The sequence below is a fragment of the Canis aureus genome, chromosome 7 (genome assembly GCF_053574225.1).
Source record: "Canis aureus isolate CA01 chromosome 7, VMU_Caureus_v.1.0, whole genome shotgun sequence".
Taxonomy (NCBI): domain Eukaryota; kingdom Metazoa; phylum Chordata; class Mammalia; order Carnivora; family Canidae; genus Canis; species Canis aureus.
Window position 1 is genome coordinate 34,625,587 of NC_135617.1, and position 72,089 is coordinate 34,697,675.

Here is a 72,089-nt window from a genome sequence, read left to right on the forward strand (position 1 = left end):
AATAATTTTCGTAGTCACTTTGAGAAAAACATGCTTCAATAGAACCTAAGAATTGCAAGTATTAAAAACATCAGAGAAATTATGTGAGGGCTTTCATTGCCTGACAAACTAAAATCATATATGAACAGAGTTATTCATGATGACATGTAGTAAAACTAAAGGCTTACATTAGCTATAATACAGTTTGAATTCATTTCTGTAATCAGTAAATAAACATTAACAAATTTATTAATCAAAGGCCTTTTTATAGGTCTGTCGCTAAGGGTAATTATTTACTAGTTTAAATGAAACCATGCTTTGACTACTACTATATTCAGTAGGGCTGGATATCTGCCAGATATATAAGAAACATACAATTTTTAGATGCTTTTGACATTCAAAAACATTAGCTCTTGTTGATAAGCAATAATAGTTGTAATAAACAAAGGAGACTCAGTTCAAAAAATAAATTATTACACTGATGAATAAGTAAAAACAAATTTCTAATGATTTTTTTAAGTTGTTGACCCATGTGTGCTCCTTATTCATAGTTATTGAATTCCCATTTATTTGATTAGCTGTAGAAATTCCACAGATGTTTTGGTGAATGTGAATAACCTACTAATCTGTGACATGTAGCAAATACCAAAAACTGTATTGCTAAAGATGGCATTCAGGAAACACTGTTGCTAGGTAACAGATTGTCCTCCTGTCTGCAGTCAGCCATTTTGAAAGAGTCCATGTGAGACAATGAAAAAGTATGTCGAAAATGTAAAATATATAACCAATATTTAATCATTCTACAAAAATGAAATCATGACATGATAAACAGCTGAATCAAGAAGACAGACATTTGCAGATTACTTTACAATTTAAGAAGCATTTTAAAACAATATCTGGTTTGAGTCTCATAACATCCGGCAACAAGGCAGATATTGCTATTATTCTCATCCTGCGAATGAAGAAGCTGTGGCTCAGAGAAGTCACACACCCATTAGACTCTGGGCACACAACTCAATCTCAGGTCTTTGGTACCTAAGTCCCGTTCTTTCTTTCTATTAATAATTTCTCAAGTATATGATTTTTATGGTAAGACAAGCAGATATCCCAAAATGGCAGTTCCATCATCACTGTCAAGTCCAGCTGGACATGGAAAGAGACTAGAAAAAACTCTCACTAGACATTGCTTCAAATGTAAACAGTAATGAGTGGGCAAGAACCCAAAACACAGAAATAATCACTTGTATCACAGAAATAATATCAATGGTTATCGTAATTATATCCTCACACATCCTTCAATAGCTCTATTTTATGAACAAAGAAATTGAAGCTTGACAGAAGGAATTTGTGGTACTTGGAAAATGGTAACTGGAAGAGCTGTACTTTGAACTGTCTAATATGAAAGCCAATGCTCTTCAAAATATGACAAGACATTACTGAACTTGATGGATACAATAAAATAGTAAGATTTAGATCTTTCTAGGCAGCAAAAGGCATGTTATTTGTGACCTATATTGATATAGCATTGGCAATTAGTATTCACATTATATGATCTACACAGACTTTAATTTACACTAATAGATAGTAAATAGAGTAAGAATAAAATATTATTTTTTGAATCAAAATTCTGTGAAAACAATATTTCATTTAGATGCCAGGTTAATCACTTCCATTTTCCTTAGTTAATTTTAAAATAAGGCACAGTTACTCATGTGACTTAACTGTGAAATGCTTCTTCCATTTCTTCCCTCAACCAAAGTTCAATCTCTCAGCTTCCATTCTGATTCATTGGGAAGAAATATGCTGATATTGACCTACAGGTTTACCTAAAACCCAGACAACTGGGCCGAAGTACTTTTTGGTCTTTATAGGTTTAGGATGCCAGGCCCATATGTATTAAAGAGAATGCAAGATTTAGACTGGAGAAGAGCTATGGAGAGAGGAAAAAAAAGAAAGTTTTAAGTGCATTTACATGAATATACAGTGAACCAATGGAAGAGCAGAGTAGGTCAGACTGCATACTGGCATGCCAGTCCCTTGTTTCTTCCAACTATCTTTAACAAGTCCTAGCACCAAATATTTTAATAAACTCCTAAAATATTATATATTCATACCTCTGAACTTTTTAGAGTATAGTTGACATGCAATATTACATTAGTTTTAGGTGTGATTCAACTTCTCTATATATTATGGATAAAGAATATGTGTGTGTGTGTGTGTATAGGAATGTTACTCAGCCATAAAAAAGGATGAGACCTTTGCCATTTCTGAAAACACAGATGGACCTAGAGGGTATTATGCTAAGTGAAATAAGTCAGACAGAGAAAGACAAATACTATATGATTTCACTTATACTTCTGAAGTTTTAATTCCCCAAAACTTTGGAACTTTATGTGACAATATGAGGTACCTCACTTTTTTCTCTTTTTTGTTCAACTCCTTCAAAATAGCCTAATGAGGTTAGGACAGTAATTTCAGTTTAAATCTCATGAGACACAAACCATAGTGTTAAGAATTCTACAAATATGACCCTTCCCAATAAAAAAAAAAAAACGACATTTAAGAATACAGAATGAAGAAAAAAACAATTTCAAATAACTACCTATAATGCTGTAACATTCCAGTCACTAGTCATTGCTTTAACACTTGAAAACTCGAATGTTAATCAATGACTAACTTTGTATGGCAAATTCAGATACATGCATTCAGCCATAACTATAAAGCACAGTTATAAATTTTTTTACTAAAACTAATTTTGCTCATTTTTATTTTTTGCAAATAACATTTTCTTATATTCACATATATTCAAATATTCATATTATTCTACTAGAGTTAATGAATCTATCCTATAATTTTGAAAGAGAATCTGGAGATTTAATTTAAGCAAAGGCATTGGCTCTAAAATAACCATTTTGTGGACTTTACAGTTTACAGTTAATACATCCATACATAACTGAATTTTTGATGAATCATAACAGACCACTATAAGATAGGAAATACGATATAAGTAATTTTTGAAGAAAATGTTTTCTATGGACATCTGCTCCCCAATTTGTATGCTAAGTTTAAATACTGTGTAGTCATATAGTTTCTTATATAAATCACAATGTAATTTCACGTTGAAAGGTTATTTAGTAAGAAAAAGAAATCATAATAGCTCATATTTATTAGGCACCAGGCACTGTCCCAGGCAGTTTAAGCATACATCTTTACATCTTTACATTTAAATTTCCAACCATCTTTTGCCACAGATACTATTATTTTTCCCTTTTGATAGGATTAAATATGATAAGTACATAACCCAAGTTCACATTGCTAGTAAACAAAGCAATCAGAACTTAAAGTTATTCCAACTCCTTGGAATGACTCCAGCTAGTGCTTTCAAACACCATGAATCATGCTTCCTATGGAGTACTTAGGGAGATTACACAGTGAAAGAGATCGCTATAAACATTTCTATATTCCTTATCATAATATAATATTCCCCATAGATTTCACAAAAGGTATTATCTTTCCTATGCTATAACTAGCATAACAAGATATGTAATTAGATAAATGAATACAATTCAATGCCTGTTTATTTGGGAAAAATATATTTGCCTCATCATCATCATAGAACATAGTTCCATTTCATTCTCAGATATTTTACATTTACCATAATAATACTCTAAACAGCAACAAGTTTAAACACACAGCAGGAAACTGCCTAATAAAGACAAAGAAATCTGTTCAACATAGATTTAATTATAAAAGCATTTAACTTCACTGGTAGCAATCATTACATGGCACTGCACAGAACATTAAATGGAGAGCCTGTTAGGAAAGATAGATTACCTCAAAACTGAAAGCCACATACATACTACTAAATTGTTAGACATCTCACATATTTTATTTTTTACTTTTTAAAAAAAGATTTTATTTATTCATGAGAGACAGAGAAAGAAAGAGAGAGAGAGAGAGAGCAGAGGAAGAAGCAGGCTCCATACAGGGAGCCTGACGTGGGACTCGATCATGAGCCTCCAGGATCACACCCTGGGCTGAACGCGGCGCTAAACCGCTGAGCCACCTGGGCTGCCTATCTCACATATTTTAGATGGCTATTTCTTAAAACTGAAAGGCCAGTCCTGTTCAATGCCTCAGCTTGACTTCAAATTCTTTTTGGAAGTAAGTTGGAAAAATCATACACTCCCAAATTAAACACTTATGTTGTATCAAGTTAAATTAAGTATGAAGAAAGTGTAATAGTCAATGACATAGAATTAATAATACACATTACTAAAAAATGACTACTTGCTTTCTAATAGATCATGCTAGGCTCTGTCTACTCACTAACTTCATTGAAATCAGTACTTCAACTTAATTTATATACCTATTTTAAAAGAAATGTCATTTACACTTCATAATATACACTCTGCATCACACTGTTTTAATCACATTAATGGTGGGATACAAGTTCTCAGGAGCATACTTACAGAAGAAACAAGACAGTACAATTAGTGCATCAAGGTTTTGTCATTGAAAATGACTTTAATACATATAAAGTTGTTTTAAAAACGTGATCAAGAATTAGAGTTGAACCAAATTCTTCAAAGACAACCAAGTGTCAAAAGCACAATGACCAAATATCAACATGAAGATCAGAAATTAAGGAACAGCACACACACACAAAAATAGTCAAGCCAAGAGTGAGAAATGGAGAAATTCTGAGAAATAAATGGGGCATCTGTTACTCACCAATGCCAGTCAGTAGATTCAAGATTCAAAAATATAGAGGACTGACTTCATTAAATAGATGTCAGAATACAGAATTGATGTTATTCTATTATAGTAAAATTTTCAGGCTTAAATTCACAATAGCTCACCATATTTATCAATACAAGCAAAAAGTTAAATTCAAGGTATAGATTAAATTAAACTTTGTAATCACTAGTTAGAAATTAAAAATTAGCATCAAATGAAATGTATGCAAATGGTCAGACTATGTTCAAAAACTATGGATTTTGTAATGGGGGATGGAGGATATCTTTTCAGAGACTCCAGCCCAGTAAAAAAAAATGGGAGATGGGAGATAGAAATGAGAAGAAGGGAAAAAGTTGGAGAGAGAGAAGGGTGACTCTAATAGACTTGTCTTCTATAATTTTTTTCTTTACTGTATTTCAGATTTTTTAACTATTTTTAAAGATTTTACTGCATTTACCTTTTTCATATTTTATGATTTGAAACTACTCAGTATAGGTATAAATCAGACATATAACATATCTATCTGTGAGATGATAAATATCTTTATTCTCTCACTGGTTAAATTACAAGTCATTAAATAATGAAATTCTATTTTCCACCACTTAACTTTTACAAATGAAGAACTGTCATCTTTTCATATACCTCCTCTAAAAGTTACATAATTAATGTATCTTAGACTTAGAATTTTATAATTAATAGTAAATTTGATATTAGGAAATCAAAATGATTTTGTGTTAATTGCTCTCTGACACTCATCTGGGCATATTTGAAAAAACAAAGGTGACACTTCCATCATTAATAAATACATTAGAATATATATATATAATCAAACCCACGGGAGGTATTTTTCCTCACTAATTTGTGGTATATTTTTCATAGAGACAATAAGAGAGCAGATAGCAATCACTCTAGTTCAATGGTGCTTTACCATTTGGGGATCTTAAGATTAGTGAAAGCTAAGAGATTTCTCTCCAGAAATAGGCAGTGAAATGTAAACACATTTTGTAAATTTGGGGTGGTGAAATTGTTGGCAACAGTACACTAGTGGAGTCAGGAATCCAACTCTAGTGCTAGGTCTTATCTGCTTTCCTACTTTTTCTTTCAAACAGCTTCAGAAAGACATATTTCTATGAACATTGTAGTTCTTTGGCTATAGTTATAACATGCAAAGAACTCTTTTTCCTCTTTTCTCTTTTAAATTTTTAGACAATAATCAACAAACAACCCTTGATATTATCTTTAAAATGGATTATCAATCTATCTCAGTTGTTAAACATGCCCATAATAAATTAGGTATTTCAGTATCAGTAAATAACCAAGAAAATGTCCCACATTCACATGTGACCAGTTGCATTCACAAGTCAATTTCAAAATAAATAATGATGCAATTAAAAGTGCATTTGCACTTCATTAGCTCTTTTAAGTTTTACATACTTACCCTGTGAGATGATTTTTGGAAACGAAGTCACTTTTCAACAAAGTAAACATAATTAAAATATGTCTGATGTATAGTATGTACTCAATAAATATTTGTAGAATAAATGAATGTTGCTCTTGGATTCTGCATTCTGAAAAGGGGATATGTGTGTGAGTGTGTTTAAAGGTGTATAACACTTCACTTGTTTTCCTTACAGTAATCTTCCTTGTTCACATTTAATGTTTTACATATCTTACTCTAGTCATGAGAGATCTATCTATCTATCCATTTATCATCTACCTATTTATCTATGTGGTATCGAGACACTTTGAAGTATTCAAAATATATTAGTTTTCAACTAAGAGAGAGATACCACTTGAGTTTGCAAATCTATATAACTTTTCTATATTCTCTACATTTAAATAGCTGATACTGTGAATAATTTAACCTTTTCTCGGTGATTCATGTTCAACCTTTAGCAATATCAATAAATGCAAGATTTCACATCTCAGGGGCTTGCCCTCAAGGGTTCTCAAGTTGGATATGTTAGATTGCTTTTTTATATTAAACAATCACAAAAAAACTTTTAAATTATTTTGTCTCAATTTTGTAGGGTATTCTTTTTTTCTGCTCTCTTCCTCATTATTGATTGGTAAATATTTCAACTTTGGATTTGTTTTTGTCTACACCCGCAGCCCATTTTACCTTTCTAAACTACTATGTCCTCCTTTCAAATAGTGCACAGAATAATTATGTGCAAAATTAGAGTAAATAATTAGATTGTGAGTAAAGGCCTGTGAATACAATACTTGGCTTTGTACTTTTATTTTTAAAAACTTCTAATTATTCTGTATTATTTGGAGTTGCCAGATAGGTGCTCCCTGACTCATTCTCACTTCCTCCCCTGGACTGTTCACGAGTAGATCTGACCAAGACAGGCACTTGGTAGATGGGCTGAAAGGCAAAAAACAAGGTTTTCTCATAGCTGCCCACAAACCTGCTTTAACTGGCATTTTTCAGACTGAACAGCCATTTCCTCCATGGCTCTAGTGCCTCCTAGCTTCTGGAGTCTGGTAGCACCAATTCTCCTCTGTATTTCCCAGATCTAGGGGTGATATTAGATTTTTTTTTGCTAATCTCTGGGTTACGTCACCATCCTATTTGGTTCCCCAACTCTTCCATTACCTGTGTAAATACTTCTCTGTATGAAATTTCATCTGTTAGAAATTGCTACCATAAATACCTGTGTGGACCTTGATTGCAATAACGCATCTGCCTACTGAGCTTGGTTAGCTTCATGACAAAACCACCACTTTAGTGTCAACAGCACATATTAATTCTCAGAGAGAAAAGGCTTTTATTTTTTTTTAAGATTTATTTATTTATTTATGATAGACAGAGAGAGAGAGAGAGAGGCAGAGACACAGGAGGAGAGAGAAGCAGGCTCCATGCCGGAGCCCGATGCGGGACTCGATCCCGAGTCTCCAGGATCATGCCCTGGGCCAAAGGCAGGTGCTAAACCGCTGAGCCACCCAGGGATCCCCAGAAAAGGCTTTTAAAAGCCTAAAGTTAACCACAATGAAAAGTTCCAGGTTATTGTAACAATTTTAAAGTCAGGATACAACGTCATATCTTAGTGAAAAAGTGAGAGGCTTAAAAGATTTAATGCTACAGAACAGGTTTCATTTATAATGTTTCTCCTCAAAAACTAATTTTTTATTGAAATACTTTATAAAAAATAAAATACCACATATCCGTGTGTAACCATGTGCATTAAAACCAGACAGTCTTGGGGCACCTGGGTGGCTCAGTCAGCATCCTGGGATCAAGCCTCGCACTGGGCTTCCAGCTCCGTGCAGAGCCTGTTTGCTTCTCCCTCTCCTACTCCTTCTGCCTGCTGCTTCCCCTGCTTGTGCTCTCTCACTCTCTGTCAAACAAATAAAATCTTAAAAAAAAAAAAAAAAAAGTCTTTGTACTCTTTATAAACAATTATAAGAAAAATGGTAAATCTTGATATACATTCATGTGTTATAATGTTTCTAAACTTCATGTGTGCCTAATATCATGTCACAACCAATTTTTTGAAGAATGTACTTTTAAATAGGATCTTATTAAAATTTTTAATATATTTTGTTTTCAGCCTTGATCAGATTTGAATTATATAATTAATAAGTTTACATATATTGATACCCTTGACTACTTTCAGTATACTATAGTATTTTTAATCAAAATAAAACTCTTTTGCCACATTACTGTAAAACTCAGTAAAAATTTTGCTAAATAAAGAATATTTTCAATTCTAAATTTTGTTTTAAATGTATATTTCAATCCAAATGTTTTTATATGTAGTCTTCCCTCTATTCAAATCTCTCTCCAACAAATGTTTATCATACTATCATAAAAATGGATGCTCTGTCAAGAATCTTCCCACAATTAAGTTTTTAACTAAAATTTCAGAATTTCAAAATTAAAACTTTTACACAGTCTGTGCTCTCATTGTTTATTTGTTGAGTTCTTCCCTTGATTTCTTAGGTAGAGATTTCAATGTCTTCATGTCTGTACACTTAGTGTTCAATAATCACAATTAGCTTAAAATATTCAAAAGTTGAAATTCTCAACACACTTATTGAATATTTTGATTAAATATTTCCACCTGGCTGAGCAAAATGCAATCAATATTTATGACTCATTTATAAAAATATTTAATACTATTGGGGGTGACTCAGTAGTTGAGGATTTGGCTCAGGGCATGATCCTGGGGTCCTGGGATCAAGTCCCACGTCAGGCTCCCTGCTGGGAGTCTGCTTCTCCCTCTGCCTATTTCTCTGCCTCTCTCTGTGTGTTTCTCATGAATAAATAAATACAAAATCTAAAAAAAGAAAATGCTTAATACTATTATCAGGTACTTAGGTTGATCAGTAAAGTGTTTTATGAAGTCTCAGATATTTTTAAAATCTGATGTTACATGAGCAGCCAAGAGAGAAAACATGTTTTGCTCTGCTGCAATATTTTTTATAGTTCAGTTACTCTGTTTATATGTAAAAACATTTTTAAGTTTTGTAAATACAGCTGCTAATTTCATCAGTAATTAGCATAGTAATTATTTAGATGTAATTATGAATTAGGTGTTCAGATGAGCCAAATCCAAGTTCATTTTTGGCCTGCAGATTTCTTTTTTTTTCTTTTTTTTTAAATTAATTAATTAATTTATTTATTTATTTTAAATACAATGGGAAGTTCTTGAAGGTTTTTTTTTCATAAATTTATTTTTTATTGGTGTTCAATTTACCAACATACAGAATAACACCCAGTGCTCATCCCGTCAAGTGTCCCCATCAGTGCCCGTCACCCATTCACCCCCACCCCCCACCCTCCTCCCCTTCCACCACGTCTAGTTCGTTTCTCAGAGTTAGGAGTCTTTAATATAGCAAGAACATTACTTTTACCATAATGCTGTAGCCCACCAAAATGTACATTCCAATAATTTCTACAAAAACAAATATACTTATCTTTATTATTTTTTTTTTAACTTTTATTTATTTATGATAGTTACAGAGAGAGAGAGAGGCAGAGACACAGGCAGAGGGAGAAGCAGGCTCCATGCACCGGGAGCCCGATGTGGGACTCGATCCCGGGTCTCCAGGATCGCGCCCTGGGCCAAAGGCAGGCGCCAAACCGCTGCGCCACCCAGGGATCCCCTATACTTATCTTTAATGTTAAACTTTTCCCCAAATTTACAATAGCAATCACAAAATTATCAATGTTTCATTTTCAACAGGGTGAGCCCTTAGGTATATTTGATTCCAAGTCTCAGAAGAAAAATATTTACTATTGCTAAAATTAACTGATTTTTCTACTTGGTTTTTATTTCTATTTCTACAACTTCTATTCTAATGACATTGATATAAAACCAGCATCTCTTAAACATTTGTGAAGCTCTTCCTCTGATGAAGAAACCAGACACAGCAGCTATACACATAAAAACTGAGAATTAAAAAAAGCAAATAAAAATACAACTGTTACTCAATCTAAATGAAAAGTCATGTTTCATAGATTGATGTGCAAATGTACTTTCTGCAACTGCATGTGTTAAATTAGTCTTTTTCTGTAATTCTCTTAAAATAAATTATAACATTTTAAGTAGGTGCTGCTTTTTTTAGTGTATCTGTGTCTTCTGATTTTTATGTGATCATAAAGTACCACAGATGTTAACTACTCAAAGACATTGAGTACAAATTATAATCATCATCAACTTTCTTGAGATTTGAAAATTCATTCCTTAATATTTAATTAATCATGCTCTTTTGTTTTTAAATTTATTGCTGTCAAAGAGCATACTGCAAGCTAAAATGCTTATCAAACAATAAAATAAGTAGGTAGAGCTTTTTGCATATTATGATAAATGATAAAACCACCATAGCAAATATTCTTAGATTTTTCTCTGTATGTTTTGTTGTTTTGTTTTTAAAGATTTATTTATTTATTCATGAGAGAGGGAGAGGCAGAGACACAGGCAGAGAGAGAAGCAGGCTCCTTGCAGGAAGCCTGATGTGGGACTTGATCCCCGGACCCAGGGTCATACCCTGAGCCAAAGGCAGACACTCAACTGCTGAGTCACCCAGGTGTCCCTGTTTTCTATATGTTTTAAAGAAGAACTTCTCAGTTTTCAATTTCACCAATGATATTCTGTACTGAAATGTTCTTCATGTAGTATCTAACCTATAATTTTGCATATTTCCAACTGTTTTGATCAACTTGAGAGCCAGTGAGTTCAAGCATCAAACAAGCCTCCATTCAGGTCATGGCACAATCGCTAGTACATCAAATGGCTAGCAAGGGGAGTAGAAGATAGATTTCTCCCATCACCATCTATCATCCTGGGTATATAACTAATCTTCCTTTCAGTTTTCTTGTCCATAGTATGGAAGTTCTCTCTTACACCACAATGCATTAACAGTTGATCAGATTAATGCCAAGACTAATGGACCAAACACACTCAAGAACCGTCCAATGATAAGGAAGCTAATATTCAGAATGGATCTATGTGTACTGCAGTTATATCTAATAATATGACTAGAGCTGAATTTAGAGGAAGTTTTAAAACAGGTGTGGATGTAGTTTTTGTTGTTGTTTTTAATAACTGTCCCTCACTGGAACTTTCAATTTCCTTCTAAACACCTTAAATTCCAATGAATCATTAAAATTTCAACACAGGTTGGGAAATGAAATAACTCAAGCTTGGTGTAAGGAATGTTGAAGAAGAAAGAAAACATTGTAAAGCATATGAAACAAGAGAAGAGCTGGGATTATGACAATAAAGAAAAGATACATGAAAAAAAGAGTAATAATCTGCCATTACTGTTTATACATCATACTTTGACCATAGAGCCAAGGTGCATACAAAATTTAGCTTGGATTTTCCAAACTTTTATCAAACAGTAGCTTCACAAGTGAAATAACAGTATATTTATGATGGATGATTTTAATTCCTTTCATAAAGAAATTGTTTTCTCAAGGTTCAGGCGATTATTCACTGAAAAAATAGCAGGAGATGTAAACAGCGACAGCTGGACATAAACTAAAACATAGGAAAATTGGAAAGGATATTTTCTATGCTGTCAAAATTAAAATGTATCTATTTTTCAGTTCAATAAAAGCTTGTTTATGGCATTTTGACTCATATGTAAACTGTTATTGACCCCAGGGGCTATATTACAAAGCAATGTTCATAAAGTGAAAACTGAAAAATCATAACTGTAACTGCACACCCCATTTAATACTTCTCATTGGGAAAAGGAAGTCATACACAAAATATTTGTTTTAAATTTCAACAGGAGGGGGTGCCTGGGTGGCTCAGTCAGTTAGGTGTCTGCCTTCACCTCAGGTCATGATCCCAGGGTCCTGGGATCGAGGCCTCCAACGAGAGCAAAGAGCCTGCTTCTCCCTCTCACTCTCTCCCTCCCCCTCCTCTTGCTCTCTCTCTCTCAAATAAATAAATAAATAAATAAATAAATAAATTTTTTTAAAATTTCAATAAGGAGGCATTTGTGATTTTATTACTCATTCAGAAACATCTCTTACAAAACAAGTAATAGGAATAAGAAAAATTTGTAAATGTCAGAGAAACCTTAGGTACTCTAATAATTCCCAAAATACTATATTTCTACAAAATAAATTTTAAAATATAGTTTATAAAAATACAAAAACATTACCTTTGTACGCAAAAAAGTGCAGACTCTAAAAGCTCAGATCATGAATAAAAACCTCTCCTACCCCGACAAGTATTATTGGGGGTCCCCAGCCCATGTAATATATACCTCAAAGGCACTGTTTTGTCTTTCTGCTTCCCCATATTTGTGAGGATAAAGGACAAAATATGTGTAAGGTGCTTTGAGCTCCTAGAAAAAATGCAGCATATACATTTTATCTATTGGTAGCCACTACTCTATAATTTTTTATAATACCCCAGATTTCTCAAAACATGTATGTCAGCAACTTTTGCCTCCTTAAATTATATTCAAAGCTTCAATTGAACTGTTCCATTTTATCACTTTATTTGTAAAAGATAGGTGGAAAGAGGAGTACAAAGTCAAATGGAAAATGAGAAAATGCTATTTTTAAATACATCATGATTCCTTCTTAGTCACTGAATTAAATTGAAAATAATTTTTCCTTTAAGAAAAGAAAAAAGGTTATTTATTTTTCAAGTCCTGGTCATGATAAAAACTAATATTTGAAAGTGTCTCCACCCAATTTGATAAAGGTCAGTGCCTATATTTTGCTTCTCTTGATGTTCTGTTCTTGAAAGAACTGATCTTTTCAATATAAAAGTTTTATTATGATGTGTTAATATGTTGTATCACAATAATTAAACCATTGGATTTCTCTGCAAAAGGAAGCCACATTTTCTACCAAAAAGTACTGAAGAGCTTACACCTGAATATTTTTCCAAAGGTTTAATTTCAAATATATTTAAGCATTTAAAACCTTGAAGGATCTTAGGAAATGAACTTGCTAGTATACATTGCAACACTTACTGCTCAGTTAGCAGCAGTGATTTGGATTAATCATCAAAATTGCCATGAGACCCAACAATGCTTCACCCAATACCAAGTTATCTAATGATAAGGAAAAACCAGGACAGGTAATATGTCATAAAGATCCACAACAGAGGCTCCATGACTATACTCAAAACATTTGTGGTTAGGAGAGGCAAGTGTGAGTGTCTGCCAGTCTGCAGAAACCATTAGCAATAAATTCCCTTAAACATTTATGCACTGTTAGTCACATAGCCCCATCAGGATGTGTTCTCATTCTCTGGTATAGCTAATTCTCATTTATTTCATCAGTATGGCAATACAACTTACTCAATAACCTATCCCTCGGATGGGGTATAGGTGCTTGGTAGCTGTGCACCATTTGTTGTGGAACTGGCATGCTTTGTAATTCCTTGAGTTTGAGTCACAGGAGGATTCTATTCAGCATCAAATTCTCAGAGATTTGAGGAAACATCACAGACCATCTCCCAACCATTTCTTTCTATAGATAACTTAAAAGGAATCTAAGGCTCTGAGACATATTTGCAATTTCTACTTCTGGTTTTTCTCCATTTATTTAGTTCTTCAACTAAAGCATACCAATAATACCAAACACTCATTGTGTCTCAAAATTCCAACTATGCATGTACTTTTCAATATCTTGTAAAAAAGCAAGATTCATCCTCTTGACTGGTTTTAAATCCATTTTATTTTATTTTTAATAGAAACTGCCTTTTTCTAGTTACAAGCTAATTGTAACAACTTGGGCTATAAAAAGGACACAAAGAAGGGACCAAAAGTAACTTGGATTCTCACATCCCAGAGAATACCACTGCAGCATTTTCACTTACGGGAGTCCTAGTTTGACAAAGTTAGGAGGAGATATCTTTGAAATTGTCTCAGTGAAGAAAAGACAAACAGGTGGAATGGGCTGGAGTTTGGTATTATTGCTGGCCCTGCCCACACACTTCCCAAGGGAACTCATCCAAGTCTCAACCTCTGACATTTGAGTAGCCATATTCCATATCAGGTGGGCACCTTCCCAAGGGCAGACCTCACGTGGGTGTGCCCGCGATTCAGAGCCACCTCTCAGGACATTCTCAAAGAAGAAGGGAGACTGGGATGCTGAGAGGGTGCTATTGAAGGTGGAAGAATGCCATGATATTGATCCAAAGCTGTGGAAAACCCAAAGCAAACACAAGTTGCAGTTATGAGATAGCTGTAGAAAAAGAACAGATGCACAAAGGAAAGAAAAGGGCAAACGCTGCAGGAGAGGAGGCTGGTCTGCTGAAGGACTTCCCTATTTCCAGTACAAGTCCTTCTGCAGCTGTAAAGAGTCCCACTTTTCCTTAAAGTATCTTCAGTTAGTTCTTTTCCTTGCCACAAAATGGGATTTGCTATGTTTTTGAAGTAAAGCATGCAATATACATATAATAAAGTATGTAATATACATATAATAAAGTTGTATATACATACAATGAAGTGTGAATGCCTCAATTAGTTTTGACTAAGCAAACAATCCTTATGCCCATTATGCATAGGGAATATTAGCCTCCTTCCTGCCACCTCCTAGTTATTACCTCCTTTCAAAGTTAACTCCTATTCTTGTCTACCAATTACATTACTTTTCCTTGTGTTTGTACTTTGAAGAGATGGAACCATACAGCACATGCTCTTTTGTGTCTGACTCATTCAAGATGAATCATCTAGATTTTTCCATGCTTTGAATACAGCAGTACTTTGTTCTTTCTCCTTGTTGTGTAGTATTCTATTGTGTGATATGCCACAATTTCTTTCCCAATTTATTAACTATATATAGGCCTGTCGTCTTATGCCTGAACATTTTATGCTGCTTAGCAGCAAGTAAGACCACACTATGCAGCTAGGTTCACATGTCCCAGATATTCCTGTCAGAGCTGCCCTTACTGCTATAGGTCTGCAGCTGCTAAAATGATGTAAGAAGGTCAATCAAGTTCTGCTCCCACCTCAGAACACACCTTTTCCTTTAGACCTCACTCCTCCACATTAGAGGGCTCCCCTCCCCCATTTTGGAACCTGCCTGCAGAACCTTTGAGAATATAAACCCACATAAAATCAGGAAGAGGACTGAAGACTAATAATACACTATATGTTAACTAAATTGAATTTTAAAAATAATTTAGGGGTTCCTGGGTGGCTAAGTGGTTGAGTGTCTCCTTTAATAAGTTCAGGTTGTGATCCCAGAGTCCTGGGATCGAGTTCTGCATCAGACTCCCCACAGGAGCCTGCTTCTCTCTCTGACTATGTCTCTGCCTCTCTCTTGTCTCTCAAGAATAAATAAATAAAATCTTTTAAAATAATAATAATAATAATAATTTTAAAAATTCTCTCTCCTTTTCCTTCTGCCCCTCCTCCACTCACTTTCTCTCTCTCTCTCTCTCTCTCTCTCTCTCTCTCTCTCTCTAAGTAAATAAGTAAATAAATAAATCTTAAAAAAAAATGGGAAATACGGGCAGCCCTGGTGGCTCAGCGGTTTAGCGCCGCCTACAGCCCGGGGCATGATCCTGGAGACCCGGGATCGAGTCCCACGTCGGGCTCCCTGCATGGAGCCTGCTTCTCCTTCTGCCTGTGTCGCTGCCTCTCTCTCTCTCTCCTCTCTGTGTATTCTCATGAATAAATAAATAAAATCTTTAAAAATGGGAAATATGTAATGAGACTTATTATCTACATCAACTTGCTGACATCTGTACATTTTTGTGGGAAAAATATATCTCAAGCATGTAGGAGAGAGATGGCACATTCCCTACTTTCAAAACTGATGAAGACATTATCCCATTTTTTATTATGTTTTATTATTTTGGTGATTTTCTAGGAGAAGGTAAGAAGCCCGTTCTTATGTCCCCATTTTTCCTGGAAGTTTGAGTTCATTTTTGAGTACAATATCAACTAGCATTACAATTAAGGTGGAAAATAAGTAGTAGTAATAATTAAGTAATTAATAATCAAGTCACAATTCTCTTAGAACAAAGTATCTCCTCAAAGAACCCTTCTGAGGAGGGAACAGTTAAATGGTATCTAATTTTCAAACACACAAGTAAATAACAAGATAAACAAACCTAGATCCCTTGTTTGTTCAGTTAACTGTACCATGAACCTTCCACCCTAATCAATACATTTTATCATTTAGAATAAATTTGAAATTGTACATATTCTTGTACATGGGAAAGAAAACATGGAAGATCATCTTTCAAACTAATCATTAAATTCAAAGCATTGACAAATTGAGAGTTCTGTTCTGAGAGGCATGGGGAGTTGATAGAAGAGGTAAGTGAAGGTATTCAGCACCCAATGTAAAAAAATGGAGATCCATTTTTCACTTTCACCACCATTGCCTTGAAAACTGAGGTTCAGAATAAGAGGTAAGGATAATCAAAAACAAATTTTTTGTCACGTGAATTGCATTTTCCTAAAGCAAGAGTGTCACAATATGACCTTCCTTTCTTTCCCAAGTCTCAATAAAAGTCAAATGTAAAGACTAGAATTCCAAAGAAAGAATGGTTTTGAACTTACCAAAATGAGTGTTGCATTCCTTCCCCCATAAGGATTCTAAGTTAAAGAACCTCAAAGCCAGACTGCAGATAAGTCTCTCACATACTTTTAATGATCCATGAAGTTATTAGATAGGTTATTTCATAAGTAGTTTTTTTAATTAATGTAGTTAATGGACTAGATAGACACTTTTCTGTTTCATTCTTTGCCGCTTTAGGATTCAAACATTAAATTAAATTTGCCCTATTAAAAGACATTTAAACTACACACGTCTTTTTCGGAAAATAACATAGAGCTCTAACACTGTTCTTTTTCTCCCAACTCAAATTCTTCTTCTCCAAACCTTAAAAATATTCATGGTATTTGTTCACATTTTACTGCATTCTGTACACTCAAGAAGTTTTCATAATGTAATTCTAGAATACCACAATGCATATTTGCCTAGGGAACTAGAGGAAATTACACATTCAGAACACAATGCATGTGAATATAATGATAATTATAGATCTGCATTGGTTTTCCAATGAGCAGTCTATAGTGATGGTAAGCATATCTGGTAATAGTATCTGCATTCTTATTTGTTAATGCAAACAGGGCATAACCTTGGTGGGGAGTTCTTATACCATTTATACTTGAAGTATTTAACGACTTTGCAGGAACTTTCACTGCAGTACCTGTGAATTCTTTCAGAATACACACCATAATTGAGTTTTTAATGACTACAACCTCATTCTAGCCTTTGTAAGATTTATTACTTTGTCCTCTAATTATATAATTTGTGAGAATTCCTAACTCTTAAGTGAAGAGATGGCTCTCCTTTCACCTATAGTTGATATCTGTGTTGCTGAATATTTCTTTTCTCTTACATAAGTTATTTTTTTATTATTATTCATGAGAGACACACACAGAGAGAGACAGAGACATATGCAGAAGGAGAAACAGATTCCCTGGAGGGAGCCTGATACAAGACTCCAACCCAGGATTGCAGGATCACGCCTTGAGCCGAAGGCAGATGCTCAACAACTGAGCCACCCAGGCATCCCTTACATAAGTAAATTTTAATAAAATCTGCCTAGGAAAATTTACCAGGAAACAATTTTTAAGACTTAAACACTGTAGCCTCTTTAAAAGGTATATTTTGAACACTTGTTACTTCTTTCATTTGTCATGAGCTAAATTATTTGCTGAACTATAAGCATAACTGTTTTGGGGGCAGTACACCTAATTCAAACCATAAAAATTTTCTTAGGTAATCTTTACCATTAGGAAGGAAGTATTACAATCTTTTATGTCTAAATCATGTGTCATTTTAACATATCTAAGATTTAGATTCCAAAGCCACTTTAAATCTGAAATGCTTAGACATGACACATGATTTATTTATTTATTTTTAATATTTTATTTATTTATGAGGGACACACACAGAGAGAGAGAGAGAGAGACAGAGAGAGACAGAGAGAGAGGCAGAGTCCCAGGCAGAGGGAGAGGGAGAAGCAGGCTTCATGCAGGTAGCCCCACGTGGGACTCGATCCCCGAGTCTCCAGGATCAGGCCCTGGGCTGAAGGCGGCGCTAAACCACTGAGCCACTCAGGCTGCCTGACCCATGATTTAAATATGCCTTTTTACCTCCAGATTTTGGACTCCCTTTACCTGATAGATGAGAAAAGGATGTCCTAGCATAGTGGAAGCAATCCCAGAAATGAAGAGGAATCTCAGGTTAAGTACCCAATATGCTACTGCAACAGTTACCTACCTTATAGCTGCAAAGAAGTAATCAATGATTGGAGAAGTAATACAATAAAATTATGTATATTTCAATTATGTCTTTAGAAAAAGAGACTCCTAAAGCTTTATTTCATTTTTATTAGTAATGAAATGCACTCTGTTATAATGGTGCCCATTCTCAACCACTGTAATCTTTTAGGGATGACCAAAAGGAAGACAGAGAAAAGTTCGACCAAAGTGATGGCCTATCTCTCATCTGGATAGTAGATGACGTCAGTGTGATTCTTACCAATTTGTCCTTCCCACTCTACAGGGAGAAGAAAGGAATCTATTCAACACACTTGGGTTTGAAAGGTAGAAACTAGACGACAAAGACATAAAAAACAAGAATTTGAATATAAAGGTAGCTATGTAATAACATTTTCATGGGACAAGAAATATGAAGGTAGCACAACTAGAAAGGTTCAAATTAAGAATTGCTGTAATTCCCTTTAATGCAGATGTTTATTTAAAAAAGACCTATGAAATTAATACAAGCAAGCAGGCTATAGAAAAATATATATTTTGCAGTGGACATTTGCACAGAGAAATAATTCATATGTACTTTTTAAAAAGATATTTTATTTTATTATTTATTTGATAGAGAGACAGAGGGAGAACAAGCAGGGCAAGCATCAGAGGGAGAGGGAAAAGCAGATTCCACACTGAGCAGGGAGCTCTACATGGGGCTCAATCCCAGGACTCAGGGATCATGACCTGAGCCGAAGGCAGATGCTTAACTGACTGAGCCTGGTGCCCCAATTTATATGTACTTAATCAGGATATCACAGACAGGAAAGAGTTAAAAAGTGAAAACCATTAAATGCTTGTTTGCTTCTGCCTCAGCCACAGAAGCTATGGGATCAGGAATCTGTCATAAAATTTTAGCTTTAGTTTCCAAACTTTCTCTAAAGCAAGAAAGATGACAGTGTTTTGAAAAGGAAAGACTAAAATTCTGAAGTTCTCAGAAATAGAAATTCTCTATTTTATAGAAATTATCTGTTTCCTGGGCAGAGCTAAAGGCATCCTGCCAAGGAGATAGACTTCTTGCCACCCCAAGAATATTACCATGAGAGTATAAAAGTCAGCCCTTCTATCACATAGACAAAAGCAGAGCAGATCTGAGCTAACTAAGAACAGTCTGCAATAACTACTCAAGCTTACCTCATATCTCACTGGTAAATTCCAGGAGAAAGACAATTCTTTCTCCCCTAAAAAAAATATAAATACCTTAGGGGAATTTTGACTAGCCTATTTGCTCATATGACTCACCTATGGCCAGGCATAAGGGGGTTGTGTTGAAATTCTCCTCTTCAGAACCAATGGAGTAGGAGAAAAACATTTCCCCAAGGAGAGAGTGCTGCTGTCTCCAAAAGACATGCAAGGACCTCTGGTTAACAAAATACAAGCAATGTTCTCCACAAGGGACAAGGGAGATACAAGCACACTGGAAGGAGATAGAAATAAATAGTATCTGGAAAAAAAAAAAAAAAGATAGATTTAATTCAGGATGCTTGTCAAGATGAGAAGTCCAGGCTCCTTCAGCCTTAGGTGGGGAGGAAGTTTCCAAGGCACTCACTGGACAGTTTTTGCAAAGGGAGAATGTTGGCTCCATTATGAATGTGAATTGCCCTTGAAAACCCTGAGTGTAATGAGTCATAGGTTTAATGCCTGAAGGGTTGATTAGTTAGCAGTCTGTACACAGAATGGATTGGATATTCAGGCCATTCAGGAGATAGTCAGAACCAAAATCTACTTTTAGGCAGATTTTCACTGTATCTACCCCGTAAGCCTCCCTCAGATTCTATCTATGGCACCTGTTTTCAAAATATTTTGTAGCAATATGTTCCATTCACTTTTTTTTCCAAATGAAATTTTATTCAGAAGTTCAACATATATAAATAAATGTGAAGCTATTGGGGTTCAGTGTGGGAGGGGAGGGGGGCACTGTCCCAATTTCCTCCTGCCACCAACCTTAAGGCTCATGCATGAAATTGGGACCTCAAGAGAAAGAGCTGGAAGTCCAGTGTTCCAATAGACAGAGTCAGTCTCATAGCAAATGAAGGAGCAAGACTTATAGTTGTTACAATTGTTGCACTGCCTTTTGCCAACTTCTAGTCTGATGATATGATTTTAAGAATAATTTTAAATGTTGACAATTTAACCAAAATTCCTTCAAACACTAAACATATCATTACAAAACAAGCTGAATATCAAATCTATAAGGGAAAGTTCAGAACAACACACAGGATGTCTGGAAAAGAAAATCTCTGTTAGCAGTAGATGTAATACTATGCAAGACTTGGATGAACTGAAGCTTGGGCACTAAATCCAACCCTCCAGAGGAGCACAGCTCTCTCAGTGACATATCCAAATGACAGGGCCTAGAGATTTTTTGAAATCCCTGCAAAGAGAATGCCAACAAAGAGTTTAAGATGCATATAATGCATATAATCAAAGAATTGGAAAACAAATTTCCCATTTGGAAGTATCTTTGAACTGAACTGATTGCAAAATAAGATTTTAAATAGCTTTCTTGGGGGTAAAATCAGTTGTTGAGTTTAAATTAAAACAGAGCAAACTTATCATAGTGCAATATGTCTCAGAATAACCACAGAGATCATTATACTCTTAAAAATACAAGCATAAATTGCTTTTCTCATACTGATGTAGTTAGAAAATTAAAGTGTATACAAAAGTAGCTTTCTTAACCATGTGGCAATTGCTGTAAACCACAGGTAAATCTTAGTAACTTAAGGAGGGCTTTGTAAAAGCTGTTATAATGATGTTCGCTTCGGAACACATAAAGACAGTAAATTTAATATTCTCTTAACCCTAAAGCAACTTGGAGATGTCATCTGATCCACTTATTTCTCTTAAAGTAAAATTATATCACTTCATGAAATAGTTATCTGCTCCATTGAAAATAGTTTGAATCAGGAATTTATGACAGAAGACTTGGATGATTTTATTTCATTCATTTAGCAAATAGATACCAGGCAATGATGGCATCTACACTGATGCACAGTGATGCAATGATGGCATTAGGGATGCACAGTGAATTAGATACAATCTCCATGAAGAATGGGTAGTCTAGAGAGCAAAATAGGTAGAGATAATTTCAGCATAATATATGCATTCTGAGAAGCAGTTAAGACATTATCTTTGGAAATAGGAGATTGACATTTAATCACTGGAAGAGGATATTCAAGAAAGTGTTTACCATATAAACAGAGACCTGACACACAAGTTTGCCAGGTGAAAGAGTAATTGAAGGTGTGTTCCAGTGAGACAAGACCAAATATGCAAAAGCCTAAAGTTATACAGGGAAGTAGCACAGCAGACACTTAGGAATAGTTCCATGTGGAGAGGTGGCTTAAGATACCAGGCTGGTGAGGTGAGCAGAACCTAGGCAATGAAAGACCTTGAATATCATGTTGGAGATTTGGGGCATTATCATGCAAGCAAAGAGAAAGCAATAAGATTTTTAAGCAGAAAATGTATTTGATCAGATCTGAGTATAAGAACGATTACGCTGGGGACAGAAAATGGCTTGACGATGGGTGAAGATTAGAGGCAAGGAGAGCAGTTAGGGGACTTTGCAGGAATTCCTCAGTGAGAGGATTCAGAATTACGTTCAGATCAAACCAAGATAGCAGTAGTGAGGACAGAAAAAACTACCCTAATCCAGTTGTTCTTTATAAAGCATAGCACATATGACTTCACAACACACAGAATATGGAGAATAAGAGCAAAGAACTGGGATGCCACATAGATTTTTAGCCTTGGGACTGGGTGCCTTTTGATAAGAAACAGAGAAGGAGCTAAGCTGGATTAAAGATAATGAATTCAGTTTTTAATATGTTGAATTTAGAGTTCTTATGATTCACCTAGTAGAGAATTTTTATTCTTATATTTATCCTCTCTGGTTGAATGCAGCTGCATGATATGAAGTGTAGCAGGGAAGAAAAGATTATGTAATGATGGTAAATAGTGATGAAAGAAGAGGGCAACTAGAAAACAAAACACTGAACCAGAAATGGAAAAGAGACACTTCTCAGTGAATGTAATTATGTAATCATACGAATGTAACTGTCATTATTAGTTTTCTCAATTACAAGATCAAAGAAACCAGCAATATCTGAATTGAGTGCTTGTATAGCTTTCCTATGGGCATGAAGACATTTATGTATCCAAGAAAGTCAATGAATACATGGGTTCTCAAAAGACCTTTGGGAGAGAATTTTATACAGAATCCCAGAAAGGCTGTTTATCACATATAGGATGGGTTGATTGGACCCAACTGGCCTTTCCTTGTCTGGAGTTTTTAAGCAAAGCAAGGTACAGGCTCTGAAAGACCATGTTTATTGCTTATTAAAATCTTTCTTGATCAGTTTTTTTCCTAACAATTCATGGGTAGAATGCAAATATTAGTAGTCTTGGGTTTAAGGAGCTCTCTTTTCCATATAATATGTAGTAGGTATTTGTTATCGATCTTGACAAAAGTTAAAGTACAAATAGAAACTATAAGAGGGAAGTGCTAAAAGGAAGAGTTACAGATACAAATATCTACACTTTATAAAGTAAGGGATAAAAATTAGTATTTATAACTGGCAGAATAAAAAGCAAAGGTATAAGAATGTTATTTAATGTTATAAATATAAGACTTTAGGAACAAAATGATAATATAGCCATATCAGAAAGAAGGAAGATCAGTTAGTTATAAGTGGGCTAAATCCTCATCTATCTTAGCAAGTTGTTAATAGAAAATATCCAAGGGGCGACTGGATGGCTCAGTCCATTAAACATCTGCTTTCAGCTCAGGTCACAGTCTCTGAGTCCTGGGATAGAGCCCTGCATCAAGCTTCCTGCTCATCAGGAAGTCTGCTTCTCTTTCTCTAGAGCTTCCCCTCTGCCCCTCTCCACTGCTCATTCTCTCTCTCTCAAATAAATAAAATCTTAAAAAAGAGAAGAAAATATCCAAGAACTGACAATCAAGAGTTTCTACTACACACATTATTTGCAAATACGTGGGGAATGTCCAAGTGACAGAACTGTGAATGGTAATGACGTGGTAGTGAGCTACACCTACTGTGTAAGCCCTCTGATTTGTCAACCATAAGGGAGTATGACTTTTGTAAAAACTTTAAAATATATAGAAAAAAATTATGCTCTGTCACCTGAAAGATTAAAAATAGCTTCCAGTTTGGCCAGAGCTGGATTATACTCATAACAATGGCATTAATATGAGTTGACAAAAGCATGTATCATATATGATAAATGTGCAAATGTGCATCTATCAATATGAAAAGAAAATCAAAACTTAACAGACAGGGGGAAGAGTGACTCAATATATATTAATTGAGAAACTTTGCTTAAGACCACATGCATTCTGTTATGGTCTGAATGTTTGTTTCCCCCCACCAAAATGCATATGTTGAAATCCATAACCCCAAGGTAATGGTTTAGATAGTGGGGACTTTGGGAGGTGATTAGGTCCTGAAGGCAGAGCCCTTGTAAATGGGATTAGTGCCCTTATGAAAGAAACCCTTGAGAGCTCTTTTGCTCCTTCCTCCATGTGAGGTTACAGTGAGAAGACAGCCATCTATAAGAAAATGTGTTCTTACTGGACACTGGATCTGTCAGTGCCATGATCTTGGACTTCCCACCTCCCAAACTGTGAGAAATAAGTTTTTATTGTTTACAAGCAACCCAGTCTGTGGGATTTGGTATAACAGACTGAAAGAACTAAAACACACCCCAGGTTCTCATTCCAGACTCACCAAGTAACCTTTTGTTTACAATTAGACTTCTTATTCAAGCTAGTCTATAGAGAGAGAAGAAACCTGGTCATACTAACAAAAGAATTTCAGTCTGTGGAGTTTCATTTTACTATAAATTAACCATCTGGCATTCAGAATTATACTGTAGTCTCTAGAGAATCTAGTTATTCTAAGTTAACATCTTGTCATCTGTTCAATTCAGACAGACTAACAAAAACTATATTTCTTTTCATGGGAGACTGAGAACAAGATTGTGAACAATTTTAACTTATTATAGACCTCTTGTTAGATAGGAGTAGGTGTCTTTGAAATTCCTGGGCTTTCTAACACTCAACTTTCTATTTCAACAATTTGAACTAAACCTCTCCCCTTTTTGTTTTTTAGCTCAGTACACATTTTTGCTTCCCGCTAAATTCTTGTTGTCTGTCGTGTTGTGAGTCATTCAATTTTTAATAGTCCATACAGAATTCGTGCACTAAGAAGCAGTTCTTAGGCCACACACCAGTGCACAGTTCTTAGGCCACAACCTCAGTGCCTTTTGATTTGCTTGTAACTTTTGAGAAAAAAGCTGAATAGTTACATATAACCAAACACAAAATCAAATGTGGCATATCTGAATCTGGAAAAAGCAGGCCCCTCTAGGGCAAGCATTTTACTCAGAAGTTGCTGTAATCAGAGGCAGATTTATTGTGAAGTTAATGAAGCTTAACTTTAGGGCACTTCATTTAGATGAGGCTTTTGTAAGGCCCCAGAGGTCCACTTGCAATGTATTCATATAATCACTGGTTTTTCTAAAGTTTTGAAAACTGTTGTCTCTTCCCTTTGAAGTCTCCATCACAAACTCTCTGAAGTTAGGTAGCAACAGAGTGCCCATGAGCCTTTTAAAATCTGGCAGAGGGATGCCTGGGTGGCTCAGTGGTTGAGCATCTATCTGCCTTTGGCTCAGGTCGTGATCCCAGGGTCCTGGGAATGAGTCCAGGAGCAGAGCCTACTCCTCCCCCTGCCTATGTCTCTGCCTCCCTCTCTCTGATTTCTCATAAATAAATTAATTAATTAATTTAAAAATCTGGCTAAAAGAAAGCTGGCTTAGAGTTATATTTATTTGGTACAATATATGTATGTTTCAGTTTTTTTCTATGTATGGTTAAGTTGTTGCTGACTCACTGGCCATCACTGAGGTCAACCTGTATATCCAGAGATCATAATGTGATATGAAAATGTCTTATAATCCCCAGTACAGGACATCTGTAAGTATAGAGAAGAAATAAGGTTTGAAATGCATGGAGCAAAAAGCTAGTATGTGGAAAATTCTTCTAATTATCAAATATGTAAATTCTAAGCAGAAGATTCAGTTCTCATTGACAGCAATCAAAAATGAAAGTTCTATCCATTCAGGAATATTCTCAATAATGTGGCATATATAATTATTAATACAGCATGTTACTGGAATCTCTCCAAAAACAATTTATTAGAATTCCTGTTTGTACTGTACAAACCAAAAGCAGTACTACAAATAGTAAGTACAGCTCATTGTAAAATCTCATATTGACTACATCCCAATTATTAATGCTAAAAAACAACTTTTAATCAGCCATGATAGCAAAAAGCTAAATTGTCTTTCTGTAGTCTCTACAGAGAATATTACAAAATTATTTGTCATATCATGAGGTAATCAAAAAACATACAACTAACCTTATAGGGAATAGTATTACAGAATTTTGTGAGGCAGTTAATTAATAAACAAAGTGAGTTATTTTCTCAAATTTTAAATATTTGTAGAATATTCATAAAAATATTTGTAAATAGTTGTAGAATTCTAGAATATGTTTATAATATTCTATAAATATTTAAAAACTTCTAAAAACTTTAGGCTGTCTTTTTTTTCCTTATTCCATATGAATGTTCACAGTTGCATCTAACTTTGTATTTTAAGTTTTGTATTCCTTTTATTAAAGAAAGCCCCCAACAACTGTATAATCTTCAACAAGGCAAAACTGGAATCCAACACTGCATGTAATATAAAACTTAAAGTAGTCCCTTAAAATATAAAATAAAAGATACAAGTACTTTGTGTATATGATATTATCAGTCTTACATGCCATGTATACAGCACAGAGAGGACTGTTTATTTCCAGGAACAAAAAATATAGAAATATTCAGTTTAAATGTATTGATAAATTATACCAACATGATCTTCAATAAATTGCACCTAATTTTCCCTAACTTTGCCTTCCAGATTACCTTTTTTAAAGAGAGTTTGTTTATTAAAGGAAAGGTGGAGGAAAAAAAATCTCTTTGAATGTTTTCTAGAATTCCAGGCACTTTTACAAGGTAAAAAGTACACTTAGGCATGTTACTCATTTGAAGGTTGTCAGTGGTATAACAACAAAAGGCCTTACATTTGTAGAGAAGTGAAGTAGCTGTCTTAAATGGTTCCCAAAATCATAAAAAATGAATGGAACCATCAGAGTAGAAATGAATAATTAAAGTTGTACTCCAATTCTGCATCTATGAAGATCAGGAAAGCACAAACTGAGATTGTTATTAATGTTTATTTTCTCTAGATATAGGCCAAATTGTATTATAAAATTTGATAATAAATATCACAATTATATCTATAATCTTGAAATATCATAACAATCTCTGGTATGTCTCTGTGAAGGGGTTATCACACAAATAAAATGCTAAGAAAGAGCATACAGACTCCTTTTGATAAAGAAAGAAAAAAAGAAAGAAAGAAAGAAAGAAAGAAAGAAAGAAAGAAAGAAAGAAAGAAAGGAGTGAAGAAAGATGGTTCAGTTATGAAGACAAAACCAAGGGCCAGCCTGGGTGGCTCAGGAGTTTAGCGCCACCTTCAGCCCAGGGCGTGATCCTGGAGACCTGGGACCCAGTCTCACGTCAGGCTCCCTGCATGGAGCCTGATTCTGCCTCTGCCTGTGTCTCTGCCTCTCTCTCTCTCTCTCTCATGAATAAATAAATAAATATTTTTTTTAAAAAAAGCAAGAAGGAATAGAGAGAAGGAGGAGTGCAGGAATGAAGGGAGAAAGGCAGCATCCCTGAAGACCTCTGGGCTGCCTGCCATGGGTGAAGGGCTTTGTATCCCTTAAAATCATTTCATAGTCACAACCTCTGGGTGGTAATTATTATAATAACCATTTCATGAAATAAAAATTGAAGCACAGAGAACTAAAATAGCTTGCACAAAAACACAGAGCTGTAAGAGACGAAGCCTGAATTCACAACCAGATCTGTCTGATTTCAGAGATCATACTCTTTCCCCTCTCAAGGCTCAGATATGCCAAGAATGGAATGAGAGGCAGAACTTCTAGCTGTACAGAGTTGGCTAGACATTGTGGCAGCAACAACAATACTATTCATAATGTTGCACGCATACATAATGCTTACTATGTTCAAGAGAGAAAGAATTCTAAGCACTTTCCATACATTTCCTCATTTAATCCTCTTAGCTACTGTTCATGGAAAGTACTATTCTTTCCATTTGACCAAGGAAGACATTTGTAGCATGAAATTCTGCCCCCAAATCTTCTCTATTACCTTGCTCCCATTGGAATGATCTAAACTAAACAGTATGAAGGATTCTTTAACTGTTGCAGCAATGATGGGGTTAGGGAAGGGAATTAAAAAATATATATCACAAAAGGGAAGATAAATCCCCCAGAGCCCGAGGACCTTTCTTTTTATATTTTCTTTTCTTTAGCATTGTAAAAGCAATGCTGATTGTAACATAAGCACAAACTATTTGAAGTTCATAAAGAGTAAATTTTCTCCCATATCCACTGTCATCCCACTCCCAAGCAGTTAAACTAACTCACATAAACATATGCATACACTTAACTATAACTCATGGACTTAGCTAGGCTCCATGATGCATGGTGCTATTTTATAAACAATAGTCCATAGTATGCATATCTCATAATTCATTTTAAGCAGAAGTCAAAAGAGTTAAATCTATTAAAGATTCATGTATCAATGAAAGAAATTGCCCTATTTCAGGTAAAACCTGAAATATCACCACGTTCTTCTAGTTCTGTCACTTCCTCACTCTTAGTACATGCTCAGAGTTCTGTTCTGGCAGGAGATCTCTTAACCAACCTTTACATAACTGACTCATCAGACTAACCAATGCTCTCCATTTCCTCAGGAACATACTGCAAATGAGGACTATGGCAAATTACATACTTCTAGTTTCCAAGAATCAACTGTGTTTTCATCCAAATAAATCTATGTCACCTTTTCATTTTATTCTAATTATAATGCAAATTGAGGAAATGTTAAATACTAAATCTAGCTATTTCTATGAAAACTAGATTGAATTTTTGGGAAAGCTTAATACAGGTGCCTTACTAAAATAAAAGTGCTATGAACTGAGATATGAAATAAAACTATAACAGTGGCAAGAAATCTACAAAATTCTATAGGGATTATGCACTCAGATTGCTTTATACATGCCTTTAAAATATTTATTTTAGTACCAGAAATACATTTAAGTAGTACAGAAAGATATTGCCCTGAAATGGACCAAAGTTGAGTTCTTCCGTAGTCACAGTAAAGAGCTGAAGAGATTTGGGAATATTTTATTGCACAAGGAATGCTTTGAGGGTGAAATCTGTTTTAGAGATTATATAATTGATATAATTTTAGATGGGAAAACATCACATTAAATAATATGCATCCCACCTTCTTACCTCCCCTGCCAAAACATGTGAAAAGGAAAAGTATTTAGGAAAAACCACGCCTTGACTGCATGTAACTTGAAAGGAAGGGAGAAAGAAATCATTGCTTTTCAGCTTTGATTGTTAAAAAAAAAAAAAAAAAAAGGAAAAAAAAAGAGAAACAATCAGAAAAATAAATCTAAAAGTATAAATATTCAAAGCATAGATATAACTATACATACCATAAAAAAATGCCAATGATGCAATTTATGTGAAGTTTCTTTAAAAGTGAAAAGCAACATGAAAGTACAGCATTATGTAGATGGAAAATTAATTCTAATTCAGAATCAAATTACTAAGAAAGTTTCTGTAATCTTGGGCAGCCCGAGATCTTGGCTCAGTGGTTTACCACCGCCTTCAGCCCAGAGCGTGATCCTGGAGACCCGGGATCCAGTCCTACAATGGGCTCCCTATGTGAAGCCTGCTTCTCCCTCTGCCTGTGTCTCTGTCTCTGTCTCTCTCTCTCTTTCTCTCTCTCTTTCTCTCTTTCTCTCATGAATAAATAAATAAAATCTTTTAAAAAAAAGGAAATTTCTGTAATCTTTGTTGGAAAAATACTACATGCATACAAAGAAATACTAGTCTTCCCAGGGAAAAAAATGTAATTTAAAAAAGTAGAATATTTGTAATTTCCATTCCAAGATTTATAAATTTTAGAAAAAAACTCAAAATATTTTCTATTCATTTGTCCTAAATCATATCCTATCAATAACATAGAGAATAAAACATTAAGTAGCAATCCTGACTCTTAATAGAAAGCAAATTTATAATAAATTCGATTACTTAAGTTATTTAGAAAACATTTATGGATTTCATGATAATCAACACTTAATCATTTGCTTATCAGAGAGCATAAATTATAATATTCTTTTATTTTTGATAACAGAAATTATTATACATACATAGGTAATATTCATATAAATTATTATATGTCACAGAATGTAGGACAATTTTTACATTCAAATATTTATGAAATGTTGAAGTATCTTACCTCACTGATTAAATATTTAATGGATTTTTTTCTCATTATTAAATAAATATGAAAAAAATATATGCAATGGCCTATATTTACAAACTACATTTTAGTACCAAAGAAATCTAGAATTAAAATCATCATTAAAGCATCTATTTACCAAAAACAAAACAAAAAGAAAACGTCAGGAGGACAAAATAGCTATGTAAAACCTTAATATATAACCATCAAATAAAAGTCAACAAATCTTAGTTTTTTCTGAAAAGCTACCTAAGACTATCAGAACTTTAGAAAGTCCTTCCAGTTGCTAATACAAAAATAAGACAATTGTTTACACAGTTGTGCAATTGTTTACTTCAGTGTTCATGTGTAAAGAGAAATAAACCAAAAAATGAGGAAAACACAAAGTAACAGAGTTTAGGTGTATTCCATAAATTTATGGTTAGATGGGAATAATCCTTTCTCCATAAAAGCACATCTGATTTTAATAATATAATTTTATGGTACAAGCAAAAAAGTTATACCATATCCTTTTATCCTCCTGCAGCATTTCAAGCCAAGAACATGGAAAGAATTTACTGAATCAGCATTCTGGGAAAACTCCTAGTTGTTTAGTTAATAAAATATAGTTTTTCATTACCAAAGAAAGCCTTTGCTTCTATGTTTCATTCTTGAAACTATAAGATTTAATAGAAACATACTTGATCCTCAGCAGGATTAACTATACCTATCATTCTCACAACATGAAGTATTTGAAAACTATCTCTAATCCATTTCACACAGACCCTGAAAAGTTCTCTCTTTTTATTAAAAAATGATTGAGGTCTTTAATGTGGAGATAAGAATTTCTAGTAAAACACTATAGATTGAATATATGCATGTATTACCAACCCTTCTTAAAACCCTGCTACTATTATAATGAAGGAATTAACAAGATACTAATACATAAAGACAATGAGAATGAGAGAGCATATCGCAGCAAACGAGAAATTTAACAAAATATTTGAAGCAAGAGAACTACAGTGGTTAGCTGCACAGAACAGAGAAAGAGGTTTTTTTTTTTTTAAAGATTTTATTTATTTATTAATGAGAACACACAGAGAGGATTGAGAGAGAGAGGCAGAGACACAGGCAGAGGGAGAAGCAGGTTCCATGCAGGGAGCCCAAAGTGGGACTCAATCCCTGGTCTCCAGGATCACAACCTGGGCTGAAGGCAGCGCTAAACCACTGAGCCACTCGGGCTGCCCAGAGAAAGATGTTATATAGGAGCTCAAGAGTGTGGAAGGAAGCCAAGAAATTAAAAATGCACATCTCAGGATCCTGGAAAGTCTCAAGATTTAGAGGTACTAGGAGTTCAAGAATTAGAGTTATCACTGAAAGCAGAAATACTGTCTAGTTTCAGAAGTTTTGGATGAAGATCTTTATAGGATGCAGTTGACTCATAGGTCACTTGGAAACAGGCAAGCAATTCTTCAGCCAGGGAAGCCTGGCCATTTACTCTCATGAGACTGAGCTGAATGCCTCTTGACTCAAGACATCAGGCACAGCTAAAGGAAAGTTGCCAGAACCCATCTGGGAAAATGAGAAAAATATTAAGTATGCAGAGTAATATCCACTGGGGATCCTTGATTTATATCTCCAGGATTAAAATTGAGGATATTCCCTTAGAAGAAACTGACTAGGATAAAAGAGAAGGTCAATAAATATTGATTATTGTGGACCCCTTAATGAAATGACCAATCTCTGACTGTGAAATCCAGGAGTGAAATCAGGGAAATCCAGTAGTCAACAAGTACTGCCCTTGCCACAGACGTTACAGTCAGAATTTTAGGGTATCAACCTGAAATATAAAAAAATAACAACTAAGTATCACATGACAATCTTGGAAAGATTATATCATTAAAGGTAGGTACCAAAACAAACAAGTAACCAGAGACAAGAGAGACCATGCTGAGATCAAAAGAAAACTTCAAATATATTATAACCTGTAATATTTTGTACACATTTAATATAAATATAACTTATAGATACATATATACACACAATTATATATTTTGCATCTATTAATTGATATATTTCAAATACAAAGTAATTAACATATACAGAATCCATTTAAAAGTGATGCTATTTAAAAAGAAGCATTCCAAAAAACAAGATTACTTAGATATTAAAAATATGATTACAGTAATAATTTGAATTCAGTAAAGTTGTTAAAATCTCTCAAAAGGATTTTTTAAAGCTATGTGATGGAAATAAAAGAGATAAGAACATCTGTGGCAGTTTACAATATTCAACATCAAACTAAAAGGAACTCTAGCCTAAGAAAAGAAAATTTGTAGGGTAAACATTCTCAAGTAAATAATACAGTTTTTCCAGACCTAAAGTACATGAATATTTTGAGTACTGCAGAAATAATTAGAAGCTTTTAAAAGCATGAAGAAAAACATTTAAATGCAAAGACTGGGAATCCAAATGTCACCTAATTTCTACCTTAATGGTAACTTTGAAAGCTTAAATATTATAAAGTCTTTAAAATTATAAGGCTAAATTATTTCCAATCCAGTAGTCTATACCTAGCCAGATTATCAATCAAGTTTCAGGGAATTACAAAGACATTTTCAAATAGACAACCTCTCAAAATTGTAATCCAATACACTGTGTTTTAATAAACTACAGGATAATGTGAGTAGCACCAAAATTAGAAAGTAAACCAACAAGATGGAAAATGTAAGACAAAACATAAGGGACTCCAAAAGAGGAAAGAGGCAAAGGAAAAATTCTAGGAGGATAGCTGTGCTACATGTTGTTTTGACTGGAGTACGAGGAGAGAGGACTCCAAGATGGACACCTTCAGGAAGAAGAAAAAAAACTGATATATTATTTATAGATTCGAATGTATAGGAAGATTTACAGTTAGAGTAAAGAGTTTATGAGTGGATTGTTAATCAGTATATTAAAAATTAACAAAATTTAAAATGATGGAAGACAATTTTAGACAATTTTACAAGAAAGCAAAAGAAATTTTAGTATATTATATACCCAGCTGAATAATGCTTATATAGTCATTATAATATGCAAAGCATATTAACCCCCAAATTTTCATATAACTCCATCAGGAGGATGGCAGGGAAAGGTGTATGTGAGAGGAAGTTGTACAAAAAGTCAGGAAAAATATCCATAAGTAAAAAAATAATTATGAACCTGCAAAAGAAGCATGTTATTTCAAAATTTAGAAGTAAATAGCAGAAGAAACTCTTGCTTCTTGGAAAGATAATCTCAGGATGGAAAGGGTGGGGAATTGGATGGTTATTTCTGTTGTAAGTCTTACAGTCCTTCCAATTTTCAAAATATCTACAAGTCTTACTTTGATGAATGTGAAATTAAGAAGTAAAATAAAAAATCTAAGTGTATATGAGAATAGGACTGTTCTATAATTAGCAGAGACCCATTCCACTGTTCATAATCCTATTTTAACTGAAATGCAGCCCTCCCCAGAGAACCCCATTTCCTCTACACCTCTCAGGAGTAAATGATTCATGTTTCATGAATTCATGATTACATAAATAAATAAATCAGGCTCCTCCTCACAGGGAGCCCAAGGTGGGACTCGATCTTGGGACTCCAGGATCACACCCTGGGCTGAAGGCAGATGCTCAACCGCTAGTCACCCAGGGGTCCCTCTCCATTCAACTCTTAAACTGCAGCTCCTTTGATGAATAGTCACCCACAACTTCACTTCATTATTTTAATCTATGCACCTCCATGTCACCCTTCTTCATTATTGAACTCTTATGCTCCCACCTCACTTTTTCTCACTTAAAATATTTTATTATTGAATTATGTCCCAATAGAGTTGATTTTTAAAAAATTTAAAGGAGAAAAGTCAGTGGCACAGGATTCCAGGACCTATCCAATCACTGACCAAGGTGAAAATACTCAGGGATATAAACACATCGGCAAAGAGTAGTTCAGTGTGAAGTACACTAGTAAACTCTAGTCCAATGTGAAGAAAAGGAGGAAGATACAATTAAGGAGAAACAACCAGATTTTAAGTTAGAAAACTACAGATTCCGGACACTTGGGTGGCTCAGCTGTTGAGCATCTGCCTTGGACTCGGCATGATCCTGGCATCCAGGATCAGGTCCTGCTTTGGGCTCCCCATGAGGAGCCTGCTTCTCCCTCTGCCTGTGTCTCTGCCTCTCTCTCTCTGTGTCTGGGTCTCTCATGAATCAATAAATAAATCTTAAAAAAAAAAAAGAAAGAAAACTACAGATTCAATGAGTATTACTAACAAACCATTAACTTCACACACACAAAGAAAAGAAAAAAATTTAAAGGAGATGCACATCTAATGCAAAGTGAATAGCATATTTGGTAAGAACATGTTTGAGACATAAGCTCTAAATCAACACTTTGAACTGTATCAGTTCAGTCACCACACAAAACAAAATAAAACAGCCTGATCCCATTTAAACGTGAGTAATATTCAAAAAAGCAATCAAAACTAAACTAAGAGTAGGTAATGAAAAGAAAAAGTATACAAGGAAACTAAATCACAAAATTTCTCCATGTTTTTCCAGCCTCAACTAAATTGTAACAGAGGGACAAAGAAGAGATAAAAAGTTTCAAAGATGAAATCATAAGAAGATCGAAAAAAAATAAAAATCAACTGGCAGAGCTCAGTTAAAAAAAAAAAAAAAAAAGGAAAGAGCACTGCAGAAGCATCACCAAAAAGAAATCCAGGTTTTAATTGACTTAGAATAACATGACTGGGGGGCGTCTGAGTGGCTCAGTCAATTGAGTGTCTGCCTTAGGCTCAGGTCAGGATCCTGCTTAGCCAGTAGCTAAGCCCTCTGCTCCTCCCTGCTTGCGTTGTCTCTCTCGCTCACTCACGCTCTCTCTCAAGCAAATAAACAAAATTTGAAAAAAACATGACTGAAATCCAGGAAGCAACATTATGTGTTGGTGACAGGAAATACAATTAAATAAAATGGAAAATAACAAAGATTGAAGGAAAAAAATAGATTGCCTTTTTCTGGAAAATGACAATAAAGGAGACCCAAAATATGAATATTTATTATTCTTGAAAAAAAAAAGAACTCATCAATTGAAAATTATCAAAGATGTTTTACAAGAGACTCTCCCTGAAATATGAGCACATCATATCCTAGAGAAGAAACTGGCACAAAATGATCAATCCCCAGATATACCCTGGTGAATTTATTGAACTTTCATTATAAGGAAAGAATCATATAGATCTTCAGCTAGATAAAGCACAGCCCAACTAAGACGGAAATAAACAGACTGTCTCAGATCTCTACAGCAGCACCCTGGGCAGGTAGAAATTGAAGCACAGTCTCCAGAGTTCTGAGGAAAAGATGACAGGACCCAAAGATTCTATGGCTGGCCAAGTTATTCTTCACCTATAGAGAAAATGGACATTTTCAAGTAGACAGGGCTTCAGAGATTGCAGCACCCATAACCTTGATTTGAAAAACTGCTGACCAGGTGAAATCCAGTCAAGAAAGAATGAAGTGAAAAAAAAAAAAAAAAACAAGAGAGACAAAGCTAAATGGAAATGTGCTTAAAAATCAATTTAAATACTGAACTAAGGCTAGCCACATGTGGATAGTAGTATATTGCAGACATTAGAGAATAAAAATGAAATAATAATGCTGATTTGAGTTCAAAGTTTGAAGTTATCCTTGAAACCAGGTGTAGCTTACACAGCAATAAGATAAAATTACTAAACTCTGAGATTCTTCAGCTGAGACAATATTTAAGGCTGTCCACAGCATCCATCTTCCTACCCAATGTAAGCTATAATTAATTACCTTTTGGATATCTGTAAGACCATATTCCTCCATTCTATATTCTGCCCCCCTGGGTCTTTATGCCTATACAACTTTCTTTGTCCTATGTGACCTTCTTCACACCAGAGTTGACTGGACATGAATGCATCATTAACCCAGTTAGACCAGTCAGATCCTTATCATCTATGGGCTGGGACTGTGACACAGACACCGTGGTGGAATACACATCATGCCAGAACCAGCTTAGTAGCCAAATTCTGGTCTGTAGAGGAAAATGAATGAAACAGATACAAAAAGATAGAAGATCAACTTAGTTGAAACAAAGAGGATGGCTTGTTTTTTAACTTCCAACACCCAATACACTTCCTGCCATAGCTTCTGTGAGATATCAGTGTACATTTAATAACTTCTTCCCTTTTATTTAAGCTGTTTTGGATGGGTTTCACTTATTTGCTGCCAAAATACTCTTAAAAACAACACAAATTAGTATGAAAAATTAAGTTACAATTAACAAATCCACATTTAAAAAAATAATGCAAAGCTAGATAAATTGGTATACAGGTTGGGCAATGTTGATTCCTCTACCAAGGAATAGGAAACCTGCACTTTCTGTTTGGCAGTAACAAAATAGTTCAGCTGACAATTCATACTATATTTCCACAAAAAGTGAGGTTTAAAGAATGTCATAGTCAATTTAAAGACATCAGACTATGCAGATTACAACTTGTAAAATATACAGCAAAAGAGGCAGATTTGAGAAAGGAATTTCCTGTCTAGAGATAGAGAAGAAAATGGGGTCAGCACCTTCAGATTGCTGTGTTGCAGATCAAGAAATGATGTGCCTTGACAAAACATAGCATCCAAAATTTTTTAATAATCATATATCTGTAATTTAGGTTGATGTCCTGATAGGGAGGGGGGAGGGGATATAGTATCCTAACACTCAGAAGGTATTATGTGCAATTAGCTGAAGAATGGGATCATTATCCATGGACCCCTTTAAACAGTTCCCCCACTATGTGCCATACTATGGCTTCAACCTAATAAGCAAACACATTAAAAGCTAAACTGGATATTATGCCTCAGGAAGGAAAAACTAGAGTAGATTAACAAAATACGCCCTGCTGGCCACTGTTTTTCTTCTAGGCCTTCTTAGGGCCATTAGCAGATATATAGGGAGCCCCATAATCCCAGGAAGGGAGGTTGATAAGAATGATTAACCCAGCTGTGACAGCGCAGCCAAGCAAATCCACAGAGCACCATGATTCATCAAGTTTTCTAGTTTGGTTTACTGCAAACCAGAGCTCCCTGAAACCAAACAATACCAATGAGAACTTCACCAAAGTCTACAGGAATGTTAATTCCAGCAAACAAAACAAAACAAAACATCTCAACCTGATCAACACAACATGAATGACTGAAACCAAGATAGGAAATTCAACACCAAGATGTTCTTGTTTTCATTTTTGTTTTCAAGGTAACTACCAAGAATGCTGACACATCCAGACTAGATTCCTGCAGACTATGGACAGAACCCTGTGGGGATACTACCAATATGCCCTTGAAAATGTTTCTGAAAGACATCTGCACTGGTGGGCATAATTTGAGTGGCTAGAATTAGAAATCAGTCAACAGATTCAATACTCCATGAGATGAACTGGTGGGTCCCTCTCTCTCAGATTAGAGCAGGCTTTATCTCAGGGCCCAGGGGTCTTTCAGAAAAATTTTGGTATCACATTGTGATGAGCCACAATTGGAAGTCACATTAAGTAAACTATACTATTTATTAAATTCTGTTTTATCCCTGACAGTGCTAAAATTTCAAATTTTTGTCAAGATAAATGCCAAAAACACACATTTTTCAGTGCCATCTCATGGAGAGACTGATCAATACTTTCTCAGGTTGATACTCCACCAGTCATTTTAGTCACATTACAGATATGACCTTCTCGTGGCAGCCACTGGCCACAGGGGGTTCAAAATACAAAAGGCCAGCAGCAGCAAAAGCATGGAGTAATGAGAAAAGACAGTCAGAACTCTGGTGCCTCACAGAGAGCAAAGCTGTTCCCAGGGAATGAGTAATCAAGAGCAAGCATTCTGCAGAGTATTTTGGAGAGAAATAAAAACTCCTTGGTAAGGCAGTGATAAAAACCCAAATTCAAATGAATGCTGAGCAAAGACACAGGCAGAGAAATCTTCTGCAAATTGCAGCCACAGCATAACATCCTGGAGCCAATTGACATAGAACTAAAATATTGTGGAGCAAGAAGAGGACAGGGCACAGAAGATGGTCAGCAGAACTAGGAAGAAACATGAAAATTAAACATGAACAAAGCACTCCTTTGTTCTCACTGTCTGATGATTTTTAGCAATTCCATTACAAAACAAAAATGAAAGCTGATGATAGCACCACTGCTGAGAATCCATAAGTATAGAATATAAATTAAACAAGTTTTCACTCCAGTGCCACTATGTATAGCTCCTATTGCACAAGATAGAAAATATTCTTTTTATTGTTTTATAAAATACTAACTTTAACAATCCCTCCATATACTCATCAATGTTCTGATCCTTAGAGGAGACAAAACAGGTGAGCAAATAAATTTGGTTTTTAACAAGGCTTGTTGTCTGGATAGGCAATAAATCACTTGAAAACATAAAATTTCCATTAGAAATGGATCTTTGCTTAGATAAATATGCCCAATAACATTGCTCTGATTTTCTAACCAATTCAGTAAAACAAAACAAAACAAAACAAAAGGCTATCTGATATATTGAAGATAAATACTAGAAAGAAAGAGACAATGTTATTATTTGTAGGTAAAGCTGCTGGAAGAACTGAGTGATGCAACATTTCCAGGAGTATAATTTGGCAATATGGAAAAAAAAAAAAACTTTAAAATACACACGTTTTGATACAATCATTCTAGTTCAAGGAATTTACTCAAAGTAGATAGCTAGAGATAGCCAGTATTTGTGTGAAAGATATTTATTATAGCTTTATTTCCCTGGTAATAAAAAAAAGGAACACCTTTTATGGCCAAACCCATGAAAATAGTCAAATAATCTATAGTAAATTTATAAAATGAGATAGAAGGTATCACAATACAATCAATATGTGGACTCAGTTTATCTGATTACAAATCAGCTGAGTTGGCTCTGAATATCACCGCACATCCTTTCTCAGTGGGCCCAGCTACCAAGATCTAACCTCCTCTGACCTGATACTATTTCAATAGCTAGGCACATAAGCAATTAAGTAGGTCAAGGCAACCCCAGCATGACTACTATGAAACTGCTCAAGAGGTGCTTATTTATTGTTTGCTACAAAAGGTGCTAAGTCCTTAGCCCTGGATTCCTGAGATACAGTGCAAATAATTGTGTGGATAGTTATCATACAGGCCATTAAGTCATCCCACAAGACACAGGGTCAGGAGAACTGGCAATACCATGCGAATGTTCCTACTGTTCTCTGTGCTAAAAGTAAGATACTGTCTTGTTTGGACACAATGAGTATCATGATTACTTTCAGCACCTCAGTTATGAGGTTTGGGTTTTCCCTTAACAAGCTCCTTGCTTTTGCATCTACAAGTTTTGTGTTGCTTCATTTCTTTGTGCTCTGATTTATGTTAACCTAATAATGTGATACTTTCTAGAGGTATTAATACTCATTCTAGAAAGGTAATAATAATGTATACCCTCCAGAGGTATTTAAGGATTCAGTAAGATAATACATGTAAAGCACTTACTTAGAACAGTGCCTGGCACATGAAAGTATCTAATAAGCATTCAGCAGTCACTATCATTAATTCATCCCCATTATCATCATTAGAATGACACAATATAATCATATTTAGTAAATGCCAGAAAATGTGTTATATTTGCTAAGTAAAAGAGCAAGTTGTAAAACTTTGATCAGGGGATCCCTGGGTGGCGCGGTGGTTTGGCGCCTGCCTTTGGCCCAGGGCGTGATCCTGGAGACCCGGGATCGAATCCCACGTCGGGCTCCCGATGCATGGAGCCTGCTCCTCCCTCTGCCTATGTCTCTGCCTCTCTCTCTCTCTCTCTCTCTCTGTGTGACTATCATAAATAAAAATTAAAAAAAAAAAAACTTTGATCACAGTGGAGATAATGTGAACAGTTGTTGAATCTGAGTCAAGAGTATACTAGAGCTTTTTGTACTAATCTTACAAATTATATGTAAGTTTAAAATTATATTAACAAAAATATTACCTCAAAAACCAGTGAGTAGAATAAATACCAACCTGAGTTTATCTATATATAATGTAGGTATAGATGGGTGTGTGTACAAACACATAGACATCATATGCACATTCAAACACACATGTAGAAAAAAATAGGCTATCTCATTGATTAAGAGTAATTTATACTGGATAATGTAATTTGGAGCAACTTTCTTTCTTTTCTTTTTCTTTTTTTTTTTTTTGCATTATCTCAGTATTTTCCAATTTTTTTTAAGATTTTATTTATTTATTCATGAGAGACACAGAGAGACTGGCAGAGATATAAGCAGAGAGAGAAGCAGGCTCCCTATGGGAAGCCTGATGTGGGACTTGATCCCAGGACCTTGGGATTATGCCCTGAGCCAAAGGCAGATGCTCAACCTCTGAGCCATCCAGGTATCCCAGTATTTTCCAAATTTTTAAATAGACGTGAATCATGTTCATAACAGGAAAAAGAAGGTATTAAAAATTTTTAAGGGCTGCCCGGGTGGCTCAGCGGTTTAGCACTGCCTTCGGCCCAGGGCGTGATCCTGGAGACCCGGGATCGGGTCCCACCTCGGGCTCCCTGCATGGAGTCTGCTTCTCCCTCTGCCTGTGTCTCTGCCTCTCTCTCTCTCTCTGCATCTCTCGTGAATAAATAAATAAAATCTTAAAAAAAAAAATTTAACTCTCTTTTAGGAGAAATCTTGCATAAATAATGGTTTCAAAATACAAGTCAGTCCCTATGTCTTTCTCCTTAAATGAAGAATTTAAATTAAGGTATTTCAAATAATATTCATTATTTGAGGAAGTTGAAAAATTTACTCATTCAGAAAATCATGAAGCTTAAGCTTGAATAAATACATTATGGGGATGCCTGGATGGCTCAGTGGTTGAGAGTGTCTGCCTTCAGCTCAGGTTGTGATCCCAAGGTCCCGGGATCAAGTTCCACATTGGGCTCTCCTCAGGGAGCCTGCTTCTCCCTCTGCCTATGTCTCTGCCTCTCTCTGTGTGTCTCTCATGAATAAATAAATAAAACTTTAAAAAAAATATATCACTGTGTCTCAAGTTCTGGGTTCCAACTGAGTTTGGACCCCAGTTAATTTACCACACCCTTAGTCTTAGATAACCATGAAAGTAAAGGAAACTGTGCCTTGTAAGTCCAATTCCAGGTTTCACTTGATCAGATGAAGACATGCTCAAGTTATGCAGGACAACTCTTAACTATGAATTAACACACTGATCAGAGAAGATCTGGCACTGAGTGGGAAGATCAGAATAGATAAAGTTCCAGTAGTGCCTGCTCAATACAAAGGAAGAATAAAAGAATCATCAAGAGTGAGGAAAAAAGAATAAAGCCTGAATTGACAGAATCTCAACAAGCAAAATTAGGTTCCAAAGGAGCCCTTGCTGCCTGGTTCAGTTTTCTGATCCACAACACAGATCTTCGAGGCCTCCCTGGAGTGAAAAGAATAATCTCTTCCATGAAAACTTTGCTGAATGTTGGTTTGCTTTCTTCAAATGAGAAGGCTAATAAACATACTGCCGTTCTCCCAAGTAATGCAGAAAGTACCTATATCCAAATGTAGCTACAAAAAAACTAATATTGTCTAATAAATGATACTAGCACACTCTACCATATAAATACATTTGAACACTTTTAACCATTTGATCTCTTTCCATACCGATCTACTCTACTCTTGGATATAATAACGGAATGAATATTTAACAGAACTTCAGAGTTGTTCCTAAAGAAAAAAAGTACTAATTACAAAAGTGATTCTGACAAATAAGAAAAAAGCTTTCTACATAGAGTGACAGGTAAAAAAGTAAACATTTGGGATCCCTGGGTAGCTCAGCGGTTTAGCACCTGCCTACGGCCCAGGGCCTGATCCTGGAGTCCCGGGATGGAGTCCCACATCAGGCTCCCGGCATGGAGCCTGCTTCTCCCTCTGCCTGTGTCTCTGCTTCACTCTCTCTCTCTCTCTCTCTCTCTCTCTCTCTGTATCTCTCATGAATAAATTAAATAAAATCTTAAAAAAAAAAGTAAATATTTACTTTAATTCTGAATGTCCTAAGAAAATGCAGTATTGGGTCATAGCAGAAGAGATATATCACTCCAATGATCTCACTATTAAGTAATGACATATGAAAAGAAAAATGCCATAAACAAGAAGTAAAATTCCTCATCTCTCATAAGTGCCCAAGGAGTTGATTCCAGGGTGGGCTACTTCAGTAATTCAGTGTAGAGAGGATTCTACATAGACTTCTGTGCTCTTCTCATGGATCCACATTAATGGCCACTTTCCCAAACAACACATTCCCAGACAATGTCCAAAGGCTGAAAGGGCCAACATGATATTTTAGGTCCCTTTTCCATAAGGTCCCAAGTATACATCTGTTACTGGAATTACATCTTACTGACTAAACCAATTGCTGCCTAAGGAGAAGAAATTACTGTGATTGACTTAGACTAACAGACACTCAACCCTTGGGGTACACAATAGTGAGTAATAAAATGGAGATCTTGTTGACAAAGAAGAAGGGTAATAGTTGTGAGATAGGCAAGGAGCAATGTGTGCACCAAGAGAGTTCTATATAGGTAAGTCAAAAGCCAAATTCTGTACTATCACATATAAGCCCCCATCCATATTTTTAGTCCCTCAAGTACATTCTTCCACAAACTCTTATGTTCTTTCTCTGCAGCTTTACCTGCTGTTTTCTGAATAAGTCAAGCATTTACATTCATCTTATCTTTGAAAATTCAGTCCCATCATCTTATATGAAATTTCTCTTTTCTTCTAATCATAATTATCTTCCAAAGTCTAGTTCAAAAAGCAACATCATCTGCTTCCCCACAGCAGAATGAATACCTCCCTTCTCTAGTCTTCCTTCTTTGGAACATCTCTTATTTGTACTTAGGCCTTCAGCTTTGTACCAGTTATATGTCTTTTACCCCACTGAGTTAAACCCTCTTCAAAACAGAAATGGTGTCATATTCATCTTTCACATGTGATCCCAGTGCTTTCAATGTAAAAGCTATTTAATAAACACCTGTAGAATTCATCTAAAAATTCATCTTTTTAAAGAAATACTTAGTAAAATTCTGTGCCAGGACCCTGACTTTGTCATTCTTGATTTCTTTTAAGCATGGGACAAGGAGATAGGTCACCTTGAAACTAATTTCAGACTAAACTCAAATTAAAGTACTAAAATATTATGGTGTCTTTTGGTTGTCTATTCTTGGAGAAATATTTACTTTTTTGTTTTTGTTTTTTTGTTTTTTTAAAGATTTATTTATTCATGATAGACGCGCGAGAGAGAGAGAGAGAGAGAGAGAGAGACAGAGACACAGGATGAGGGAGAAGCAGGCTCCATGCTGGGAGCCTGACAGGGACTTGATCCCGGGACTCCAGGATCGCGCCCTGGGCCAAAGGCAGGCGCTAAACCGCTGAGCCACCCAGGGATCCCTACATTTAAGTTTTTAAAACACTCATGGGGGACGCCTGGGTGGCTCAGCAGTTGAGCGCCTGCCTTCAGCTCAGGGTGTGATCCTAGGGTCCTGGGATCGAGTCCCACATTGGGCTCCCTGCATGGAGCCTGTTTCTCCCTCTGCCTGTATCTCTGCCTCTCTCTCTGTGTTTCTCTCATGAATAAATAAATAAAATCCTTAAAAAAAATAAAAAATAAAACACTCATGGGATTCAAAATATTATTATATGTCCTCTGAATCTTTGGGATGTTTTTGCTAAGAGACACAAAGCATGAGCTTATGTGATTCATCAGATCCTGCTCTCTTTTTCCATTGAGTTCTATTAAGTTTTTGTCTTCATGTTTAACAATTTCTCTCATTTAATAATACAACCTTAAAAATAAGTATAAGTGGAATCAAATTTTACAAACTCAAAGATAATACGGAACAAAATTTACATCTCTCCAACCAAATGAGAATCCTATTTTAAAAGATTTCTGAAAAAGAGACACCAAAATCACCTCAGTAAGTCATGTTTCATATTTGTTAATCAGAAACTTTTCCTTTGGTCTATTCAAAAATTTTATGCTACATCTTAAACCCCCTCCAAACTTATTCTGTTTGTAATAGTGATAATACTTGAATCTTTGCATCTATATTAACCATGATTGAGGTTTCTTTGGTTGATTGGTTTGGTTTTGGTTAGATTACCAACATCTAAACATTCTGGCTTGTTTGTGGTATTCTCAAACTTATGAATCTTAAAAGGCATAGTGTATCTTTCACTACAGAAGCAAAAAAAAAAAAGACAGGTCCTTGGGACCTAACCCACATAGGGTTCAGGTATGTGACATAGGCTGAAATTATGATTCAGCAGCTGGTAATAGAGGGGAGATTCCATTCTTAAAGATTTAGTTATCTATTATTTTAAAGAGAGAGCTCATGGCCAAAGAGTTGGGAGTGTGGGGAGTAGGGAGTGGAAAGGGGAAGAGGGAAAGGGAAAATCCCAAGAAGACTCCCTGCCCAGCAGGAAGTCCCACATGGGGCTTGATCCTACCACCAGAGTTGAAGTCAGACACTTAACCTTAGACTAAGCCACCCAGGCACCCTGAGGAGACTCTATTCCCAGATTGCAACAGTGGCAATGGGGACACTAGTCTCAAATTGCTTTTAAGTCATGATTTCATTTGTTCTTAGAATTTAAAAGGTGGTATTTTGGTTTTTTTGTTTGGGTTTTTTTTAAGGAGTCATTTCTTTTTATTTCTTATTTATGAGTTGAAGGGAAAGTTTTGATGGTGAACTTTTTCTAAAACTTTTCTACATCCCTTTAAAGTCTGAAATTCAGAAGTGAATACAAAACTCCTATGGAAGTTCTGTGAATGCTAAAGATACGGTGTAATTATTGCTGACCTTCAAACATTCCATATAAACCAAAAAGGTAAAGATGTTTTCTGTGCTTGAAAGGCCAACCGATTTTCCTCAGCCAGCTTTTAAACAAGCATGGCATTGCATTTACTGAATCGTAATACATTTCTATAATGGGCAAGGCACAATATTCTGTTCTAAATATTCTACATATATCTTTGTGTATGGGAGTTTATGTTTTTGTACGAAATGCAGAGTGTGAAGTTTTTACTTTTTGACCTTCTCCCTAAAGCACCTCAAAGAGCAACAAATACCGGAGAAAATTAGTCTGTTTTGAATTCTTTGGAACACCGGAACTACAAAGGAGCCCAGGAGCTGCTCTCAGAATTAGAACCTTGCTGAATTGATCAGAACCAAGAATTCTGATTTATCAGAGTTGTAAACAAGTAAACAGTAAATTTTATATGTCCTATCAAACTTATATGAGAAACTAATAAAATAAATTCTGATTGTTAAAAACATAGAGATTATTGCCCATCTAGGCTGTCTCTTAAGTTTGGAGGCTCTCTCTCAGAGGTTGTGCTGCTTACTCTCCCCCTTATCTCCCTCATCATGCTCCACCCCACACCACCTCATCCATTTCTGCCCTTTGTTCCCTGTTATCAGCTGTAGAAACTTTCAGATGGCATCTCCCAAGCTTTCTTGCTGGCCAGCTTCATGAAGGCCAAAGAACTCAGGAGCAGATCAGAAGACTGGAGGAGAGAGAAGTTGTGGTTGTTCTGTTCTGTTCTCAGCTCTAGAGGCCAGCCTTTTAAGATAGCTACTTTCCTCCATGATTACAGGTCCCACTAGGTAAACTCTCCTTAATGGTTCCAATTTTTTTTACAATTCCAGTAAACTCCATTTCCTCTCTTTGTCCCTTTGGCCCTAAGAGTGAGGAAGGCCTTTCATTTAACTCTTTGTGGTTATCTCACTGTTCCCTGTTCATTTTCTTAACTCAAATGGATCTGGGAATGCAGGTTCTTTAAGTCTCTCTGCTTGAACCACCTGGGCTATATCTTACTTTCTGTCAAAACCCTGCCAGCTTACAGGTTGGAACTACCTGATGCAGTTAACATGAATCAAAGTCTTATTTTCATCCTTACAGCTAGGAATCTGTCTTAGGAACCTGGATCCACACTTTAAAGAAGGACTCATGGACACAAAGCTCAGGAAGCCATGATAAAATCCAGAGTGCTAATTTATTAAAATACAATAATATGTATTGTGGTCAGGAGGGTTGGATAACTGTCTTCCTTATGGTTTGTGTTTTTTACTGTAGCATCTTCATGAGAAACCAACTTATCGTCAAACATCCAAAAGTATGCTTAGTAAGTCTAGATTCAGATAGAAGAGAGTTAATTATCCTATCAAATATTTTATAACATTAGACTAACATAGCCTGAGCATCTTCTGTTGCCTTTATGATCTCTCCAGTCATACATAGGCCACAGCAGTCTATCCTTAAAAAGTATCCCAGTCTACATGGAGTCTTATCTGACTCTTACTGAGTTTTCAAGGCAACAGCTATGTCCCCCTCCACATCCAAACGACTTCCACATACACAGCTCTGATTGGCACATTTCTTCTTTAGAATTTTTATATTTATATAGTCAAATCTATAGGAGGATTGAGGGCCACTATGTCTCTATAAGATGACTTTAGTTCATTCATGGTTTCCATAAATATATTCTTTGATACATTTGGCAGATGCTGGATTTGGAAATATACCCTGAATAATAAATTTACTCTTACCCATTATGTGTGGTTTCTTATTCTACCTCTCAGAAAGTTACATGTACACTCTCCATTCCAAGCTCTTTAGGGATACCACATAGTATTCCCTAATTCCTGACAATACAATTATTTCCTATGGGAATATCAAAAAAGAATATAATCAATGCCACAGCAACACCAAAAGAAAAAGAAAATTTTTACAGAACCATTTTAACATTCTAGATATTCTGAATTTTATGAAAAATAAATAATATTTGCTAATAATCTGAACAAATTAAGACTTATTTTTTTAATTATGGTCTCCTATTTGTCAAATGTGTATGTACTGGCTGTCATTAAAAATTAGAGTCGGGGGGGAGGGGCACCTGAATGGCTTAGTTGGTTAAGCGTCTGCCTTCGGGTGAGGTCATGATCTCAGAGTCCTGGGATTGAGCCCCAAGTTGGGCTCCCTGCTCAGCGGCTAGTCTGCTTCTCCTTCTCCTTCTGCCTCTCCCTCCTTGCTCATGTGTTCTCTCTCTAATAAATGAATAAAATCTTTAAAAAAAAAAAAAGGGGGAGAGAGGGAATTAGAGTTGGCCCACATCAAACTACAACTGGTGCAAATATGTTTTCTCCATCTCCATCGGCCATCTATGAAAGAATTCTGCTTCAGTATGCCATGCCTCAATGCGTACATGCACACACACAACCAATACTTTCTACCATTTGTATAATAGTCACTTTACTAGCATACCTGTTTTTACTCTTACTCTTCTATAAGGCACTCCTCACTCAGCACTGAAAATAATAACATAAAAATGTAAATCATATCATGTTATTTCCAGGGTTTGAATTCCAAACCTGTCATTTCCTACCTTTGTGACCATCAGCAATTTACTTTACTCTCCTGTGCCTCCATTCCCTCATCTACAAAGCAAGCATGTTCACAGTACTTCCTTCACAGAGTTACTTTGAACATTAAGTGAGTGAATACATGTGAAATGTTTAGATGGATTCCTGACATTAGTAAGCTAACCGCTATTTTACATTCACCAAAGTGGCTTTTTCCATATTTTCTGTAATATCCTAACTCAGGCAGCTGCTAGGATATTTTATGCTTACTGCCTCAGGGAAAGAATGACATCAAGGAAATAAGGTTTTCAAAATGCTTGGCAGAGGCATTCATTTAAAAAAAATAAAAAAGACATTTTTGAGTTTCTAAGGTTTCGAAGCAGAAAGTTTTTACTGTAAACATATGATCAGGAAAGAACAAATGAAAAACCATACTGCCCAGCCCTAGACTAGATAAAGATTCTTTGTCAGGACAGTGAGAGAAAACATTGAGCCCATGTATAGCGCTAAGTCCAAGGAGGGGTCGGGAGCTGCTACGCACGGGATGATGGGGTTATTGCATATTTTATACATAGTTGATAGGGTCTCAAAAAATTAAGTGCAGTTGTAGAAATATAAAACTAACTACATTTCTTAAATGTCTGCCCCTTGCTCTTAAACTACAAGCTTCTTACTTTTATCTACAAGAGCTGCATGACCATGTTCCTGCCCATCTCTCTAATCTTCTCTCATACCATTTCTCTTCTCTGTCAGTACATGCCAGCTACACCAGGCTTTTTTTCTTTTGGGAACAGGGCAAGTAGTTTCCCAAATTAAGGCATTTGCAGTTGATTGTTCTCAGTGCTCTTAAAATGTCTGGATCATTCTAAGTCTCTGTAATCATTAAAATGTCTTCTCAGAGAAGCCTTCTGACTTTAAGTGAACTTCTCCATGCATTCTCTGTATCTTCATATTAAGTTCATTCACAGTACTTAACACAATTATATTTACCTTATTTATTTACATGTTTTCCCTTCATGAGGCTGGAACCTTTTCAATCATGTTCTTTACAATGTCCTCAGCATCCAGCACATATCCTGGCATTGAGCAGGTAGGTCTTCAATAAATATTTGTTAAATGACTGAATGAACAAATGCTTTTCTTCATCCAACCACAGTAGGGAAGTTGACACTAGAGTAATAGCAATGTGATATTTTATCCTTTCCCTTTAAAAAAAATTCTTAAAAGAAATCATAAAGAATATTTTCTATCCCAAACATATAAACTGCAATATACATATTCAGGGATATCCAAAATCATCCTCAGGTTCAATGATCCACTAGAAGGTCTCCCAGAACTCAGCAAATCTCCCATCAAAACTCATGGTTAGTTTATTATAGCAAAGCAACTCAGATTAAAATCATCAATGGCAAAAGGCAGATAGAGCACAATCCAGGAAAGATCAGGTACAAGATTTTAGTTGTCCTCTCCCAGTGGAATCATGTGGACTGTGCTTAATTCTGCTAATAACAATGTATAACAATGTGTGACAGCGTACACAGCCAACCAAGGAACCTCCCCTGAACATCCAGGGTCCAGGGTTTTCACCGGCAGGTGAGTCATGTAGGCTAATTGTCAAAGGTCAAGCTGATGCCATGTGACTTAAGGCCCCTACTACATATCACATTGTCAGCATATACTATCAGGTATGGTCCATGGCTCCCAGATAAACAGACATTCTGATTAAGTGAGTTATTCCAAGAACTTAGAGGTTGCCTCTAAGAGCCTGATAAGTGCCAGACATTTCTCTGGAATATGCATGATTTGTGTCATGCAGATTTGCTGAGTTAATCCTTTAATGTACACAGTAATATATATATATATATATATATATATATATATATATATATATATATTACTTAATGACTATATATATATATATATATTTATAGTCATTAAGATACTGGCAATATTGAGTAAGCTGACACAAATAAGAGCTTTTTCCAAATCCACTGAATTAAACCCAATAAAGAGACCATTGTAAGAGAATAGTAAGAAGTTACTGGCTGGATGTATATGGATGTGTATGGTAGGGCAGGGAATAATGAATAACTCTTAGAGAGATGAACTGTTGAACATATTGCTAAAATAACCCTGAAAGAAAAATCTCAACCTACCTCTGGGGAACAGAATATAGTGAATGGCTCTAACGTTCCCACCAGAAAGAATTTCCTTCTTATATAGCAAAGGAAGTGTTCATACAGCAGTCACCTATTTGAGAGTTTCTCTGAAAAGTAAATTGTCCACAGGCTTCTAGAGAGTAATTGATCAACACTACTTCATACCTACTATTCCAATGCAGCAAAGTGTCTACTGAGATTGATAGAGCCCCAGCAGAGAACAAGAGTATATGTGAGAGTAGAAGATCAATAAAATCAACCATCTCACATAAACTTGACAGCCAACAGGACTGCACATATCCATACTCAATCCCAAAAGGAAGGCTCAAACAAAGGACAACTTTTTTCAACTTCTGAGAAAGTTTTTTTTTTTTTTTTTCAATTTTCTCCTTCAAATTCCTCAGAACTTAGCAATGAAATCTGTAAGGCAAAAATGTCTTATATACTTAGCTGCTGTGGGCAGAGAGAGAGTTGTTGAAGAAATGATGTCCTACTTGTCTACAATTCTTAGACATAGAGAAATCCCAGAAATAATGTAGGTGGTAGTAATTATAAATGAGGGAAAAATACATTGAGTTAGGAGGCCTAAGGTTTATGAACCCATAACTTGCAGCCAAAACGTGGTACATGTTATTGAGAAAAAAGAATCCAACATGATTCCTTCCCACACACAATCACAAACAGTGCCTTGCTCCAAGAACATGTAAACATGATCCAAAATAAATCTCTGTTGCTACAGAATAATGTTCATTTATATCCATTCCCACCCAAAAATCTTAATACAAGTTTTTTAATAGTATAATCAATAAGGAAGATTCTAGGTAAAACATTTTACAAGAGGTAGTGTTACAACACAGAGCACTAGTTTTGAGACCTGTCTCTATAGGTTTCAAGAACCCTAGATGAGCATTCACCTCCAATATGGAGGTGGTGAGATTCTGAGACCCAGTCAGAATAAGGAAAGCAAGGTGAAAGACTTTCATCTGCCTATATCCTTTGTGACCTATCCTTAGAGACATGGACCTAAAATATCCAGAGGACAAGAAAGATCTCTGCATGCAAAAGTTCTGTTTGGAAATAACCAATACCAGTTTACAACTCATCCCCTTGCCTCTCTGCCTCTCAAGTTTTACTCATTCTTCCATCCTTTTAGAGAGGACAGTTCCATGTAATACCATATAGCTAGAAGTATAAGAGAAATTAGCAGTACACTACTGCTTGGGGTACACTACTGCTTAATAGAAGGAAGAGAGAAAAACAGTGAAAAGTTATATGAACAATACAAGGAAAACAAGTGAAGACTCCTTCAAATTTTTCCCGAATACATTCTCTTGTACAAGGCAAGATCATCAAGAAGTGGAATAAGAAAAAAAAAAAAAAAAAAAAGAAGTGGAATAATGTATAATCCTCAGTGTGGAAGAGTCTCATTTAACCCATGGCCACTGACATTATCAGTTGGAACAGGAGATGTATTCATTAATGAACTTAAAGTCAGAAAGGAAAAAACATCAAACAATATTTATGATGATGAAAGGACTAAAAAACAGATTCCATCTTGCTTATTGGTAATTACAATAAATGACCATTTGAGACCTTTTCCCCTTCAAACTACCCTCACATGCCCTTTAGCTGCATTACTCCCACTAATTTTATGAATAACTTAACAGTTTAGGCTAGATTTTGCCTCTATTAAGGATAAATAAGCAATAAATACACACACACACACACACACACATACACACACATACCATGAGAAAACTTTTGAAACTTATTAAAAGGTAAGGATAAAAAACAGAAAGTCAATTATCTGTGTTTTTTTCCTTAGTAAATGGCACCAGCATTCATGCCATCTTTGATTTCTGCTTTTCATATTTCCCATACAAATAATCACTAGGGTCTTTATTTTTTGCCAGCGTTATTGAAATATAATTGATATAAAACATTGTATAAATGTAAGACGTACAAGATGATGATTTGATATAGACATATATTATGAAATGATTACCACAATAGATTTAGTTAACACATCCATCACCTCACATAGTTGTAATTTTTTCCTGTGATAAGATTTGATTTGCCTTTTCTGATAATTAATAATGTTGAGTGTCATTTAATATATCTGTTAACCATTTGTATACCTTTTGAGTCCTTTGCCCATTTTAAATTAGATTATTTGTGTTTTTCCTATTGACCTGCTTAAGATCTTTATATATTTTGGATAGTAAATCCTTATCATATGCTGTTTGTAAATATTTTTTCCCATGCTGTAGGTTGCCTTTTCATTTTGTTGATTGTTTTGCTGTGAAGAAGCTTTTAAGTTTGATGTGTTTCACTTGTTTATTTTTGTCTCTGTTGCTTGTTCTTTTGGCATTTCATTAAAACCTTTAGATTCTATTTTCCTAATGTTTTTTTAAAGCCATTCACATCTTCCCAACACCTCATTATCTCTCACATCTTATTTCTAACACTCCATTATCTCTAATCTGGAATAATATACTTCCTATTGGGCTGCCAGACTCCATTGGTTTTTCTGCTCTACTCCATTTTTCATACTGTAGTCAGGATGGTTTTTCCAATATTCAAATTTGATCCTGCCAATGCTCCTATTTAAAATTCTCAGTGGCACTTCTTTCCTCTTAAGCAACACTAATATTTTCCATGATCTGGATGGACCTTGCCAAGCTCTCCCCATTCATGTCTCTCTACTTATCTGTTCTTGCATCATAACATTTAGCCAAGCTAGTGTTGAACCAGGTCTCTTATCTCTGGGTCTTTCCATATGATATTATCTTGCCACCAAATTCCACCCTAATTCTATTACCCTTACTGCTGACTTCATCTGGATCAAATATTCCCATTTTTCTGAACTTTCTTTCTCTACAATATATTTCCTGACTACTCAAACCTAAATAACCTCTAAAATGGCCATACAACATATCCTTTCACTTTTATAAACGTCAAATTATCTGTACCCATTACTACCACTACCACTGCAAACTCCTGTTACAGTCACAGTACTAAACACTGAGGAGGCTCCCAGATATTTGCTGAATAAAGCAATAAAGAGATTGCTAAATGAAATTCAAGAAATCATCAATTCTATGAAAATAAAAGATTAACAATTAGATGATAAGGCAATTGTGTAAATATAAGGGGTTAGTTAAGCTATTAGGTAATTTTTTTTTCTTTTTTTATTGATAAAAATGTTAAAATCCAAAATGCATAGTAAAATATAAACCTGCAAATCCACCTGCATGATGTAGAATTGGCACTGCAGAAATCTGAATTATTGATATGGAAGACAAAGTTGAAATGCTTCTCCAAAGGCAAAGAAAAATAACACAGAGGAAAACTATGAAAAAGAGATGACAGAAGTACAGGAGGAAGAAAAATAATACCAATTATCTACTAATAATTGGTATTAATAAAACGTAGAATAAAGTAGAAAGATCAAAGATACAATTGAATAAAAACTGTTTTTAGTTAATGAAAAGCCTAAATTTTTAGAGGCTCAAGTTGCATCTTAGAATCTGAGACAAAATTCATGAAAAAGTGAAATCTTACCTAACTCATAATAAAAAATTTCAAATTAGATAATTAAAAAGTACTAAGGAATAAATGAAAGATTCCATAACAGTCAGGCAGAAAAGGTTTAATATTTCATTCTCTTGGTCATTTGAAGAGGTGTGGAGATATATTCCAGGTTCCTAATTTAGCTCACAGTTGCTAAAATATTTAGACCCTTATTCCTAGCTTGTATCTGGATACTTCTCCATCTGGGTTACACAGACTAATAGCCTGACTGCAAAAACAAAAATAATGTTTCTGCCACATTCTCTCAAAAGAGACTAGGGTCTATAGCATGCTGCTTTAAAGATAAAGTAGTAAAACTTACTCCATCTATTTGACATTTTTTTAGTATTATTCCAGATGGTCAGGTCTAAGAAGTCGACTCAGGGATTACTCTGACTTCTGGTGCTCATCCTCCAGAATATAGCCAGAAAAGTATTCAACACATCTTGGTCAATAAATGTGGAATCAATGGAAGGTCTTTGTCCTAATCAGAAGAGCTCAAATATTTCTTGATTCTTAAATTTATTAAAAGTCTTCACTAAAAAGTGTACAAAAATCCATTTTATTTGCATTTGCAGACTTGTATAGTGTCATAAGGAAGGAAACAACATAAAAGCAAAATAAATGAGATAATCATTTTAAAACAGTTAAGGATCAAGGAATGTAATAAAGCCTAGTAGGTAGTTGATCCTCCTTCTCATCATCATCATCTTCATAACAGCTCTTCAAACAGTTTAACTGCATCACAAGCAGACAAAGGGTAAGGAGATAAGTTTGCATGCCACAGACAGAAGACTTTCATTCATCCTAACTTCTAAAGATTTCCTTAAGGTCCTCTTTTCTTAACGGGACAAAGGGCAAATGTTCTAAAGATTGTTAGTGTCATAGGTGATTTATCTGAGAAAAAAATAACTTCTTTTGTTGTACTAATGGTACGAGTCAGAAAAGATCAAACTTGATACCTCTGCAGTAGAAAATGGCAGAGGTATTGAGGCTAGATTCACATTGACTTGAGGGCAAAAAGCTGTGACCTGAAATTCTTCTACCAACCAAGTTGAGATTGATGTTCAAAGACGAAATAAAGATATTCTGGGATATTCAAGCCCTCAGACAGTGTACAACTCACATGTCCTTCCTAAAATAAAAATGAATTCAAAACATTTCCTAGAGGAGGTGGTAAGTCAAATAAAAGAACTCAAGAGTGAAAAGGCTGTAACATTCAAAAAAAATTTACTAACCAAGGAAAGAAATAAGAAAGAAGAAATAAAAATAAAGAAGCAAAGTCCCCAATATTTACAGATAAAATGACTATCTATTTGAGAAGTCTCAAAATATTTAACAGAAAAATTATTTGAATAACTAGCTCACTCAAGTAGCCACTTTTAAAAATATATATAGATAGATACCTCTACATCTTTCTTTCACAGCTCAAATAATGTATTTTAAAAACCAGGGAAATAAATTGCCATTCCCAAAAGAAGAAAGTATATCAGATACCTGAGAATAAGATATCAAGGAATATAAATGCTAACTTGAAATATAGAACTATCCTATGTTTTTTAATGGAAAGACTGAAAGAAATATAGATAAATTCTTAAATACTTAAAGAATGGAAAGCTTTTCTAAGTGTAACACTATAGGCAGAAATCATAAAGGAAAGTAGTAGAATATACAACAGTAGTATAATTTTTAATATCTGTACATCCAAAAACCCTATAAGCAAAATAAAAGGTTCATATCAACCTGGGAATACATACTTTCAACTTATGTGATATGCAAATAAATACTTATAAATATATAAACAGTACATATAATTCAATATAAAAATGCATATCCCAGAGGGAGGAGCAAGATGGCGGAAGAGTAGGGTCCCCAGATCACCTGTCTCCACCAAACTACCTAGAAAACCTTCAAATTATCCTGAAAATCTATGAATTCAGCCTGAGATTTAAAGAGAGACCAGCTGGAATGCTACAGTGAGAAGAGTTCGCGCTTCTATCAAGGTAGGAAGACGGGGAAAAAGAAATAAAGGAACAAAGGCCTCCAAGGGGGAGGGGCCCCGCGAGGAGCCGGGCTGAGGCCGGGGCGAGTGTCCCCAGGACAGGAGAGCCCCGTCCCGGAGGAGCAGGAGCTGCACCGACCTTCCCGGGCGGAAAGGGGCTCCAGGGAGGTGGAGCAGGATCCAGGAGGGCGGGGATGCCCTCGGGCTCCCTGGGACAGTAACAGCAACTGCGCGCCCAGGAGAGTGCGCCGAGCTCCCTAAGGGCTGCAGCGCGCACGGCGGGACCCGGAGCAGCTCGGGGGGCTCGGGCGGCGGCTCCGCGGAGGGGGCTGCGGGGCGGGAGCGCGAATCCACCAGCGCAGGCTCCGAAGCACAGGGCGCCGGGACACAGCCCAGGATCCCGCCTCCCCCGGGACAGGCAGAGGCCGGGAGGGCCCAGGACAGCGAGGACGCTCCTGCCCCAGCTGAGCAGATCAGCGGCCCCGCCCCGGAGCCTCCAGGCCCTGCAGACGGAGTTCCTGCCGGAGCTGAATCCAGGTTTCCAGAGCTGCCCCGCCACTGGGGCTGTTCCTCCTGCGGCCTCACGGGGTAAACAACCCCCACCGAGCCCTGCACCAGGCAGGGGCACAGCAGCTCCCCCAACTGCTAACACCTGAAAATCAGCACAACAGGCCCCTCCCCCAGAACACCAGCTAGACGGACAACTTCCAGGAGAAGCCAAGGGACTTAAAGTACACAGAATCAGAAGATACTCCCCGGTGGTTCTTTTTTTTTTTTTTTTTTTTGTTTTGTTTTGTTTTGTTTTGTTTTGCTTTTTGATTTGTTTCCTTCCCCCACCCCCTTTTTTTTCTCCTTTCTTTTTCTTTCTCTTTTTCTTCTTTTTTTTTTTTCGTTTTTTTTTCTTTTTCTTCCCTTTTTTTCTCTTTCTCTTTTCTTTCCTTTTTTCTCTCCTCTCTTTTTCTCTTTTTCCCAATACAACTTGCTTTTGGCCACTCTGCACTGAGCAAAATGACTAGAAGGAAAACCTCACCTCAAAAGAAAGAATCAGAAACAGTCCTCTCTCCCACAGAGTTACAAAATCTGGATTACAATTCAATGTCAGAAAGCCAATTCAGAAGCACTATTATACAGCTACTGGTGGCTCTAGAAAAAAGTATAAAGGACTCAAGAGACTTCATGACTGCAGAATTTAGAGCTAATCAGGCAGAAATTAAAAATCAATTGAATGAGATGCAATCCAAACTAGAAGTCCTAACGACGAGGGTTAACGAGGTGGAAGAACGAGTGAGTGACATAGAAGACAAGTTGATAGCAAAGAGGGAAACTGAGGAAAAAAGAGACAAACAATTAAAGGACCATGAAGATAGATTAAGGGAAATAAACGACAGCCTGAGGAAGAAAAACCTACGTTTAATTGGGGTTCCCGAGGGCGCCGAAAGGGACAGAGGGCCAGAATATGTATTTGAACAAATTCTAGCTGAAAACTTTCCTAATCTGGGAAGGGAAACAGGCATTCAGATCCAGGAAATAGAGAGATCCCCCCCTAAAATCAATAAAAACCGTTCAACACCTCGACATTTAATTGTGAAGCTTGCAAATTCCAAAGATAAGGAGAAGATCCTTAAAGCAGCAAGAGACAAGAAATCCCTGACTTTTATGGGGAGGAGTATTAGGGTAACAGCAGACCTCTCCACAGAGACCTGGCAGGCCAGAAAGGGCTGGCAGGATATATTCAGGGTCCTAAATGAGAAGAACATGCAACCAAGAATACTTTATCCAGCAAGGCTCTCATTCAAAATGGAAGGAGAGATAAAGAGCTTCCAAGACAGGCAGCAACTAAAAGAATATGTGACCTCCAAACCAGCTCTGCAAGAAATTTTAAGGGGGACTCTTAAAATTCCCCTTTAAGAAGAAGTTCAGTGGAACAGTCCACAAAAACAAAGACTGAATAGATATCATGATGACACTAAACTCATATCTCTCAATAGTAACTCTGAATGTGAACGGGTTTAATGACCCCATCAAAAGGCGCAGGGTTTCAGACTGGATAAAAAAGCAGGACCCATCTATTTGCTGTCTACAAGAGACTCATTTTAGACAGAAGGACACCTACAGCCTGAAAATAAAAGGTTGGAGAACCATTTACCATTCGAATGGTCCTCAAAAGAAAGCAGGGGTAACCATCCTTATATCAGATAAACTAAAATTTACCCCAAAGACTGTAGTGAGAGATGAAGAGGGACACTATATCATACTTAAAGGATCTATTCAACAAGAGGATTTAACAATCCTCAATATATATGCTCCGAATGTGGGAGCTGCCAAATATATAAATCAATTATTAACCAAAGTGAAGAAATACTTAGATAATAATACACTTATACTTGGTGACTTCAATCTAGCTCTTTCTATACTCGATAGGTCTTCTAAGCACAACATCTCCAAAGAAACGAGAGCTTTAAATGATACACTGGACCAGATGGATTTCACAGATATCTACAGAACTTTACATCCAAACTCAACTGAATACACATTCTTCTCAAGCGCACATGGAACTTTCTCCAGAATAGACCACATATTGGGTCACAAATCGGGTCTGAACCGATACCAAAAGATTGGGATTGTCCCCTGCATATTCTCGGACCATAATGCCTTGAAATTAGAACTAAATCACAACAAGAAGTTTGGAAGGACCTCAAACACATGGAGGTTAAGGACCATCCTGCTAAAAGATGAAAGGGTCAACCAGGAAATTAAGGAAGAATTAAAAAGATTCATGGAAACTAATGAGAATGAAGATACAACCGTTCAAAATCTTTGGGATGCAGCAAAAGCAGTCCTAAGGGGGAAATACATCGCAATACAAGCATCCATTCAAAAACTGGAGAGAACTCAAATACAAAAGCTAACCTTACACATAAAGGAGCTAGAGAAAAAACAGCAAATAGATCCTACACCCAAGAGAAGAAGGGAGTTAATAAAGATTCGAGCAGAACTCAACGAAATCGAGACCAGAAGAACTGTGGAACAGATCAACAGAACCAGGAGTTAGTTCTTTGAAAGAATTAATAAGATAGATAAACCATTAGCCAGCCTTATTAAAAAGAAGAGAGAGAAGACTCAAATTAATAAAATCATGAATGAGAAAGGAGAGATCACTACCAACACCAAGGAAATACAAACGATTTTAAAAACATATTATGAACAGCTATACGCCAATAAATTAGGCAATCTAGAAGAAATGGACGCATTCCTGGAAAGCCACAAACTACCAAAACTGGAACAGGAAGAAATAGAAAACCTGAACAGGCCAATAACCAGGGAGGAAATTGAAGCAGTCATCAAAAACCTCCCAAGACACAAGAGTCCAGGGCCAGATGGCTTCCCAGGGGAATTTTATCAAACGTTTAAAGAAGAAACCATACCTATTCTCCTAAAGCTGTTTGGAAAGATAGAAAGAGATGGAGTACTTCCAAATTCGTTCTATGAAGCCAGCATCACCTTAATTCCAAAGCCAGACAAAGACCCCGCCAAAAAGGAGAATTACAGACCAATATCCCTGATGAACATGGATGCAAAAATTCTCAACAAGATACTGGCCAATAGGATCCAACAGTACATTAAGAAAATTATTCACCATGACCAAGTAGGATTTATCCCTGGGACACAAGGCTGGTTCAACACCCGTAAAACAATCAATGTGATTCATCATATCAGCAAGAGAAAAACCAAGAACCATATGATCCTCTCATTGGATGCAGAGAAAGCATTTGACAAAATACAGCATCCATTCCTGATCAAAACTCTTCAGAGTGTAGGGATAGAGGGAACATTCCTCGACATCTTAAAAGCCATCTATGAAAAGCCCACAGCAAATATCATTCTCAATGGGGAAGCACTAGGAGCCTTTCCCCTAAGATCAGGAACAAGACAGGGATGTCCACTCTCACCACTGCTGTTCAACATAGTACTGGAAGTCCTAGCCTCAGCAATCAGACAACAAAAAGACATTAAAGGCATTCAAGTTGGCAAAGAAGAAGTCAAACTCTCCCTCTTCGCCGATGACATGATACTCTACATAGAAAACCCAAAAGTCTCCACCCCAAGATTGCTAGAACTCATACAGCAATTCGGTAGCGTGGCAGGATACAAAATCAATGCCCAGAAGTCAGTGGCATTTCTATACACTAACAATGAGACTGAAGAAAGAGAAATTAAGGAGTCAATCCCATTTACAATTGCACCCAAAAGCATAAGATACCTAGGAATAAACCTAACCAAAGAGGTAAAGGGTCTATACCCTCAAAACTATAGAACACTTCTGAAAGAAATTGAGGAAGACACAAAGAGATGGAAAAATATTCCATGCTCATGGATTGGAAGAATTAATATTGTGAAAATGTCAATGTTACCCAGGGCAATATACACGTTTAATGCAATCCCTATCAAAATACCATGGACTTTCTTCAGAGAGTTAGAACAAATTATTTTAAGATTTGTGTGGAATCAGAAAAGACCCCGAATAGCCAGGGGAATTTTAAAAAAGAAAACCATATCTGGGGGCATCACAATGCCAGATTTCAGGTTGTACTACAAAGCTGTGGTCATCAAGACAGTGTGGTACTGGCACAAAAACAGACACATAGATCAGTGGAACAGAATAGAGAATCCAGAAGTGGACCCTGAACTTTATGGGCAACTAATATTCGATAAAGGAGGAAAGACTATCCATTGGAAGAAAGACAGTCTCTTCAATAAATGGTGCTGGGAAAATTGGACATCCACATGCAGAAGAATGAAACTAGACCACTCTCTTTCACCATACACAAAGATAAACTCAAAATGGATGAAAGATCTAAATGTGAGACAAGATTCCATCAAAATCTTAGAGAAGAACACAGGCAACACCCTTTTTGAACTCGGCCATAGTAACTTCTTGCAAGATACATCCACGAAGGCAAAAGAAACAAAAGCAAAAATGAACTATTGGGACTTCATCAAGATAAGAAGCTTTTGCACAGCAAAGGATACAGTCAACAAAACTCAAAGACAACCTACAGAATGGGAGAAGATATTTGCAAATGACATATCAGATAAAGGGCTAGTTTCCAAGATCTATAAAGAACTTATTAAACTCAACACCAAAGAAACAAACAATCCAATCATGAAATGGGCAAAAGACATGAACAGAAATCTCACAGAGGAAGACATAGACATGGCCAACATGCATATGAGAAAATGCTCTGCATCACTTGCCATCAGGGAAATACAAATGAAAACTACAATGAGATACCACCTCACACCAGTGAGAATGGGGAAAATTAACAGGCAGGAAACAACAAATGTTGGAGAGGATGGGGAGAAAAGGGAACCCTCTTACACTGTTGGTGGGAATGTGAACTGGTGCAGCCACTCTGGAAAACTGTGTGGAGGTTCCTCAAAGAGTTAAAAATAGACCTGCCCTACGACCCAGCAATTGCACTGTTGGGGATTTACCCCAAAGATACAAATGCAATGAAACGCCGGGACACCTGCACCCCGATGTTTCTAGCAGCAATGGCCACGATAGCCAAACTGTGGAAGGAGCCTCGGTGTCCAACGAAAGATGAATGGATAAAGAAGATGTGGTTTATGTATACAATGGAATATTACTCAGCTATTAGAAATGACAAATACCCACCATTTGCTTCAACGTGGATGGAACTGGAGGGTATTATGCTGAGTGAAGTAAGTCAGTCGGAGAAGGACAAACATTATATGTTCTCATTCATTTGGGGAATATAAATAATAGTGAAAGGGAAAATAAGGGAAGGGAGAAGAAATGTGTGGGAAATATCAGAAAGGGAGACAGAACGTAAAGACTGCTAACTCTGGGAAACGAACTAGGGGTGGTAGAAGGGGAGGAGGGCGGGGGGTGGGAGTGAATGGGTGACGGGCACTGGGTGTTATTCTGTATGTTAGTAAATTGAACACCAATAAAAAAATAAGTTAAAAAAAATGCATATCCCAAAAGAATAAAGGCTAAGAAAATCAACAGACCATCCACAATAGGTGAAAATAAATGACAAATATAAAACTTATTTGCTTTCCTGGGGAGAAATTTGAGGTAATGCTCTTTTCTCCTTTATAATCCTCCTCATCACTTTTCCAACAAAGATGAGGTCAATTCTAAAGATTGTAGTGCATTCCCAAGGGAGATAAGTCCTTGAGTTCCAACAGTACCACAGTCATAGAGACTGGCCTTTCAAAAGGATTAAACGTCCACCACATATGGATATTATGCCTTTTCTACTCTTTCTTTTTGATTCATAAGAGTAGGCTTAGCACATGGTAGGCTATATCCACATGTTAACAAGAATCAGTGTTTTTTTTTCCTCTCTGTCTCTGTCTCTGTCTCTCTCTCTCGTGCATGCATATGTGTCCCTGCCATTTTGAACACACTAATTTTCAGGAGCCTGGCAAAAATACATATCCTTCTTCTGAAAGGATACAAAATGCATGAACTTTAGTACATATTTATTAAATAGATAATGTGACATTTTGCTAAGGGAGAAGAATGCTGTAGATAGCATGATGCAGAAAAAACACATGTAGGTAAAATGTCTAATTAAGTGGTCCACATCAAAAAGTCTCCAAAGGTATACACCGAAATATATACAATGCCATGTTTCTGTTTGATGATGTCATTCCTTCATCATCTTAGTTATGTTTCATACATGGATCCTCTTCTACATCCTACAGCTATATCCATCTCATAATACTTTCATTAAAATGATTATTTCTTTGTATCCAGAGCACTGTACTAATTGCACCTGCTCTTGTTAAATTGCCTTCAGTAAATCTAGAAAATCTTGTAACTTTAATAATAATAGCTACTGTTTATCAAACTTTCTATGCTCCAACAATTGAACTACTTGTTTTAAACAATTAATTCATTTATTTATTACAGCTACTCAATAAGGTAAATACTATCATTGTTGTCCAAAGAACTTGTTACGTACCTCTATTACAATAGGCACTAATGCTTTTGGAAATTTCTAGAAAAAAGAAACATTGAACATTAATCTCTGTTTACCACAAAATCCTAGCAGAATACTTTGCATAAGAATATATTCAGGGCCTAGAGTGCTAACCATTACACCATGGAACCCCTCTTAAGGATGCATTCAACACCTAAGTATTGATATTTTCATGTTTTCCAACCAATGCTCTAAAATGATGAAATAGGCCATATCATAGGCATGAATGCTTCAGGTGCAACCAAAATTTCCCATCTTCAGCATGGAGTACAAAATTAGATCATTGGACTTTTAACAATAAAAAGAATATGGTTGCAAGCCCCCATTTTGTCACTATGAGAAAATTATTCTTGAATTCCTAAGTTGTGACTTCTCAGAAAAAAATGTGTCTCCATATATAATTAGGGCCTAACTAAACTCTTGTCTTTTAATTGGGCCACTACAAGGCTCCCTAAGGCTCTGGATTCTCAGTAAATGCACAACAAGTTTCTGAGAGACTCTCAAAGCACAGCTGCCACTGCCATCAAAATATTTTAGAGCTGGTGGCCAAGAGCATCAGTATTCATAGCACCAAGACATCAACCATAGCCAATGAGTCAGTCATCCAAATGCTTCATGGCAGGTGGGAGGTAAAATCCTCTATCTCACTCATCTGATGCTGTTTCTCTCTACATCTATAACAATTCCATTTGTTTCAGTGGAAGAAAGTAGAGACAGCCATTTCCCTTAGTGTGAAATTCAGCAGTGAGCACCTCATATCACCAGTGGCCTCAGAGCTACGACTAATCCCAAGAAGCAACAGCTGAGTAAGAAAATGAAGGAATTTAAAAATGAAGTTAAGGAAGAGCATTTGTTTTTATTTTTAATTGATGAAATATAATTTTGTCCTTTTTTTGAGACATCTAGTTCCCACAGACTTACTAAACACAACTCCAATGGTTTTGGCAATTGAGCCCCAGTTTTGCCAAAATATATAATTCCCCATAATTATCCCTGAATAATTTTCCTCAGGAATTATAAAGAAAAAAATCCTTTGGATTAGCGGACCATAAATCTTTGCCCATAGAGCCTATCTTTGAGTAAGTAGCATAAATTATGCTCAGACTAGTTGCTGTTGCATGTAAAGGAGTATCATCTATCACTTTCAAACTATTGCAAAATTTTCAAACTATATTTCAAGTACTTTAATTTTTTAAAATTTATTATTATGTTTAAACTTCTGATTATAAATATATGTTCAACATAAAAAATACGGAAAATAGAGTAAAGCATAAAACTTTAAAAGTTACTCATGATCTCACTACTTAAAGATGGCAACCCTGGGTGGCTTAGTTGGTTAAGCATCCAACTCTCTTGATCTCAGCTCAGACCTTGATCTCAGGGTCATGAATTCAAGCCCCACTTAAAAAAAAAAGAAGAAGAAGAAGAAATGAAGACTCAAAGATTTGATGTATTTCTTTCTTGTCTATAAGGTTAACTACTACATAGTCAGACATTTTCAGGATTCTCTAATAAACTATTAGGATAGGGTAGGGTAGGGTAGAGTAGTCAGGATTCTATTTCTAAGAACATTTATGTAGCTTCCTGGGAATAATGTATCTCAAGGGAGGAAGGAACCAAAACCAACTAGACCTACCAAAAAAACCAGTAGACAGCAAAGAGGGACATCAGGTCTGGAATGGAGGCTGTCACTTAGGTGTGTTCCCTGGTCCAGCTCCAAATGAATCCCAGGAAGGAGGATGCTACAAATGAATGACTAAAGACTACCTTCTCCAGGATCACATAAAGATATTGAGGATGCAAGACTGTTCTACTCTGATCCCTCTCCAACTGACTGCATTACATTAAGAATGAGGGAGGACATTCTTACTTCAGCAAAAACAAGTCTGACTTTGGCATACACCTTTGGCCTTGAGTATCCCAGGCCACTCAGTAGCACTGCTACCTCAAAAGCTGTAATATATCAGCAGCATGGGAACTCCAGGAAATATAAAGAAGACTATGGAGTAATAGCAGGGTCCTATTTCAGAGAAAAGGAAAGAACCTGAGAAATACAGATCAGTACTGTAACTGTGAGTCCATTTGTACCCACATGCTTGCACAGGCTGTCAAAACACATGAAGTATATTTGTATATAGTAGGGAAAAAAATTCTATTCTTTTCTTAAGAAAGGAAACAAATGAGCCATTTTGCTAATAGTAACCCCAGGGCATGCTCCAGAAGCCGGAGAAATAAAACTAAGAGAGAGCTATATTGCTTTGCATTACTAAGAATCTGGAGTTTTCTAAACATATCTGTAAAAAAAGAATGCAGGTGTCTAGAAAAGGATAAGGCTGAAGAGGTCTAGAGAGAAGAGCGAAGAGGTCAGTAGGAAGCAACTGCCCAAGGTGAAGGAACAAATTATGAGAAATGCCTGGTGGAAGAAATGGCTAAGAGACCTTCAGAAGAGGAATGTTATCCTTTAATTTTAGGTTGAGAGCTTGATGTACTAGAATCCCTCTCAATTGCCCTCAAACATTCAATACAAGTGGTCTGTGATATACAGCTATCTAATATTGATTATGCTTAGGAGAAATCAAAGTATGCTCCACAATTTTTTGGAGTGAAATAAAAGGACAGCAGAAGGCAAACATTAGGGTTCTACAGAAAACAGATCTGAAAAGGAAGGAACCATGAGAATATAAACTTTCAGGAAGTGTACGATCATATTATAAATTCCATATGACATTATCATAGAATATATTATATATGTATATATAAATACACAACATTGAGGGAATGCTCTTCTTTGTTTTAAAGATTTTATTTATTTTTTCATGAGAGACACACAGAGAGAGGCAGAGACATAGGCAGAGGGAGAAGCAGGCTCCCCGCAGGGAGCCCAGTGTGGGACTCAATCCCAGGACCCTGGGATCACATCCTGAGCCAAAGGCAGATGCTCAACCACTGAGCCACCCAGCCATCCCAAGAAATTCTGTTCTTTTTTATGTAAAGTATATGAACATGTTTTCAAGTACTTTTCTATTTTCCGTTTTTAATAGCTGAAAAGAATTCCATAATCATGAGACAGGGAAACTGAAGGACTCCATAAAAATCTGCCGTTCTACTCCTTTTCCTGCTTCTATTCCTGCTAGGACATGTATACCAGACCACTATCCTCAGTAAAAAAAAAAACCCAGGCCCTGAACAAAGACGAGACTCATGCTCCTTTCCTTTCTGAGCCTCCCAAGTGCTCCATCTGTATCTGCTCTCTCTGTATCTTCAATAAACTCTGCTCTCACATCCTGCTGGATCAAGTTTGACTTCCATCCTGCTCAAAAGTCAAGGACCCTCTTGGCTGGCCCTGCAGGACGTGCTCTGTGTTCCTGGACCCAGCCTGAGGCATCAATAATATGAATGTGAATTTATTTTTTTTACCTTTTTTTCCTTTGAGCTATCTTCTATTTCTGAACCTCTTATTTCCAGCTTTTCAGAGTTATAACAACTATTGCAATCATTAAACTCATGTGAATGTATTTAAGGACGTCTCTATTTACTTAGGGCTATTTCTTAGAGTAGAATTAAAAAGGCTATGAGTATGAAGACTTTTCGAGCTTTTGACGAATATGGAAAAATTGTCCTAGCAAAGGATTATATCAATTTGTCCCCTTGCCAGCAAGGTGTGACAGTTTCAAGTCCCTTTTTGTAACAGATAAATACATAACCATTAGACCTAATATTAAAGAAGAGAGAGCTAGAATAATTAAACAATGAGAATATGTGACAGTCCCAAATGTTGGGCCAGCAGATCAAGGGGGATGGGGAGGTACTAACAAAATGGCAGTGGACCTCCATCTTGTCATCCTCCCTCGGGACTTTCCTGCCACTAGCAGACCACCTAAGGACACCTCATCCTGGGGAGAACAGGACCTATGCATGAAAACAGAAACCCAACCTTACCTAATCCATACCATATATAGACATAGCACCTATATGGGCTGCTTATGTCTACGGGCACCTCTCTATCCTTCCCTATAAAAGCCTGCCTGTATTATCCCCACAAGCAACTTCCCTGGTCTCACTCCCTTGCGGGTTGCAGAACCTCGCCCAAGAGCACCTTTGCCTGGCCCCTCTATTTCATTTCACTACTAATCGGATCAAACCTGACACCAAAAAAGTTAACACCAGGTCATAGAAAGAACTGGTAGTTGCAAACAGCTGATAAAAGTGGTTTCCATGTTTCTTTCAGCTTAACAAAACTTTAGACAGGCTCTTTCTTCCTGATTCTAGCCTCCTGGTTTCCCATTCCTCAGATCATTTACTTTAGAAAATTTGGAATTGTAAATTCTTTCTCTGACCCTTTGAGAGGTACATCTTTCTGAAAAGCTTCTTGCCAGTTTTACAATCCAGGACTATCTTTCCCAAGGACCTTGGGAACCACCTTTGGAGGTAATCATCAAGAAGGAAAGCACCTCTGTCTCTCAGTCAGAATGGGAGGGCCAGAACTGCCTCCTTTTCAACGATAAGAGACAGTTTACTCTTCCTTTGTGCGAGGCTAATCAGCAAACAAAGAAGGCTCTTAATTCTCCAGCCCTTTGTTCCCATGGAGTTGGGCTCAGGCTGTTTGCCTTTCTTCCATATAGAAATAATCTTGAATAAAGTCCCCCTTGCCTGTTTAAGTCGGTCCAGTGCAATTTTTGCTTCAGTAGTCCATAAAGCCATCAAGAAAACCAGAATATTTGTACAAAAATGGCAATTATTAATTCCTCTTGAAATAAATTCATTTAATTAGAGGTTTTAACATTCCATTTTATTTCTCTCACCCAACAGAAGTTTACAAAGTTCACCCAGTCTTACAGATTTTTACTTTTTTTTAATTTAGTAAATATTAAATTACTATAGGGGCCTTGCACCAAGCATGCAATTTCTCTGTTTGCTTCAATTGTAAATCAGGACTTGTTAAATGGCTACTAGGATTCCCATGCATCTAATAGTAAGGGGTCTGATTCATTCTTTGCAAAATTCCAGGTCACTAAAAGTCTGCTCTACTATAGAATGTGTTTTGTCAACAATTAGCTCACACACAGTTGGAAAGTAGAGGAATTATGTTGGTATTGTGTGCAAATAATCTGGTACTTACGTAATTTTTTTCTAGGCAAGGGGAACCAGAAACACAAGGGTAGAAATAGAACCTTCAGAAGTGAAGGATAAAGCCCTCAGTCCATGCTTGCTCAGGCAACAGGAGCTCTTTCAGCTCTACTTTCAAAAAATTAAAATAAGTTCTGTGCGGGGCATTCCCTCCATAGGGAGCATTCCAGCCTTCCATGGCTCTTCCTAGGACAGGTTGCACTCCTCCCTGCACACACGTTCAGAGCAGCCCTACTGGTTTGAATCTCTGCTTGCATCAAACTGCCCGCCCTTGGCTAATTAAGAAGTCGCCAGCATTTCCACTGTATTTTTTCCTGTACATTTTCATATCCTCTGGGACAGCTTCTAGCTGTACTATCCTGCCTGCCTGAGTGGTCTGCTATCTCTCAAAGAACCAATTGCTCATTTGGTATGTGTTCCGGTCACAAAGTTGCATTTGTGTGAGTGGCCTTTTCTCATCCTCACTCTATTTTCCATATTAAGTTCTATTCATTTTAGTACACAATTTGACAAAACATCGGGTTTTTTTCAAAAACAGAAACTTTGCACTGAGAAGCATATATCCTATCAACCTACCATAAATTAAAAAAACAAAAACAACACGCTAAAGCCTGACATTGCTCGCTTAGTTACCAAGAATTCTTGAAGTACCTGCCATGTGCCAGGCACTATGCTCATCACTTCTACTGCCCCTACTGAAAACACCTGAAGGTTTTTCATCTCCAATAATGATGGAACTATTTTGGGGCTACTTTTACATGAAAATTTCCCATCCAAAGATCCTTTGCATGCATCCAAACCCATTCCTAATCATAGAGAGGGTTTTTGTTTTAAATGTTCAGTTTATTTTGTGCCTTGGATAGAGCTGTAACTGAGATCCTCTCCCACTGGTGTCTGGGCACTTTCCCTAATCTCACCTTCATTGGGCTTTTAGGACTGGGATCAGTACCAGCAAGGCAGTCTCCATCAGCTCCTACCTGGCAGTTCACTTCACAGCTGCTCACTCTCTCGCCCCAACAACCTCGGGCTTGTTTCACAGCTGTGTGTTTCACTCAATAAACTAGGCCACACTTGGCTTTTCATCTTCCTGGAGCTGATACAGCCCCTAAAACAAAGCAAATCTGAACAAAACACTTACATGCCCCACACTAATTTTACTACAAACCAAACATTTCTCTACCAGTTAGGGGAAAAAAATGTCTCACCTGATACAGTACTTCAAAAGCTAGTAGCTCAAATGCCAAAGAAAATATTGTTTTTCAGTTCCATCAGTGTACTTAACTTCCCATGATTAATAATAGAATTTTAGACTCAAATATATTGCTTGCTTTTATAAGGAATGGTTAAGGCCCAAATAATACTGAAAGGTAATAAAAACCTTAACCTAATTCATGGTGGTATGGTAAAGGTCAACATATCTTTATGTATGTATGCATGTGTGCACAGAGATCATATATGATGCTACCAACTGAAATAAACTTCCCTCCCCACTCCAACCCACACACACAGATTGGGGAGAAGTATGAATCTTTGCTAAAGAACTTAATCAATGATTTACAGGTAAGTATTTTAAAGTTTCTTTCAAGGTACTTCTGTAGCTATGACAGTGGCTTTTAGGAGAAATATGACTCAGCTAGAACCCAAGGGGCATAATTACCAGGTGGGGGATTCAATTGCTGCATAATAATGTGAGCGCTGTCTGCATTGTAGAGAGGCAGCCTTTGCTTTATATTATGGTTAAGAAAATCTGTTCTTCCTACTTAAATTTTTAGAATATACTGTCTCAGGTGATTACTTTTCAGTACTTTCATAGAGAGGTCCAGTCAGGAATACAGAGAAGCAAGATTAAGAAATGAGTTATTTATTAACAGTCTGTCTCATGAGGACTTAAACTACCCTATCACATAGGAAAAGTCATATCTTCTATTGTTGCAGAACAAATTGGGGTAATTTGTACCCCAATCTTAGGTGCATCAAACAACACTCATTTATTTTCTCACAATTCTGTAAGTCAGAAGACCGGGCACATCATGGCTCATATCACTACAGTCTGCTTAGAGTCTTACAGCTAAACTCAGTGCATGGGCCTGATTGCATTCCTTTCTGGATTTGGAAATCTTTCAAATTCATATAGTTGTTGGTTGATTTAGTTCATTAAAATTTTAAGATGGTTTTCTATTTAGTTTTCTGTTTTCTTTATAGTTGTCAGAGACCATTCTCAGTTCTAAGAAGCCATCTCTGCCATGTGGCCCTCTCTACAACATTGCAGTTTGCTCTTTCAAGACTAGCAGAAAAATCTCTGCTGCCTTCAATACCTCAGACCTCTTTCAAAGGTTCACTCAATTAGGTTAGAAGCACCTAGGATAGTTTCATTTTTTATTAACTCAAAGTCAATTGATTAGGAACCTTAATTACATTTGGAAAATCTTTTCTGCCATTTAACATAACATAAAGGGAGTGATATCTCATCACATGATATTACTCAAGGGGAGCAGATTATATAGGGCATGTACACAAGGGAGCGGCAACCTTGAAGACCATCTTAAAATTGCTAGAAGCTTAGAAGAGATATTAACCTTTCTCTGCCTATGTTTCCTCAACTACAACATTGTAATAACAATAGTACCTATCATACAGTTGTTTTGGGAATTAAATAATAGACATAAAACTCTTAAAACAGAGAATAGATATAAAATTCTTACAATGGCACATGATAACTCACTGCATAAATGATGGCTGTTATTTTTACCACAACCACAAGCATTCTGTGGTTGTGGTAAATCTGAGTACCTAAACTGAGTATATTAGGCTTCTGGGAAGCCTAATATACTCATCCTTCTGTATGTGCTGGTATGGATGAGACAATAAAGATACTTATAGCCAGCTTACATTCACTGTCTGTTAGCATGCATCGAGAGAAAGTCTCATTCTGCTGAGGATAGTCTGACCTCAGAGTGACCTCTGTCCTTGCAAGTGATCAGCAAAAAAAAAAAGAAAAATTCATGCTTTATTTGCATTGACTAGTCAGCACTGATTGTCTACATGACCAATTGACCAATTGTATTCTTTATTTTTGGTTTGTAAGTACTGATAAAATATGTCATAGTAAATGACTGATTTACACAGAGGGATAGGGTAAGCCTATGCTGACTGGCCAGGTTCAGGTAAGCCCAAGGTGATACTAGAAGAAGCATAGCGCTAGGCGTTTCTCTGGCCCAAAAGTTTATTTCTAAGTACCTAAGAATGTCTGGGGCAAACTTCAGCACCATCATCCCATGCTACCAAGATGGCCATTTACCCCATAGACAAAACTATTTTACTTATGCATTATCCAACCAATACTACCATATTTGACTATTAACAGCCAGACATGAGAAAAATTTGTGTTAATGGTATTTATAAGCAGAGCAGAGTCCCAGAGTTTAGTGACTATAACTTGAAGACCCAGCTTATATAAATAAAAGGCAGAACATCTGATCCTGGCCACAGGTTTCACTCTATCCCTTTGGGTAAACCAGTCATTTAATATGACACATTTTATAAAACCCAAACAAATCCAAAACAAACAATCTAACTGGACCAATCTAACTGGTCATCTAGTCAATTAATGCTAAATAGTCAACACATACAAAACATGATGCAAAGACAAGGCAGTAAGGCAGAGGGAAACAAACTCTGCATTTTATATCTATATATATAAATATATAATAATATCTAAATATATGACATATGTATTTATATTTATATTCTCTGCATTTTATAAATGTCTGCAACATTTTTAAGGGAGCACTCAGTGAGAAATTAGGTAAATTTGACAGAATGCTTTGTAGGGAAAATAAACATATTTTCAATCAACTACATTTCCCCAATCTTAATGGGGATCTAATATTCTCCCCCAGAGTTTAAGTTCTGGCTAGGTTTATGTAATGGCTCACAGCTCTTCCATTTCCGTTAGTTATCAGCTAATGACATACAGGTTCCTCTGCCTGGGAGTACTTTTACTCAAGGTCTGTTACTGCCTCCCATGAATAGGGGTATAATTAAGGGAAAGACAAAGAATAATCCTTTCCAGTGTATTTGATATATGGGTGCTAGACAATGTACATGAGCATCTAACATAAGATTCTAAGAGTCTAGAAACTTAATAAATTCAAATGGTTTTGTTAGACAAACCCCAAAATGACAAACAGCAGAAACATTTCTCTCTCACCACTGTTATTATACCATACCCATACATTTAACAAGTTTTTATTACATATTTACTATGTACTAACTATTTTAGGCCTTGGGATGCAACAAAAAACATAAGATAGTTTCCTAGATCTTTGCTCTATTGGGAAAGTGGAGAGTTAAAGGATACAGACAATAAACAATTAAAGAACTAAGATGATTTTATCTAGTATTTTAAAAAGCATGTAAAATATGAGAGTGTCACAGGGAGGTAGGCTGCTACTAGAAACTCTGAAGTAGGGAAGATCTCTCCAGGAAGGGCAACTCTCCACAGAGCCTTGAATGAGGAGAAGGCCTAGAGAGACCTGAAAAAAAAAGGGGCATTCTCATGCCCTTAGTGTGTTATCCTAGAGGTGGGAGCCAGCTTGGCTGGTTCAAGAGGCCATATTTAAATGCTAGAATGACTCTGGGGAGTAAACAAGAAGTAAAGGGAGATAAATGTGATCAAAGTGGACAGAGACCTGAACATGGGCAACCACTGGATAATTTTAAATAGGAAAGTTATGTGCTCAGATTTCTGTTTTATAAAGGTTTTACTGGTAATT